Genomic DNA, 72,089 nt, shown 5'->3' with positions numbered 1-72,089 from the left:
GGTTGGTTCACCCTCTGGACAAAAGATCACTTTCCTTCACCGGCAGTCCACTGAAGCACTGTACTTGCTGAGGAAATCCATACCCAAAATGATATCGAAATCCTGCACGGCGAGGACTACCAGATTAATATATAGCTCTCGGTCTGCAATTCTGACTGGTACAGACCGAAGCCACTGGTTGGATTCCATGATTTCCCCAGAAGGTAGGGTTGTCAGGAACTTGGAGTTCATGCTTTCTGTAGGTACTTGTAATTCTTTGGCAAAGGGTGCTGATACAAAAGAATGGGTCGCCCTAGTATCAAATAGTGCAGTAGCTAAATGCTGAAAAATAACTACTTGACCTGTTACGACCGTGGAGGCACTAGCAGCTTCCTCTTTAGTGAGGGAAAATACTCTGGCACTGGCTGGAACTGGTGGGGCTTCCAACCTTCCTTGACTGAGCTGAGGTCCTTCCAGAATTGCAGGCATATAATGTAACTGAGGCTTGCCTCCATATTGTATTGGCTGTGGCTGAGGTGCTTTGAGCTTGTTAGGGCATTCCCTAGCCATGTGTCCTTCCTGCCCACACGAATAGCATCGCGTCTTACCCAAAAGACAGGCTCCTGGATGTGTTCTCCCACATTTAGGACAGAGAGGGAACTTGATCTGCTTGTTTGCTGGTCCTCCCTTCTGGTTACCTCCTGAGTTCCACTGCTTTCTCTTGTGACCCTTGCCCTTCCAATTCTGCTTACTTGACTGGGGTTTCTGGCTCCCCACTGTCTTGTCTTCGATCTTGACTGGCTTGTGTTGCTCTCGTTGTGCCTTGATGCTGTGCAGATAATGCTCAGCGACTAATGCTCTGTTGACCAACTCTTCGCCAGTCTGGGGCTGGTGAGTTCCACTACTCACATTAAGTGCTATCACTGGTCTCAGCATCCTGAGCATCAGTCTAACTCGTTCCTTCTCTGTGCTTACTAGTTCTGGGCAGAGGCGAGCTAGCCTGTTGAACCTTTTAACTGCTTCTTCCACTGACAGGTCACCTTGTCTGAATTCTATAAACTCTTCATAGTGCTTATTGGTGATCCGCTGGCGGAAGAATTCTTCATAAAACTCTGTCTTGAAGTCATCCCAGCTCATCTGATTAACTACTTTCTTGCTCTTAACTCTCTCCCACCACATACGAGCATCTCCAGATAGGCAAAAAGAGGCACACTTGACCTTCTCGACTTCTGGCCAATCAAGAAGCTCCATGGTGCTTTCTAGTGTCTTGAACCAAGCCTGAGCATCCCAGGGCTCAGTCGTGCCTGAGAAACTTTCTGGCCTCAGCTTTAGCCACTGTATCAGGTATGCTTCTTGTCTTCTAGGTGTTGTGGGGACTTCCAGGGCGGCTGGTGGAACCTCAGTCACCACTGGAGTCTCCACATTGATAGTTGGAGGAGTGGGAGGGACTGGCTGCTGATTCGTCATCAAATTGACGATCACTTGTTGCTGCTCCGCCACTTGTCTCTATAGCTGAGCAACAACTTCAGAGAGATTTGGTTCAGTTGTTCTAGGCTCTTCGTTCTCCTTAGCTCGGTCCTCAGTTCGAGTGGTACGGGGACGTCCTCTTCTTGACATCTAGTTATGTAGAGAAAAACTTAAAACTGTCCCTACATTTCCTAGACATATATACATATGTAAACAAAAGTGATCCGGCGGTAAGAACAAGGGACTCCCGTTCTGGAGAGTCAACGCCACGTGGAAGTCAAAGGGTTAGGTGGCCGACCGGATAAGGGTGGGTCGACCGCCCGGACGGCCCACCGGTGTCTAAATGATGGCAAAAGGTGCCCCGGCTGGAGTCGGGGTTCCGACGCTCGCTGAACAGGATCATAGGGCCGAGCGGATGGCACGCTCGGGCGAAAACATAAGGTAGCATACTGCGAACAGTCCCCACATAGCACATTATCGAGGATCTCCCAAGCATACTAGTGCATATGGAGGGCCGGACGTGATGTGAGTGCCGACCGGCCGGACGCCCCGGCATGGAGTAGGGAGAGAAGGACAAGGAATATCTTCTGACAGCTGTCATGCTCTAGGACTAGGCCGTACTCCAAACCTTATGACAGGGGGTTCCGCTGTCCCATCGAAGACGTGCTTGGACTGTAGCAGTATGGGGTCAGGTAAGCTCACTGATAGGCCTTTACTAGGGTATGGACTGAGGACACGTGTACACCTTGGTATGTGTGCACCCGCTTCTCTACAGCCCTATATAAAGGCTCTCATCCTTCGCCGGAGGTATGCATTCTATGATTCTTGGAGCCACTTTCTTGTTGAGCTTTGCCTGACTTGAGCGTCGGAGGGTCGTCGCCGGGAACCCCTTCCCGGCCCGACTTCTGTGCAGGTTCACCGGAGGTCCGAGCGGATAGTCAGCAGATCTACGTTAGCCGCTTGGAGAGTGCCACGTGCCCAGCGTCCGTTGATTCAGCTTTCGGACAGGATCAATTTGGCGCCGTCTGTGGGAACGCTCCTGCATCCGATCGGAAGTAATGGATGAAGCTGGATGACAGCACTCGGTGATGCTCTCCACAGAGGAGCTCGATGCTTTGATCGAGACAAGAGTCGCCAAGCTTATGGAACAGAGACAAAAGTCACAAGCCGAGCGGGCGGAGCAGCAAGCGACGTCAGTATCAGGCGGCCGAGCGGAAGCACCGCAGGCCACAGTTGCATTCTATCGGGCCCTATTCCTCACTCTCGAAGCCGCAACAACTAATCGTGATCGAGGATCTTCTTCAGATGAAATGCCAAGACGAGATAACAAAAAAGGGAAAGCCCCCCGAACGGACGCCTCTCCCGAGCGGATCAACCGTCAATTTTCAGAGGCTATTCTACGATACCCCCTGCCCAAGCATTATGTGCCTCCAGCGATCGGTGAGTACAACGGAACCACCGATCCGGATGATCATTTGGGTAAGTTCGACAACACGACCACTCTTCATCAGTACACAGATGGAGTGAAGTGTCGAGTTTTTCTTACCACCCTCTCGGGATCGGCCCAACGGTGGTTTCGGAGATTGCCGGACGGATCTATCTCAAGTTTCAAAGACTTCCGAACGGCCTTCCTCCACCACTTCGCAAGCAATCGACGCTATCAAAAACCCAATGTCAGTCTGTTTGCCATCAAACAGGAAGCCCGCGAATCGCTCTGAGCCTACATCCAGCGGTTCAACAGAGTGGCCATGGATATTCCCACGGCCACCTCGGAGACCATGATAAATGCCTTCACACAAGGCCTCGTGGATGGGGATTTCTTCCGATCACTCATTTGGAAGCCGCCCCGAGACTACGACCACATGCTACACCGGGCCAACGAATACATCAACGTGGAGGAAGCCCAAGCAGCCCGGAAAAAAGAAACTCCAACCGAGCGGAAGCCACACGCTGCTCATCAGCCACCCAGAGGACCGAGGGCCGAAGCAATCCGCTCCCCCCATGCTAGGTCCCACGTGCAAGAGGTAGCTTCCGCGCGGCCCAAGCCAAAGAAGAAATGGACCCCAATGTTCTGCTCCTTCCACCGGACGGACAAACATAACACCAGGGATTGCCGGAGTCTTCCTCTAAACGCCCACCCCGTTCCCAGGAGTGGCGGTCGTCGATCGCCATCAGCCGACAGGCGACAGAGGCCTCGTGAAGCCGATCGGACGATAGCTGACAGGCGACGACAACAGACTCCCGAGAGGCATTGTTCTCCGAGGCAGGAGAATCTCCGGATGTCTAGGGAACGACCCCGACCGTCCGCTCAGGAAGAAGAAAATAGAAGTAATACTTCCCGAGGCGAGATCAACATTATTGCTAGCGGGCCGACCGGAGGCGACTCTAACCGAGCAAGGAAGGCGAGCGTCCGGCAGCTCCAGATCCATGCGGTCGGCTGCAGCCAGGAACGGGCAAGTGGACCCGAAATCAGTTTCGGGCCCAGGGACTTGGAAGGAGTTGAAGTCCCCCACGACGACGTTCTACTCATCAAAGCGGTAATAGCCAATTACACAATACACCGCGTTTTTATTGACACAGGAAGTTCGGTCAACATCATGTTCAAAAAGGTCTTTGATCAACTACAAATTGACCGAGCCGAGCTGCTGCCCATGACAACCCCCCTTTACGGGTTTACGGGCAATGAAGTTCAGCCGGTCGGACAAATCCGGCTGGCCATATCGCTGGGAGAGGAGCCGCTCAGAAGGACGCGGACTGCAAACTTCGTCATCGTGGATTCTCCGTCGGCGTACAATGTCATATTGGGACGACCGGCTCTAAGTGAATTCCGAGCAGCCGTCTCCACCTTCCACCAGAAAATCAAGTTCCCAGTAGAAGACAAGGTGGGAGAAGTACGAGGAGATCAACTGGCAGCCCGGCGATGCTACGTCGAGATGGTCCGAGCTGAAGCCAATGCCGCTCGGAAGGCGCCACGAATCGAGGTGAACGCTATAACTGAAAAACCTCCCTCTTTTGTTTATGAAGAAAAAGAGGAAGTGCAGATTCACCCGACCCGATCGGAGGCCACAACGTTCATTGCTGCCGATCTGGAGGCCAACCAGAAAGGGGAAGTGATCAAATGCCTCCAAAGAAACCGTGATGTCTTCGTTTGGTCGACGCATGAGCTGCCCGGAATTTCACCGAGTATAGCACAGCATGAGCTCCATGTCCGACCAGACGCTCGGCCGGTGAAGCAGAGAAAAAGGGACTTCAGTGCCGAACAAAATGCAATCATCCGGTCGGAGGTCGAGAAACTCTTGGAGGCCGGCCACATACGCGAGATCCAGTTCCCTAGCTGGCTGGCGAACGTGGTACTAGTCTCTAAGCCAAGCAATAAATTGAGAGTGTGCATCGATTTCCGGGACCTTAACAAGGCGTGCCCAAAAGATTTTTATCCTCTGCCCCGGATCGATCAGCTGGTGGATTCTACGGCCGGCTGCGAGTTGATATGCATGCTCGACGCATATCAAGGCTATCATCAAGTGCCGCTCGCCCGAGAAGATCAAGAAAAAGTCAGCTTCGTTACAACCGACGGCACTTATTGCTATAATGTGATGCTGTTCGGACTAAAGAACGCGGGAGCCACTTATCAGCGATTGATGAACAAAGTATTCAAAGAGCAGATCGGGCGAAATCTGGAAGTATACGTGGACGACATTCTCATCAAGTCCGTCCGAGCGACCGATCTCTTTGAAGACATGGAAGAAACTTTCAGAATGCTGAGGAGGTATGGAGTTAAGCTCAACCCCCAGAAATGTCTGTTCAGAGCCAAGGGCGGACGTTTCTTGGGCTACATAGTGACCGAGCGGGGCATCGAGGCAAATCCCAGCAAAGTGAAAGCCCTACAAGATATGCCGCCCCCAAGAAATCTGAGGGAAGTGCAGCGCTTGACCGGTCGAATAACTGCTCTGTCCAGATTCATCTCCAAGACTGCCGACCGGGCCTTACCTTTTTTCAAAATCTTGCGCAAAGCGACTAAATTTCAATGGGACGAAGAATGTGACCGGGCGTTCGAAGATCTGAAGACATATTTGAACTCTCTCCCTGTGCTAGCCAAGCCAACTGTGGGGGAGCCACTTTGTATTTACTTGTCTTCAACCAAGCAAGCAGTCGGCTCGGCACTAGTAAGGGCGAGCGGAGAAGAGCCTGTATATTTTCTGAGCCATATTTTAAAAGATGCTGAATCTCGCTACATTGGACTCGAGAAGCTGGCTTTCGCTCTGGTCCTAGCCGCTCAGCGCCTCCGTCCCTATTTCTTGGCTCATACTATCATAGTCCGGACGAATAGCCCATTGGGAAGAGTCTTGTTGAATCCCGAAGCGTCCGGGCGGCTCATCAAATGGACAACGGAGTTGAGTGAATTTGACATTCAATACCAGCCCCGTTCGGCGATAAAGGCGCAGTCCTTGGCGAATTTTGTCACCGAAGTACAAAGGCCAGAACCCGAAGTCATGTGGAAGATATTTGTGGACGGATCGGCCACTCGGCTCGGGAGCGGTGTTGGCGTATTATTGCTTTCTCCCCAAGAAGAAAAGATGCATCTATCCGTCCGGCTTGATTATAGAGCTACGAATAATGAAGCAGAGTATGAAGCCCTTATAGCCAGCTTACAGGCCGCCCGGCATGTAAGGGTCGGACGGGTGACGCTACATTCAGACTCCCAATTGGCCGCTCAATAACTCTCAGGCTCTTTTGAAATCAACAACGCTCGGCTCAAGCTTTACGCTCAAGCCTTCAAGAAACTCAAGGCCGACTTCAGAGAGGTTATTATTTAGAAGATACCCCGAGCGGAGAACCAAACGGCCGATGAGTTAGCCAAACTCGCAAGCTCAATAACGTCGGTCGCCATCTAGCAGCCAGTTGAACAAGTATCTTTGGTGGCGCACGTCGACCGGATGGAGGGCCTCTCGTTCCCGAGCGACTGGCGGACACCCATCATTGAGTTTCTCCGCTCGGGTGCTACACCGTCCGATCGGGATGAGACCCAGCTACTAAGGAGGAGAGTCGGTCGGTTCACGCTTATTGGAGACCAGCTCTACAAGAAGGTCTTCTCCCGCCCGCTGTTGAAATGCGTAAGCTCAGAAGATGTGGTGTACATCCTCCAAGAAGTGCACCAAGGATCGTGCGGAGGGCATCCAGGCGGACGATCGCTGGCTAAGAAGATCCTGCTGGCCGGATACTTTTGGCCAACTCTGCAAGCAAACGCCGCTCAGACAGTGGCGACGTGTCTTTCTTGCCAGAAGCACCATAATTTCTCCCACCGACCGGCGGAGGAAATGAAAGCAGCTACTGTGTCCTGTCCGTTCGACCAATGGGGAATGGATATTGTCGGTCTGTTTCCTATGGCGACCGGGCAGAGGAAATTTCTACTTGTGGCGGTCGATTATTTTTCCAAATGGGTGGAGGCCGAGCCACTGGCCAGGATCACTGAGCAAATGGTCAAGAAGTTCATATGAAAACATATCATCTGCCGATTCGGCATCCCCCGCCGACTCGTCTCCGACAATGGGCGACAATTCACGGGAAAGTTGCTCGAAAATTGGTGCAAAAGCTATGGCATCGAGCAACACTTTACGTCCGTGGCGTATCCCTAAAGTAACGGTCAAGCCGAAGTAGCCAATCGGGAAATTCTTCGCATTTTGCGCGCTCGGCTCGACCATTTGGGAGGAAGCTGGGTGGATGAAGTGTCAGGCGTCCTATGGGCCATCCGAACGACCCCGAAGGAAGGAACGGGTGTCACGCCGTTCCATCTGGTGTACGGCGGTGAAGCGATCATTCCTGTCGAAGTCGGCGTCGAGTCCGTCCGAATCCAGAATTATGGTGATGATAACGACGAGCGAAGAAACATGGAGCTGGATCTGGTCGAAGAAGAGCGAGCCAAGGCGTCCGTCCGGCTGATGGCGTACTGACAACGGATGAAGCAAAATTACAACCGGCGCGTAATTCCCCGATCGTTCCAGGTGGGTAACCTTGTCTGGAAGAAAGTAAAGCCGGTCGGCGACGTCGGCAAGCTGGAAGCTCCTTGGGCGGGACCCTTCAAAATCATCGAAAAGCTCCGCTCGGGCGCTTATTATTTGGAGGATGAAGACGGTCGGCGGCTAGATCGACCATGGAGCGCGAATCATCTCCAGCCGTATCGAGCTGGGTGAGAGGTGCGCTGATGTAACTTTATATATGTTTTGGTCGCCTATGTCCTTTTAATGCAGGAAGCAAAAATAATTAAGGAATGGCAAATAGCTTCGCCGAGCGGCAGCGTCAAAATTAGCCTTTAAAGGTCGTCGAGCTCCGACGTTAAAAATCGAGAGACGAGTCGGCATCTATAAACCCTCCGAGCGGAAGACCGTCGAGCTCCGAGATTAAAAATTGAGAGACGAGCCGGCGTCTATAAACCCTCCGAGCGGAAGACCGTCGAGCTCCGACGTTAAAAATCGAGAGACGAGCCGGCGTCTATAAACCCTCCGAGCGGAAGACCGTCGAGCTCCGACGTTAAAAATCGAGAGACGGGCGGGCGCCTATAAACCCGCCAAGCGGAAGAACGTCGAGCTCCAATGTTAAAATTGAGAGACGAGCCGGCTTTATAAACCCTCCGGCGGAAGACCGCCGAGCTCGACGTTAAAAATCGAGAGCGGATCGGGCGTCTATAAACCCTCCGAGTGAAGACCGCCGAGCTCCGACGTTAAAAATCGAGAGACGAGCCGACGTCTATAAACCCTCCGAGCGGAAGACCGTCGAGCTCCGACGTTAAAAATCAAGAGACGAGCTGGCGTCTATAAACCCTCCGAGCGGAAGACCGTCGAGCTCCGACGTTAAAAATCGAGAGACGAGCCGGCGTCTATAAACCCTCCGAGCGGAAGACCGTCGAGCTCCGACGTTAAAAATTGAGAGACGAGCCGGCGTCTATAAACCCTCCGAGCGGAAGACCGTCGAGCTCCGACGTTAAAAATCGAGAGACGAGCCGGCGTCTATAAACCCTCCGAGCGGAAGACCGTCGAGCTCCGACGTTAAAAATCGAGAGACGAGCCGGCGTCTATAAATCATCCGAGCGGAAGGCCGTCGAGCTCCGACGTTAAAAATCGAGAGACGAGTCGGCGTCTATAAACCCTCCGAGCGGAAGACCGTCGAGCTCCGACGTTAAAAATCGAGAGACGAGCCGGCGTCTATAAATCCGCCGGCCGGAAGACCGTCGAGCTCCGACGTTAAATATCGAGAGATGAGCCGGCGTCTATAAACCCTCCGAGCGGATGAGGCCAATAAAAAGGACTGCAAGTGTCCAAGAAACTCGTCGTCAATATTGTTTGACCGTCTCTACGTTCCGCTCGGCTCAGGACCCAAAAGTACTTCATCGGGATATAGCGAGCGATCCCTGCTATCAAAGCGGAATATTACATATTAGCCGAGCGGAAGGGTCACACCAAATACTTCGTAAAAATCCCTTTCGGATGCTAGAGGTGTGATAATAGATGGGCGGACAACACATATTAGCTAGCCAAAGGGGCAAAGTACGCGGAAGGAAAGCATTGCATTAAAAATAAAACTTTAGGCCGAGCGGCCTACGTACAAAAAAAGATCATTTTTTGGCCTAGCGGCCTAACTACATATAAGGACGTCTACTCGATGTAATCATAAAGGTCCTTGGGGATGTTGTCCAAGAGCGCCACTTGATCGCCGGCCGGAATAGTAGTGGGCTCCGGAAGAAGACCCTTAGACTTCAGATACGTGGTGGTGGCGGTCAGAGCCAAGTCGAAGGCTGTGTACATCCGCTCGCAGATTTTCTCCGAGAATTCAGGCGAGCGGATGTAGCTCTGTCTTAGGGCAGTGACCCGACTTGGCTCGGCCTCTTGATATTCTTTGAGGGCCGCTTGGGAGGCAGTAAGGGAATCCTTCAGATTTTGAAGCTTGTCCGCGTCGGCCAAGCGGCCCGCCTTCTCTCTATCAAGCTGCTCCATAAGCTCCTTTACCTTCTGCTCCAGGCCTCAAGCCTCCACGTTCTTCTTCTCCAAGTCAGAAATGACCGTGTTTTTTCGAGTGGTGGCCAAGGTTATTTTTGTGTCGAGCGACTTGACTTGTTGCTCGGACTCGGCCAAGGCATGGGCCTGATCGGCCTTCTTTTTCTGCTCGGCCGCCAGCAAATCTTGAGCTTTCTTCAGCTCCTTTTGCAGCTCAGAATAGGAGGGGCCTTTAGAGCCGGACGGACCGACGGTCGCCTTCAGTTGCCTTAGTTCTTCATCTACCAAGGCCAGGCGGTTGGAGACAGCAATCTCTTCCACCCATCTCTGACAAAAGAAATAAGAAGTTGTTATTGGTCGATCGGAAGGAATGCATACAAAACTCGGGAGAAAATAAACTTACCCCCGTGGCCTGCTGCATATGGCTATTGGCCAAATTTCGGAGGGGGATGAGCGCGACGCGTGCCCGAGCGTCGGCCCACATCTCAGCTAGTGGGCCCTTCAAAGTGATGGTATGCTCGGGCGTTGTCGGTTGGTCGGCCTCTGGCAGCAGTTCTTCAATTGGAAGATGAAGAGTGACTCGTATTGTGCGGCCATGACCTGGGGTCGTCCGACCGGCATCCGGAAGAGGATCAGAGGTCGGCGCCGAAAACTGAGAGTGGATGGTTGAACGTCTGACTGGTTGAGGGGGCGGAAGGGTGCTGACCGAAATAGCCTCAATAGGGGCCTCCGACTCGTCCCATTCCAAAGGAGTCCGATCGGACGAAATGGCTTCGATCTACGGAGCCTTTCCGCGAGCACTTGCAGTGGCTCGGGCGGAGGGTTGAACAGCAGATGTGGCTGAGCGGACGGGAGTCTCCACTCGGCGCCTTTTCGAGTGAGGCTGCTCTTCTTCTGGAGCTAAGCCGTCATCCCGGGCGGAGGGCTCTTGGCTGAGGGTTGCCCCAGCCGCTGGCTCTGGGAGAGAAGCCTGAGCGGCCGACTCCCCAGCATGTGTCCCGCTCTCTTCTTCGTGCGAGCCGACCGGCTGGATGCCGAGCGCCTCCATCTCCTTTGCTGCCGTGGCTTCGAGCGCCGCCGCCTTTCTCTTCAGAATGTCGGCCATTACCGATTCCATGACGATGCCCGCTGCAAAGGAAAGGAGAAAAATCAGTTAGCAATCAAAGCAAACGTCCAAGTAAAATTCATACCAAAGCCGCTCGGAAGGGGAGTCCGCATGGGACTCAGGCCGAAGATGTACATCCCTCCTTCGTGAAGAAGCTTATTGATGTCAAGCCGCAGACCGGCTAGCATATTTGCAGCATGAAGGTAGTCTGGTCGTGTCTTGAACTTCTTCAGCTCAGGAGTGGGGGGTAGGTCGACCTGCCACTTGGTCCGGAAACTGGCATAATCGGGCATACGAATATAGAAAAAATACTCTTCCAATGTTTATTGGAAGAAGGTAGTTTATTAAAGAAGACTAAGCCGGGCCGAGCTTGGAACATGAAGGTGCCCAGCTCGGACTGCTTGGGGTAATAGAAATAATTAAAGACCTCCGGTCGGAGGGGGATGTTGTGGATTTTGAACAAAACAACAACCCCGCAGAGAAGGCGAAAAGTGTTGGGTACTAGACTGCCGAGCGGAACACCAAAAAAGTTACAAACATCTATAATGAAAGGATGTACAGGGAAACGCAGACCAGCAGTAAACTGGTCACGGAAGACACAGAAAACTCCGCGCGGCGGCCTGTGTGGCCGAGCGGAGGGACCGGCCAAAAGAAGTTCAAAATCATCAGGGATTTCAAAATTGTCTGTCAGAACTTCAAAGTCACGCTGGTCGAATCGGGACTGCATGGTAGTGTACCATGGGCCGAGGGATTGGTCTTCAGGATGAGAAGAACTAGCCATGATCCGAGCGGGAAAAATAAAAAAGGCAGAAAGGTAGAAGAAAGACGGCAGCAAGCGGAAGGAGTACCCTGGAAGCGAAAACTGGGGAAAGAAATGCAAAGAAAGCACCGGAAACGAGAAAGAAAAAAGAATCTTACAGGAAAAAGGAGGATCGAGGGAAGAACACCGGGGATCGACGGAAGCCGGAGAACACGATCGCCGGAGCTCTAGAACGCGAAGAATAACCGGGGGCACGCGAAAGAAGGAGTGAGGCAACGGAGGAGAAAATGAAGATTTTATAGGGTGGAGGCCGGGCGGCCTCCCCCGTTGGATCCAGGTCACTGGAATCAAAGCGCGCATCACGCCGTTCATTTCGAACCGCTTCGATCCCATCAAAGCACCACGCCGCCACCTCCGTACGATGACGACAGTGCACCACGTGGCATTCAGCCATTCGAAGCATTTAATGAGCGCATGCTCAGCCTTAATGTCGAAGATTGGCGCAGATTACGAGGAGATTCAAGGAATGTTGCTGATGACTACAAGGGCATGCCTGCGGTCGGCCGAGCGGAGGATAATGGTACGAAGGCACCGCTCGGGTATATTCGCAGTCCAGTCAGTCGGACTAATCGCCTCCTTCAACTAGACTTGTAGGGGAGGCCAGTGATCCGGCGGTAAGAACAGGGGACTCCCGTTCTGGGGAGTCAACGCCACGTGGAAGTCAAAGGGCTAGGTGGCCGACCGGATAAGGGTGGGTCGACCGCCCGGACGGCCCACCGGTGTCTAAATGATGGCAAAAGGTGCCCCGGCTGGAGTCGGGGTTCCGACGCTCGCTGAACAGGATCATAGGGCCGAGCGGATGACACGCTCGAGCGAAGACATAAGGTAGCATACTGCGAACAGTCCCCACATAGCACATTATCGAGAATCTCCCAAGCATACTAGTGCATATGGAGGGCCAGACGTGATGTGAGTGCCGGCCGGCCGGACGCCCCGGCATGGAGTAGGGAGAGAAGGACAAGGAATATCTTCTGACAGCTGTCATGCTCTAGGAGTAGGCCGTACTCCAAACCTTATGACAGGGGGTTCCGCTGTCCCATCGAAGACGTGCTTGGACTGTAGCAGTATGTGGTCAGGTAAGCTCACTGACAAGCCTTTACTGGGGTATGGGCTGAGGACACGTGTACACCTCGGTATGTGTGCACCCGCTTCTCCACAGCCCTATATAAAGGCTCTCATCCTTCGCCAGAGGTATGCATTCTACGATTCTTGGAGCCACTTTCTTGTTGAGCTTTGCCTGACTTGAGCGTCGGAGGGTCGTCGCCGGGAACCCCTTCCCGGCCCGACTTCTGTGCAGGTTCACCGGAGGTCCGGGCGGATAGTCAGCAGATCTACGTTAGCCGCTTGGAGAGCGTTGCCCAGCGTCCGTTGATTAAGCTTTCGGACAGGATCAAAAAGAAAACAAGAACTTTCATCTTACTTAAGCATATCTAAGCAAATACTCTGTACTGCAAATAATAAGGAAAAGCATAAAAGAAAATTTAAATACTTTCTTACTTGAAGACGGCAAGGATGGTGCTAATGTGTGATGCTGGAGAATAGGAACTGCCAAAGATATGTTTAGTGGCTCCTCCCCGAGTGAGACAACTAGATGAACTTGGTTGATCGGCAACACTTTGTTGCCTGTGAATCCGTAGAGTGGAGTTGTCATGGGTAGCAAATCACTTCGATCGATTTACGGCTCATGAAACGCCTTCTTGAATATGATATTCACCAAGCTCCCTGTGTTAAGAAAAGTTCGATGAATAACGTAGTTAGCGATTACTGCTCGGATGATCAGCGCGTTGTCATGAGATATCTCCACTCCCTCTAGGTCCCTCGGGCTGAAGTTAATCTCGGGTCTTTCGGCCCTCTCCTTGCTGTAGCCAACAGTGTAGATTTTAAGTCGCCGAGCGTGCGACTTTCTCGCTCGGTTGGAATCACCACTGGTTGGCCTTCCGGCGATCATTCCTATTTCTCTCTAAGCGGCATTGCTCCTATTCTCCTCCTCTCGAGCTGAAGGCCTGCTCCGTTCGGCAGGTTGGGTTGTTCCCTCGCTGGGGTTGATGATGACGTGGCTCGGGCGTTGTCCTTTCTTCTTCCCTTCGCCCGGTTGACCGGTGCTTGTGTCTCTGCTCAAGAGATGGTGACCGACGGTGATACCTGTTAGAGTGTATACTGAAAGCCTAAGTTTTTATAAACATTTATTTTGAATAAAGAATCACATTTGGTCAAATTATCTACATTTATTTGTAGTTGTTCAATTAATTTATATTGTAGATAACATAGTATGTGGTGTCACATACAGAAGATAATGTTATCAGTACCTTATAAATTATAAACAGTAGCTCACGACCAAAATGGAAAGGAACAAACCATTGGAAGGTCGTAGTGTAATTAGGTATTAGTTTATCTTAACTATATAATTACACTAGTACACTTAGAGTGTATTGAGTAGGACCATCAGAGGTCATTTCTTTTATACTGACTTTATAAAGGAACAAAGACCTCAGTTATTATGGAAGTGTGTGCTCTTAATCCTAATATAATAACAAACACATATATTTGATATTTATTTCTTTAATTTATCAATGGGTGAGATTTAGCTTGATAAATCAATAAGCCCGATAAGTTGGGAAATGATATCACTTATAGTGTGTGTTGTTGATTATAGAAGGAAACTGTATCCTAGTGATCTAGGTTGATAATGTCCCCAAGAAGAGCTCATAAGGATTGTCATGTTAAACCCTGCAGGTGGACTTAGTCCGACATGACGATAAGGTTGAGTGGTACTATTCTTGGACTAAGATATTAATTAAATGAGTTGTCAGTAACTCACTTAATTAGTGGACATTCGACATCTTAAACACGGGGAGATTAACACACTCATAATAAGAAGGAGCCCAAAAATGTAATTTGGGATTGGTGCGGTAATTCAATAATAGTTCTCTAGTGGAATGAATTATTATTGATAAAATTAAGTTGCGTGTTCGGGGCGAACACGGGATGCTTAAATTTATCCGGAGACCAAAACCAATTCCTCCTCTCGATCCCTATCGTAGCCTCTTATTTATAGAGTACTATACCCACCTATACCCACCTTCATACCCATGTTATAAGGGGCCGGCCAAGCTAGCTTGAGGACCAAGCTAGGGCCGGCCAAACCTTGGTCCATGGGTGGCCGGCCCTAGCTTGAACCCAAGCTTAGGTGGCCGGCCCTATTAAATTAGAAAAGAATTTTAATTTTAAAATTTTCTTATGTGGAAGATATAATTTATTGGAGAGATTAAAAATTAAAATATCTCTTTTATAAGTCTCTACAAAGGATTAAAGAAAGAGATTAAATCTCTTTCCTTATTTGTAGATTGGAAGGATATTTTATTTTTATTCTTTGTAAATTATTCACATGTTGAAAAATTAAAATTATAGAAATTTCTTTTTATCAACCATGAAGAGATTTTAAAGGGAAATTTTATTTTTTAAAATTTCCGAAGACAAATAAGGAATTTTAATTGTTGATTGTAAATTGCCTTGTTTGCTCACCATGGTGTGGCCGGCCATATACACTAAGAAAAGGTTTTTAATTTTAATTAATTAAAATTTTCCTTTTCAATGGCAATAGAGTTACGGAAGTTTTTATTAAATTTTCCTTATTTGCCAAGGCTAAAGGATTATAAAAGAGGGGGGTTGGGGAGCCTTCAAGGTGAACAACCTCTATTATTTTCTCCCTCTTTTCTTCCTTGGTGTGGCCGGCTCTTCCCTTTCTCTTCTCTCCATCCTTGTGGCCGAAACTCTCTTCTCTCTTGGAGATCAAGTGGTGGCCGGATTCTAGCTTAGAGAAGAAGGAGAGAAAGCTTGCATCCCTTGGAGCATTGGTGGTGTTTTCTCTTCATCCTTGGAGGTGCTCTTGTTTTGGCCGAATCTTGCAAGGAGGAGAAGAAGGTGCTTTGGTGGTTTCTCATCTCGGAAGATCGTTGCCCACACAACGTCTGAGGTTAGAAGAGGAATACGGTAGAAGACCTAGAGGTTTTTGTTTGCAAAAGAAAAGGTATACTAGTATTTAATTTCCGCATCATACTAGTTTTATTTCTTTGTAAAAATACTAAATACAAAAGGCATGCGATTCTAGTATTTCGAATTAGTTTTCGATGTTGTGCTCTTTTATTTTTCTTTTCCTTGTGATTTGATTGTTCTTTTTGGTTGACCTAAAGTTATTTAACGAAATTAAATATTAGCTTTCCTTAAAAGGATTTGTCTAGGCGGTGGTGGTTGTTCCCATATCCAAAAAGGCCACGTGCCTCGCCATACAGTCCTGGAAGCCAATTTTGGAAATTAATATTTAATGGAATTAATAACCTAGGTGATTTGGATCGAACGTGTTAAGTTCCGCAGGAGATCCAAGTCTAAACCTAAAAGAACAAATAAATTAGACTTTGGATCAAACGTGTTAAGTTCCGCAGGCGATCCAAGTTTAATTTAAAAGAACACATGATAGCTAGGAAAAGGTTCAGACATTTGTACAAAATTTTTGTACAGTGGAACCATTAGGTTTTCCGAGTAGCAACCAACAATACCCCCTCGGGGCTAGTCTAATGGCTATTAGCGTCAGATCGTAGCAGTCCCGGGTATTGTGCATCGTCGACTGATAGAATAAACAAAACATTGGCGTCCATATTTTGCTCTTTGTAGCCTTTGGACGATCGGCTGTCACATGTTGCACGGCATGCGTCCTTGGCTCATGGTGTGGCTAGACTCCTCCTGATCGAAGCCCCTTAGGGGGTTGATGGTTGCTTTGTTGTCGCCATTCAGACGCTTCTACGGGCTCGGCGGACGTCTCCCTCCTCCTCGCCGCATGGGCTTCTTCCAAGTTGATGTATTCGGTGGCCTTCTTTTGCAGGTGGCCGAAGTCCCTCAGCGACTTTCGGATGAGCAATCGGAAGAACTCCCCTTCGGTGAGCCCCTGGGTGAAGGTGTTCACTAACACGTTTGAGGAGACCGTTGGGATATCCATGGTCACCTGATTGAAGCGTTTGATGTAGGCCCTCAATGCTTCTCTCGACCCTTACTTCAGTGAGAACAAATTCACACTCATCTTCTAGTGGCGGTGGCTGCTGACGAAGTAGTGAAGGAATGTCGTCCGGAAGTCCTTGAAGCTATGGATTGATCCATCAGCAATCTTTTGAACCATTGTTGTGCTGACCCGGAGAGAGTAGTGAGGAAGACCCGACATTTAACTCCATCGGTGTATTAATGAAGTGTGGTCGCATTGTCAAATTTGGCCAAGTGATCGTCTGGGTCGGTGGTTCCGTTGTGTTCTCCAATCGCCAACGGAGTGTAGTGCTTTGGTAGAGGGTCATTCAGAATCCCCTCCGAAAACTGTTGATTGATCCGCTCAGGCGAATCATCCTCCCTAGGTGCCTTCCCTTTCCTTACATCCCGAACGAGCGCATCGTCTGAGGAAAACTCCCGGTTCTTATCCGCTCGGCCTCGTTCCTCCGATGGAGTCCTAAACAATGCTCGGTGGAAAGGAATAAGCACATTGGGCATTTCCCCATATGTGCCAGCCGACTTCCTACTATTACCCCGAGCGGATACTCAGTCCGCTCGGTCATCGTGTTCTTCTGGTCGACCAGCGACTGATGCTGAGGGCTCCTGCGCTTGGCGTTCCGTTAATGCCTATTATTGTTGCTACTCTACTATCTTGGCTGCTCGGGCTTATACCATCATGTCGAGCTCCTCTTGCGTCAGTATCACCGTCGTAAATCATCCAACATCTTCCATCTTCTCTTTTGGATGAAGGTTGTGTTCCCACAGACGGCGCTAAAATGATCCTGTCCGAATGCTGGAAGGTGGAAAGCTAGGGATGCGGCGGATTCGCAGACTGACTGTAGACCTCGCTCCAATCTATAAACACAAGTAATGTCGGTGCTAGACTAGGGAAGGGATCCCTGGCGTTGGCCATCCGACGCTCAAGCCAATCATCGAAATATGGAGAAAAGCGGAGCAACTGTAGAACTATGCGCAAACAGTAGATAATGTGTACCTCCGTCGATGATGACCCCCTTTTATATAGAGCCCTGGTGGGTGACGTGCGCGCTTCTCAAGGCATGGTCACACTCTCCAATGTGTCCCATGAAAGGACTTGTCAGGAAAGTATCTCTGACACCATACCTTAACAGGGTATGTATATCCCTGATAAGATAGTAGAAGCTTCCGCCGTACGATCCGTCTGTCGACTATGTCTTGTGTCAGCGACACTACCTCCCAAAAGGATATCGAGAGATACTACAGTGGTCCCGTTGCTGAGCCGAGCGGGGTAGCTGCTCAGCCGGGACATCGGTTCATTCGCGGCCAGGTCCCGCTGCTTGGCCAAGCGGGGTAGCCGCTCGGCAAGGAGCCCTCCACTCTGTCGACCTTAGTTGTTATTCCGTGCGATGGTTGTGTAGGACATGTCTTCCCCCGTTCGGATAAGCTAGCTGGTCCCCGCCGACATCCTGCTACTCCATATTGAGCATCGGCTATCTTACGTATCACCTGAGCTGGACGGGTGGTCTACTCGGATCTATCTCCCACTGGTTGGATCCTGACTGTCATGATCGACCGTTGCAATTGTCTTCCGTTCAGCCCTTGATCCTTGGGCGTTGACCATCTTGACTTTGACCTCCATCCTGACCGTTAACTCAGTATCAAGTAGGTCTCTCTCTGCATCAAAAATTTAGGAGTTAAGTTATATTATTAAATATAATTTTAAAAATAATAAATTTTTAAGATGCTTACAAGATGTGTTAGGTAAAAGATGCAGGATAATAAAATTCTTTCGATATATAGTCGATCTATTGGACACCCATGGTGCATATCCATGGTGGACGCGCACGATGGACGCCCAACAGACGATGGCCGTATATATATATTTCTGAGAAATATTTCACGGTAATTTAAAAAAATTACAATATATTAATTATTATTTTATACATTTTTCTGGTGGACTCAAGGATGTCAACATCTTTGGATCCAATTATAAGGCTTCCTTCTTTTTCCATCATGAAAACTAACTCTTCATTATTATTCTTTTAGATGGCAGACAAGTGAACGAGGATGTATCATATTACAGGCCATCAAGCAGAGTCGGATTGGGTGCCTATAATATATTACTGTAAGCATTTTCTACCATTTTTTTTCATAAAATTTTTATTTTCAGAATCAAGGGATATTCGATTTCTTTCACGTCTTTTCAAAGTCAAGATCTGTACAGAATGTTAAATGTATTCTACTTCAGGAAATCTAATCTATTTATATCTATATTTGGATATATTTTATCAAAAAATGCATTTAGATTATAAATTGATGAAAAATTACTATACTTAATTTTATATTCTTTTCATTCTAGTTCTCAATTATTTGTCTATTTTCTTTCCTCCTTTTTATACATTAATTTCTTTTCTCTTCTCTCTTTACAATGCACGCCTCTTTTTTCTCTTTCTTTTCATCTTTTTTCTCTCTCTTGAGAAGATATGCATGCATTGAATACATAATATGAATATAATATAATTTCATATCATGCTCACGAGATTAAAGTTTAACGTTTGTTTTTCGATAACATTTTAACATCTTCAGAGAAGTTAAAATATTTAATCATTTTAATATCGTTGGATTCCTTGCAGTCTCAAAAATTTGTAAGACCTGAAATGAATCTAATCCAAGATCTCTAATTCCATCAATAAATTTTGATCAAATCGGTCCAATCTGACTCTATTTGGCATGCATAAAAAGAAATTATATGCATAAGAAAAAGAGAAAAAAATAGATAAATGATTGAAGGATAGAACAAAATTGAATGATAAATATCAAAATATAATATATCTTTTTATCAATTTATAAATTTAAATACGCCTTTCGATTAAATTACTGATATTTGGACTCCCCAATGAAACATGTAACGAAAGTTACACCCGATTCGAGCTTATCTACTCTATAAACCTTAAGCTCAACACGAACCTCTTTGATTGAGATTTGGTTTTCTACGAATGTTTGGCTTATCTATCAAGCATCCCTTTGCAGACCAGTTTTTATTTCTCAAGCCAGAGAAACAAAACAACAAAAGAGCAACGGAGCTCAACAAACACACTAATTTGAAAGAGAGGTGTGCCAGGTCCGATTTCAATTAAAGAAGGTGCATGCAGCAGCAGCAGCAGCAGAGCAGCAGCAGCAATCAATCGAGTGGATCCCATGCATCTGGTTTCGGCTTTAAGGCTCCTAAGCTTTTTAGCAACCCACAGCAGGGTCGCAACGCATGTGGTGCTGAATCCCAAACGCGAAAGGTGTCCTACGCTTGCTTGGCTTTTGCCAGTTGAGTCTTCCTTTGATTCTTGGAGCAGCGAATGGTTGTTGGGGCGTCAAGATTGGACAGTAATTGGTAACAAAGTAAAGCGATCTGTGCGCCATCAATGTAGGAGCAGCAGCGAGGTAGAGGCAGAGGCATGTGGAGACGGGGTTTTGGCAAGATCCATTCGAAATCTAGCTGTAGTTGCATTGTTTGAGCTTGAAATGTAGGGAGAGCTGCAGTTCAAGGGCCCGCCTGTTCGCTCCCCATCTGTTTGAGAGAATTACCCACCGTAAATTTTTGACCTCACTTGGATTCGTTTGTACTTGTTATAATCCGGAGGAACAGAAGGATCACGTCTTCCTATTTCTTTCTCTGTCAACTTTCATAAAAGTACTTTACTAGCAACGCTAGTACGTTCGTTGGGAAGAGAGAAGGCTAAATCCCAGATTTAGATCGAGGGGAATCTGCAACACTCCCTCATGCAAAGACAAGTACTCGATTTAACAACTCTGTTTTAACTTTTACTGCACTTTGCCCTTGTCGCTCGCCCTCGATCAATTAATTAAAAGCTCAAAAAACACTTGCTCGCGCGCGCACGTACAGTGTTACACGGCCGCTGGTGTCGCGCGGCACCGCCGCTTTCATTTACCACGATGCATGGTGGCTTTGCAGGTGAGGAGCCCAAAGCCACTGCTTTTTGGAGGCTGGAGAACAGTTGACAGATGACCCGATAAGTTTTTTGCGGGATGATGAGCAACAAAGATGGATGCTGACAGCTTGGCCTACTCCAACCGCCTCTGTTTACGATAAAGATGGGAATGGATGGATCTTTGTTGGAAAACAAACAATAATTATCTTCGGATTAAGAAATTGAGCAAATCAGCATCATAATGAAAAGGGGGATTTATATTCAGAGAAGCGAGTGGGGCAGGACGCGCGAAGGGTCATTATCAGGAATCCACAAACGGAGAAGCCAACAATGGTGGGGTGATGCACGAACAGTATAACTGTTGTCTCTGATGACCATTCCTCGCCATATAATAAAAACCAACACCATCTTTTGTTTATTTGGAATCCACACCTCTGCTCTGCTTTGCTTCCCTCCTCGCTCGCTCTCGTCCTCACTTGCCCTGCAAGTTGGCAGAACACGGAGGGGAAGGAAATCAAGTGGCGACTGCTCCACTGCGCCGCACGTGGGTCAGGTGACCCTGGTGCATGCTCCTCGCGTCGCATGCATGCATGATTAGGTTTGACGTAACGACGACCCATGGAGTCAACAAGAGGATCGCCCTATAAATATTCTCGGAGCTCAACAGTCACGACACGAAAAGAGAGGGCATTGGATCACGCAACCCTCTTAGACTTCTCCGCGGTTTGTTGTACCAAAGGCGGAGGTTTGTGGGAGTAAAATAAGTAATTTGGTGGGCGTAGTATGATTATTCTAATGGAGGAGAGGATAAAGTTGGGTTGGGATTTGAAAGGGTGTGTGTAGTTTATAAATTATAATGTAGAGGGGAAGTGGGGCAACCTGGAGTTGACTGGCAGATGAGTTTTTCTACTGGTGGTATTGGATTATTGCATGTCTATCATGGGTACTAGACTGCTTCATTAACTGGAGGACAGAATGCAAAGGTTTTTTCTTTTGGAAAGGAAATTTCTTTAAAAGAAGAGGGCGTTTGTATTGGGATGAGCTGTCATCAGCATTAGATGCTTTATCTGACGCCCACCTGCAATGTCCGACTGCTGCTATTGCTATTGCTATTGTTATTGCCATCGCTGCCGCTGCTGCTGTCTATTTTACCTGAAGAGCAGTGAGCAAGCAGTAGCGCGGTAATTGGTAATGTCGCAAACTATGCAAAAATTAAGCAGAGATTAAAGGAGCTAGGGGAAACAGACGAGTCTCATGCTTCTCCTAATCATGAGGAGCCTGGTCAGAGAGTAATTTGGATGGGGGATTAGCGGCATATATGGTGGGAATTAATGCGCGCAGGGAGGGATTGGAAACTTGGAAAGGTTGAATTCAGTTGGTGCTAACGTTCTATAAGTTTTTAACTGTTTGTTTTGTAACCCAGGACCAGTAGCGGGATAGGCAATGATCTATTTGTAGCATTCCCTCCGAGACCCCACGAGCGGGCTACTCTACCCTACTGCTGCTTTCTCAGGTCCCCAAGCAGCGGCAAAGAAAGAGCGAGACCGAGCGCAGGAGTCGGAGTGTGTGTGTGTGGAAGAGAAAGAGAAAGGATCAGAAGGGGGAGGAGGAGGAGGGAGCCAGAAATAAAACATAAGAAAAAAAAAGTCAGGAAAGAAAAGAGAGGGGAGGAAGAAAAGGGAAAAGCTGCGGGAATTAGGGTTCGGAGATTAAACCTACTCAACCTCCTCCCATCTCCCTTTCATTCCTTTGTGCTAGCTGTACTTTATTATAATTTGCTTCTCGGTCATTCTCAATCCTCTATCCGTCTCGCGCTCTCCCTTTCTCTCTCTCTCTCTCTCTTTCTTGCTTGATTTCTTTCGCTCTATCACGCATAGAGACGACGACAACAGTCAATGAGAGGAGAGCCCCACGAAGACTCCGCTGTCGCGCCGAAAACCCTAACTAGGTGCGTGATTTCTCTCTCTTTCTCTATTTCTCACCTTCCTTTCCTTAATTTACCTTAATTTCCTTTCGTTAGTTTTAATTTTGGAACTTTTTATACATCAAAATATAATTAGAAATATGTGTACGCAAAGAAAAGGAAATTGAAAAGCTATGAATTGGTGTCGATTTGTTTGGAAGATTAGAAAACGCGTGAAAGGAAGGAGAAAGCATGGACCAGGGCGAAAATAATCGACATGGAGGAAGAGGATCGAGAAGGGTTCAGACAAATAGCAACAGCAGCAGCGGAACCAACAGCAGCCGAAGCACCTCGGATCAGCACCACCTGCAGCTCCCGGCCGCGCAGCATCGGCACCGCTCACCCTTCGGCGACGGCCAATACCGGCAGCAAGGGAACACCAGCGGACCGGCGTCGTTGGAGCTGGTCCCCATCGAGAGCCAGTCGGGCCCCGCCGGACCGGGAGCTTACTTCATGGGCTCCATCATCCACCACCGCGGCAGCAGCGGCGGGGTAGACGCGTCCCTTGCTATCTCCACAGTCGCTAAGCCCGACCCGTCTGCGGCTCACGCTGGCGCTTCCTCCTCAGGCGCTGGTTCAGGCGGAGCGCCCAAGAAGCTCGCCGTCGCTGCTCCAGCCCCAGCCAAGCGCTCCTCGAAGGACCGGCACACCAAAGTCGACGGCCGAGGGCGACGGATCCGCATGCCGGCGATCTGCGCTGCGCGGGTGTTCCAGCTAACACGGGAGCTCGGACACAAGACTGATGGAGAGACCATAGAGTGGCTGCTGCAACAGGCCGAACCGGCTATCATCGCTGCTACGGGCACTGGTACCATCCCGGCCAACTTCTCCACCCTCAACATCTCCCTTCGGAGCAGCAGCTCCTCCCTCTCCGCCCCGGCCTCCAAGTCCGTCCCTCTCTCTTTCCACGCCATCGCCCTCGCCCACCACCACGCAGATTACGACCACCAGGGCATGGCCTCCGCCGACCCCGCTGGCATATCACATGCCGCTGCAATGCTCGGCTTCCACCAGCAGCACCAGCTCCTCTCCGATCAGATCGGAGAGGGGATACAAGGCGGAGGCGGCACAGCCACCGACTCCACCGACACTTATTTGAGGAAACGCTTCAGAGAGGACCTCTTCAAAGATGAGCACCAGCATGGCGCTTCACAACACCAAGAAGGGAGCGGAGGGACAGCAGCCCTCTCATCTCCGTCGTCACCCTCCAAGTCCCTGCGGTCAGCCGGCGGACTCCAATTGCAGCAACGGTCACATCAACAAGAAGTGGCCAATGTCGGCACAGGCTTCTCAACGCGGCCGCCCAGCGTCCTCCCCGCGACAGCAATGTGGGCAGTTGCCCCAAGCACCGGATCCGGGGGTGCATTCTGGATGCTCCCTACTCCCGCATTAGCAGCTGCGGCCTCAACTGCAGCCCCATCGGAACCGTCCATATGGGCCTTCCCGGCCATGGCCGGGCAGTACCGCGCCGGGGCCGGCAGCGGGAGCACCATCCAAGCGCCACTCCAATTCATGTCGCGGATAAACTTACCCGGCTCCTCCGACTTCCAAGGTGGCCGTGCTCTTCCGCTGGGATCCATGGTTCTGCAACAACATCCCACCGCGACGGCACAACATCTGGGACTCGGCACCGCAGAGACTAATCTAGGAATGCTGGCAGCTCTCAATGCATACAACAGAGGCGGCGGCAGCCTGAGCATTAATTCTGAGCACCACCAACAGGCAATGGATCACCACCACCACCACCACCACTCCCAGCAGCAAGGCGAAGACAGTGGAAAAGGCCACCAAACTAGCTCACAGTAGCAAGGGAAGTAGAAATATTTACAGTGTGTTTTTAATTAATTGGGTGCACGCAATTACAATGCAGAGCTTGGAGTACAACAATGGAGATTAGTACGTTCCTTTTCTCCTTCTTTATTTCACCCACTTCTTCTTCTTCTTCTTCTCCTCCTCATTATTTGAGTTGCAGAAGTTGATAATTGAGTGCTGAAGCTGAAGAACTCTTCAAACTAGTGGATCGTGTTCTTCCAGCTAGCGAGGGAACACATCCATTGCCTTTTTTTTTTTTTTGGCTTTTCTTTCTTTTGTTTTTCCAAAAGAATTCTGCTCAAGTAATTGTGAGATTTATCAGACAAAGATTTGTATAGTGATCGTCCAATTCGTATGTGTAGTAATAATTCTTTGTTTTGTTTTGTTTCGTTTCGTTTCGTTTCGTTTTGTTTAATCAGAGTCAGACATGATGGCCATGGATAATTATATATCTCTTTTAAATGGTTTCCATTTTCACGTCGAGAGTGTCTCCATCGCCCATGGATACACGTTTTTTTCAGCACAAGAATAGGAATAGAAAGTTAGCTAGGTTTTCTCGTACATGTCACACAGAAACGACTATTGCCTTTGAATCGTGATGTTTCTGCACACGGTAACAACAAACATTGAGGAGCTTTCGCTGTCAATGTCCCACAAGGCAAACATCCTTATCCCGAAGCGGAGGGGAAGGCGAGGCGTTATGCCAGTAGTAATGCTAAATTGCGTCATTTATTAAGGAGAGGCTGCAGATTAGTTTTGTACTGCGCACTGCGCAGGGGACAAGTCGCGCCTCGAACTCTGTGTTTGGAATCGTGATTTGCGCAAATGCTCGGCATATGAGTCGCGTGTGTTTGCGTGCGAGTGACAGGTCATTCTGCACCAATTACAACCTAGGAGAGTATGGCACGAGAAATAAGAAAAAGCGACGTCACCGTGAGTATCGAAGGCCCATTAAGTAAGATTGGCCTTGGGCCATGACTGGTTTATCGTGATGTGACAGATCTTGAGGCTGCGTCGTCTTCTTCTTCTGGACTAATTGAGGAATTGAGGCCGAGATGGACATCTTGATCGCCCAAATCCAAGCGGACCTGCGGTCCAACGACGCGCTGCGTCAGTCGGGGGCGCTCCTGCAGGCGCTGCAGCAGTCTGCGGCGGGGCGGGATGTCTCCGCGGTCGCTCGGTCCACCTGCGAGGAGATCCTCGCTTCCCCGGCCTCCGCGGTCTCTAAGAAGCTCGCCTTTGACCTCATTCGCTCCACCCGCCTCACCCCCGACCTTTGGGACACCGTCTGCTCCGCCGTCCGTTCCGATCTCGACTTCCCCGATCCCGAAGTCGCCGCGGCCGCTGTGTCCATTCTCTCCGCCCTCCCCTCCCACCGTCTTCCGCGCCTCGTCGCCGACGCCCACCGCGAGATCGCCGCCTGCTTCGACTCCGCCAGCGACACCCTACGCCTCGCCGCCACCGAGACCCTCGGTTGCATCCTCGCTCGCGACGACGTCGTCCTGCTTTGCCACACTTCCCCAGGTCTCCTCGACCGCGCCTCCGCCTGGTGGGTCCGCATCGCCGAGGGCACGCTCGACCGCTCCGATGCCGTCTCCCGCGCAGCCTTCGAGGCCATTGGCCGCCTGTTCCAGGAGTTTGAGACCAAGCGCATGAGTCGCCTCGCAGGGGACAAACTCATCGACGGCGAGAACTCTCTCACCATCCGCTCCAACTGGGTCGTTGCTGCCATTGATCTTGTCTGGAAGAAGCGCAACGCCCTATGACGCGCTCACTGGTCCTTCCCGTCGAAAGTTTTCGCGCCAGCGTATTTACGCTCGTCTATGCTGCCAAGGCCGTGGCGTCTGGTTCTGCTGAGGTTTTGCGGAAACTCTCCAGACCAGGTGGGAGTAGCAACAGTGGGAATTCTGCTGGCACTGTAGATCCTACTTCGAGCGCTGAGAAACACATCGGTGTTTCAGATGTAGTCTCTCATCTGTTGCCGTTCTTGAGCTCGTTGGATCCACCGCTGATCTTTGAAGTGGGGATCAATATGCTCTCCCTGGCTGATGTCCCAGGAGGTAAGCCGGAATGGGCTTCAGCTTCCATCATTGCTATTCTCACTCTTTGGGATAGGCAGGAATTCTCTTCAGCTAGATAAAGCATTGTGAGAGCTGTTGTTACAAATCTTCATTTAATTGATCTTAGCATGCAGGTATCTACTTTATTCTCTGCTCACCTGTGCCTATTTATCTATTTCGGGAGGTGGATTAATCTGTGCAGAGTGAAATTAATGAATCAAATACCTTCACCAGAAATGATTACTTTTCAGAGAACCAGACATGAAATCTAGACAGCAATTATGAATTGAAATAACAACTGGAGTTAATCTAGCTGCCTAATGCAGTCTCGCCAATTCTTTATCTTTTGCGGTGTCTAACATATTGTTAGGTAAGGAGACACACCTAAACTACCTCTTTCCCTTGCTTTGGATATGGAACCTATTTCAAATTATATACTCTGTCTAGAACCTATTTGAAATTATAAAGTCTACACAATAACACTGACCCCATTCTTTGATATCTCCATGTTAGTTCCATGTCTTGGGTCAGTGTTTGGGAACATATGGTGTTTCTGATAAAGACTATAACATGAGAGCACAAGGTGCTGTGCTAATATTGTTCACTTATGTTCAATTGAAGAAAACAAACACTCTTAAATTCATATGGCCATGTTCCAAAAATAGCTGAATATTGTTGGTCAAATTGCAATTTATGTTCTCTGATGGTTCAATTGATGGGGATAGGTTTTCTTAATTCTGGATTTCAGCTGAAATTGGAGGGTATGTAGGTCTCATTTTTCTGTCGTTCCTTTTGATTTCAGGTTTCACTATTTAAGAGGCTGCTTCTTATGGTAAGAAACTTGAGGGCAGAGTCAGATCGAATGCATGCTCTGGTATGCATTTGCCGTACAGCACTTTGTGTTGATCTTTTTGCAAAAGAAAGTGTTCGAAGGGGACAAAAGCCTCTCCCAGCAACAGACATTACTTCACTTTTTGAGGATGCACGGATAAAGGATGATTTGAACAGTGTGACAAGTAAAAGCCTGTTTAGAGAGGAATTAGTTGCTTCACTTGTGGAAAGCTGTTTTCAGTTATCTCTTCCACTTCCAGAGCAGAAGAATTCTGGAACTGAGGGTAGAGTTATAGGTGCTTTAGCCTATGGAACTGGTTATGGTGCACTGAATTGGACAGAGTCAGCCTTGGAAGTTGTGGAAGTGAGTAGGCCATGTGTTTTATGGGATTGTGATGGACGGACTTATGCCATAGACTGTTACCTGAAATTACTTGTGAGGTTATGCCGCATTTATGACATAAGAGGTGGTGTGAAAAGGATCAAGGATGGTGCTTCCCAGGAGCAGATTTTATATGAGACTAGATTACGCAACTTGCAACTACAACTCATTAAGGATCTTCGAGAGGTTAGTAGCTAGTACTCATTTCCCTGCAACTTTATTTGACAACCTTAATTGATGGGTATATGGTTGGGAGGAAAGTTTAATGCATTGTCAATGTGCCAAAATTTGGGAATTTACTGAAAAGAATGAAAATTTATTAGGGTAATTGGCTAAGTTTTTTTTTTCGCAACTACCTTCAAGTTTATTTTTCTCAGTACGATGTTGTAATGAAAAGAGCCTTCAAACCTGCAAACTTCTGTCCATGTCTCTCTCTTAGCCTAGTTATCGCATTATTTGATTAAACTACTATGATCAAAACAAATCTAATGTGAGATACCTTCCTGCACCTTCTGCGCGCTGGTTTATTTGCCTTTCAGGATGAGATTATAGCATTATGGATGCTTTTAGAAAAATGTGAAGTCATCATAGTTAGTTCCTTGGTGAAACAACCTAACATTTTTTATCCTCCTTTTCACCTAACATTTTTTAACCTCCTACATTGAGTACTGAGTACTCAATAGTACATCAATTCTAATAGGGAAATAGCTATTCAACATAGTTTATCTCCTCATTCATCCCTTTCTCTTGCACACTTTGAACTTTTGATTTTGACAATATGCTAGTTTTCCTTGCAACTTATTCTTCTTATTAATTGGAATTATTTTCTTTAAAAGGTGCATACACCAAGAATATCTGCACGATTGATCTGGGCCATTGCCGAACATTTTGATATGGAGGGTCTTGATCCACTTCTAGCTGATGACCCAGAAGATCTGTTAAACATAATCATATCCAATATACACAATGTACTGTTCAGCTCTGATTCTTCTGCAACTACATCAAACAGGCTTCAAGATGTACAAGCTGTCCTTATTTGCACACAACGTTTAGGTGTAAGGAATCCCAGAGCAGGTCAGCTGTTGATCAAAGAACTTGAAGATTTTAAAGGTAGCACCTTAGCTGACTCCGTGAACAAGCATCAAACCCGCTATATATTGCAGATATTAAAGTTTGTTTCCACTCGACCAGAAAGTAGGTTAGTCCTTTTCTCATAGTTTTGACCACTTCAACAAGGAGGTGTTTTATCAGTTAACATATTTAAATGTTTGTGCAATTATCTAACTATAGTTTGATATTATTTGCGTATATGTTTAAATTTAGAAATAGACCAGTTATTCAATAAAATTGTATCCAAAATAAATTGAGTACTTCTGAGTTAACTCACTGTGCTATTCCTGCATTTTCTTGTATGTTTTATGGTCGTTGACATGAACAATTACTCTATTTGCGCTGTAGCAACAGTGGTCATCTACTAACTGTTCTTTTGCCGCCAAAAAGCGAGTGTTTCTATTTGGTTATCATATGGCTCTCTTTGGTGATGTTGATCAGTTGTCAAGTAGATAGATAAAAAAAATATGGTGTGTAATTTTTTTCCCTCGAGTGTTCTTCATATGAGCAAGAAATTAGACATAACAGTCTATAGCAGCATCCTTCTTTATTTATTTTTTTTTCTCTCTCTCTGTGTATCTGTAAGGTAGCATAGGGATCTCTATCAAAAGCACATGTACATTGTAACTGTGCTTCATGGAGTGTTAATGTGCTTTTTTGTATACTGTTATTTGTGTGGCTATATTTAGCTTGTAGTCAATCAAAACCATAATTGTGATGGGAAAAAGTTGAGATGCAGTTATCTCACTGTAACATGTATCCAAACTTGCCACTAGTAATGCTCTTTAGTTCTGATAATAATCATTTCCCTGTGTTTATAATCTGAAAATAATCAAAATTTTGCAAATTAATGACTTCGTTAAATTTTACTATCCAGCTTCATGCAATAATTCTTCTCAGATGAAAATTGTCAGCACTATCATATTAATTGCGACCTACTGACTTGTTGATCGATCTTATAGTAAGTCTGGTCTATACTAACATAGGCTTGTGTTAGGCAAAGGCGAGTTTGAATCTATTTCACAATTAATAGAAATTATTCTTCAGTGCTTTATGCAAGACTGACTTGCTGTACCCAACTCATTGATATTCCTGCAAGTGAAATGACCTAATCAACTATGCTACATCATTACATTCAATAACACTTTGTTAGGGCATGAACTATTGCACTTTTTCTTGTCTCATTCATAAGTTGATCATTTTTACTTAGTTGTAGTTCCTGGACTCTCTAGCTCACCTTACTCTTGGTTGCTATATGTATCAACACCTGCACTTATTACCTATATGATGATTTAAAGAATAACCTGACAAATAATAATTTCCAGATGGGTAGGTCTAAGTGAGACTACAGGTGATTATCCTTTTAGCCACCATAAGCTCACGGTTCAGTTTTTTGAGACATCGGGAGCACAAGATAGAAAATTGGAGGGCTTGGTTCATAAGGCCATTCAAGAGCTTTGGAGACCTGATCCCAGTGAGTTGAACCTCTTGTTAACCAAAGGAATTGACTCTACAAAGCATAAAGTACCTCCAAAAGCCTTAGCTCTGACTGGTAGTAGTGATCCTTGTTATGTCGAAGCATATCACATTGCAGATCCAATGGATAGGAGGATCACCCTGCACTTGAAGGTATTGCATTTATGAAAGTCCAGTGATGTTGTGTTCACATTTCTAAGGTTCAGATCATTTTCTTTTATACAGATATGTCTAAATAATTTTGCAATTAGAAAATACAAAAATACTGAGAGATTAAAGAAAAAACTAGCCTTAAAGCAGATGAAAAGTGATTTCAACATCGAAGTTCATTTCATAGAAAATCTACTGTTAAATAATCATAAATAACTATGGTCTTCATTTAGTTTCATCTCTTATAGATAAATTACTTAGTCAACTGTACAGAAAATCAACCATTCTAATCAATGCAGTGACTGCAGATCTTAAACTTGACTGAACTAGAGCTTAATAAGGTAGATATCCGGGTTGGGCTAACTGGAGCATTGCACTTTATGGATGGATCACTTCAGGCAGTTCGACAGCTAAGAAATCTGGTCTCACAGGTTGCAGGACTCATCTAATTTCTTGCAAGTTAGCTTGTATTACCTGTTAATTAAGTTTTTATGTGCTTTTTTTCAATTTTCTTTTGTTCCTAATAATTGATGTGTGTTTACAACAGCTAGACACATAGAACATAATGATTGTGGTGCTATCTGTTCATAATTGCACGTGAATACTATCCACACCTCATTTTCTATTCATGTCTTTGGTGATCATTATATGTAAAGAAACAATCCTCTTTTGTTTGACATCTAACAGATAACCCTAGATTTGCTTGGAGCTGTGATTACCAATTGTTTGACAGTCTTCCTACATTTGTCAAGTCAAAGGTCTCAGTGAAAGAGAAATAATATCTGAGTTGCTTAATATTAAAAATTGGCCATTTTCTCCCTTAAGTTTATGGCTACAGATCCCTTAACGGCTGGAGTGAATTGATAAAGCTATAGTGGAGATGACTGATTTTTGTCCTAAATTAAGTTTTACTTGGTTTTGTGTTTTATCTTATGAATCATTGTTAACTTCACCCTCATGTGAGAAATAACATTAAGTGCAAGGGGTACAGTGTCTCTATTGCTATCTTTGTAGCGCATCAGGCATATGTCTATCTACTAGACTGATATATTGAGAGTTTAATTTTGATCGGCTAGAAAAATAAATGCTAATGTTGGCATTAGGAAATTCATGGATACCTAATTCAGTTCCTTATATAATGTATTTATTTTGGTTCTTACATGCTTTAGTATTCGTGCATCAAGTTTAAGTTTTTGTGACTTAGTTGATTAGTACAAGGGTAGGAGCATACAATTTCCTGTTAGTTTTGTGGATGGGGTAGTTGATTAGGACCAAGTATGAGTGGCTTAATTGATTATCTGACTGGTGCTATCCATAGAATTACAGTTGAGATGGTTTTTTGAGTGGGATACATAAGCATCTTGTCTGCATTTGGCAAGGTATTGGACTATAGTTTTTGTGATTTGTTGAGACATTTAACAGGAATTGATGCTCTGGCACATCTCTTGAATTCCTTGGGATTTTGTGTGACCTCATCCAACTTCATTCTACATAAACTATGAGCTATTACACAGATGCCAATAACAGCAAAGTCATCTTCAGTGAAGAAAGTACTTGGGTAACATCATTTGAGATCTTTATTTCCTGAATGGTTCTAAAAAGCATGACGATCTGATTTTCATTGGTGTTGTGCAAGTTGCTGGCCAGAATTGTGAGTTATGGCCATGCTTCAAACTTTGATGCCTGTAGTTTTTGATTAATATCAAACATGTAAAACTTAAAACAAAATCTAGCTGACTTTTGAGATTAGGAAAAGAGAATTATGGTTAAACAAGGTGTTTAAACTTATAGATGTACTAGTTCATTATTTCATTATACAGGAGTCACCTGCATTTATATTTCTCATTTCATATCATATTCCAAAATTGGCAAATTGATTGGCAGTGCTTGATCAGACTAGCCTGATCATTTTTATTTGCAGGAAGTTATAAGATTTCCCTCTTTAAATATGTCGGTGAATTTGGGAATACATATACTTTTGCCTAACGTATATGTATTATGTAGATTTGAATGGCTAGAAAAATGACAAATGTTTGGATTATCCAAGAATGTGACCTCTGTTAGTAACTCGTATCCTTTCAAATGGCTACAAGGATGTTGGTGAGTTCTAATGTTAGTAGGTCCTTCCCAATATCTTATTGTTAACCCACGAGAAAAAGAAAGGTGAAAAGTGTTTCTTTTTTTGCTTCTGGTTCTTTGTTGGAGAATCCCAGATCCGCACTAGATCGTGCCTTTCACATTTTGAACTTACTATTGCTTTATAACTTCATGTTTTTCTTGCCATCATCAATTGGATTATTAATCATTATTTGATTTAGTATAATTTCTTATGCACGTTCAGTAATCTGTATGGAAGTTTTGCACTATTTGATATTCAACTGGTAATTTATTATATGATGTATCTTGTAACACATGATTTTGATTTTTTTCATTGTAAACGAGGCAAGATTAACAATGAAAAGACTGTTAGAGAGAACTTCCTTTTTCCAAATTTGTGGTATTTCTATGGATAACCATTAATAATATAACATGTTGGATTTCTTATTTCAACTGTTCCATGTGCTCTGCCGTGCCTTGAGGCCTGAGGGGCATTAGCTTGCATTCTGCACTAGTTTTTCTAACCTTCAAGTATTATTTATTGATGTTAGATAAATACAATTGCACAAGAAGAGATGGTATACTCATTAGTATGAATTGCGAAGAGCTATAAAAAAAAAAAGAGGAACCACAATAACTTGATGACTCTAGATCTCAAAGAATGAATGGTTTAATTTACACAATCAGATATATGTGGGTCATTATTTTTCATTATCATACAAGGGTGTATATTATGTGAGTTCACACAGTTTTGAACAGTTTCAGCCTCTTCATTAATAGTCCCCAACACTTAATTTGATTGATAGGAGTTATTTACAAGTTAGCATGAATGTGAAGCGAGTTATTGTTTTTAGCGCACGGTATAACTGTACTAACTTTGTGGCATGGCTTGAATAATATTAATTGCAGGACCCAGTCCTTAGCAGTGTGACTACAGGTGTTTCACACTTCGAGAGATGTGCGCTTTGGGTTCAAGTTTTATATTACCCTTTTTATGGAAGTGGCGTCTCGGGAGATTATGATGGAAACTATGCAGAAGAGGATTCTCAGATTATCAGACAGAAGCAGTATTTGAAACCAGAACTTGGGGAGCCAGTGATTTTAAGGTGTCTGCCTTACAAGATTCCACTAACTGAGCTTCTTCTGCCCCATAAATGTTCACCTGTCGAATATTTCCGCCTGTGGCCAAGTTTACCAGCTATATTGGAGTATACAGGAGCGTACACGTATGAAGGAAGTGGTTTCAAAGCTACTGCTGCACAGCAGTATGAGGCTTCCCCCTTTCTCAGTGGACTCCAATCACTTTCGTCTAAGCCTTTCCATCAAGTCTGCTCCCACTTCATTCGCACAGTGGCAGGTTTTCAAGTAAGTCAAATACTATCTAAATTTGCTGCCGTGATTTAGATTATTCTTCCTATTGACCTATTGTTCTGCACGTGTTGTCAATACCAGAGCCACAAATACAAAAACCATAATGGTTCAATTATTTTGTGCCAACAACAGAATCATTTTTACCATAAGGCCATTGTTTAATGTTTATAGCCAGAGTACCCAAATCTTATAATTTTGCCTAACAAATTTTTTGAGTTCTCCTATCAGTCTCATTGCACTAACAATCCTTGTTTCATGTATTGTTAAGTACCTCGTTTCTTTATATTAGCTCATAAAGTTATAAAGTTGATTGACTAAATCATTTATGTTAAAAGCTTGAGCTGTTAGGAAAGAACCAATTTTAGATAATTTGTTGTTAATACTCCCCCTTTACGCATGGGTGATACTCTCTTTTCATGTGTGGGTGATGTACTTAACTTCATTGACCACGACCTCTCAACACGAATTAATTAATATTTTTTATTTTTAAGTAGGATTTGAACCTGACTTCTTGCTCCTCCGATATTGTGTCAAAGTTAATTGGCTAACCATTTATTCTAACAACTTGAGCTTTTGGGATAAGTGGTTAGCCAATCAAGTTTGACATTAACACTTAGCAAAATCAAAATCACGTCTCTAAATTATTTGAGTGACTTGGAAGAATCACATAAACTGGAGAGCCTCTCGTTCACTCTCTCATGCATGGGATTCATGGGAGAATGAAAGACATGGATTTATGATGAGTTTGGAGGTGCTGAGAAGAGAGAGATTGATGGAGATTTTGGCAACATACAGATCATTAAAACCTTGGCAGACCAATTAGCTGGAGGTGTTTGAGATTTAAAGAAGTCATGGCAATAATGACCTGTCTGAGACTCTAGCTCTGGTGAATGAGCATTGCTCTGGCTTTGGCATTAGCATGGATGAAGAAGGAACATTTCAGTGCATGAGTAAAGGAGAAAATAGGGATACTTATTTTTTTTCTAATCTATTTAATTTATATCTGATTTAAATATTGATGAAGAGATGTCATTTGGATAATGATGCGGTGATAATGAAGGGTCCCACCCCGCTGCCACGGTGGAGGTCAAAGGAGGTCAAAGTCAAGGCGATCAACGCGTAGATGACATCGGCCGGTCGGGCGAAATATGCCCCAACCGGGGAAAAGGATCCGACCCGCCGTCGCCTCCGACACGGGGAGCAACCAAACAACCGACGCTCAAGACAATGTGCAGAGACCGAGCCGAGCGGCTATTCCGCTTGGCCTTGCAACAGGCTTCGGTCGAGCGTCTACCCCTCTCGGCTCGGCAACAGGCTTCAGCAATAACACAGTGGACCTTCAGTCGAGCAGGCACACACGGAGGAACAGCGAGGTTCTGACCGGCTGGTGTTGGCCTTTTTACATGTCACGTGGCACTCCAAAATTAACAAAAATTAGGAACTCAACTAACTAAAGATAATACGTGTAGTAAGGAGTCCCAAGTCGTATTTTTCCAAGGGTAACTAGTAAATGTATGCATATCCTAGAATTGATTCAAATTGAGTTATTACATCAACAAGGTCTATTAGGCTTCTCAACTTGATTCACAACACAAATTAAATTTTTCTATAATAAAAAAAAAATAAAATCAAAGAAGATTCATTCTCATCAAACTAATATCCAATCAATCGAACCAAAGAGTTTGTAAATCCTTGAATTGAACCTAAGCACTAACTTATAAAAATCAAAGTATCATTCAATTCACATTTACAATCAAATGCAACATTTAAACGCAAAAACTCAATCACAGTAACATTAAACAGAGGTACACAACCAATAACCTCCAGTTAACCATTCACTCAATCACAGCTGCAATTAGTCTCAAGAGCTCAAATGAGACATCCAACATTCAAGCAAGATCACAATCACAAGATCAATTCAATTGAGCAAGACATTGCTTATTAAATAACCATCTACTAGTTAGCAGTTAACTAAACTACAAACAATTAAAACAAAATCCAGATTGTATAAAATGAAACTGCAAATGGAATTCAGATATGAAATTGCAAATGGAATTCAAACAAGAACAAAATGGTAAGAAAATAAATCAGATCTGATGATCTGAGCTGATGTATCAGAAAGGAAAAGAAAACAAAACCTAAAATCAAACGTTCAACAATCATAGATCCTTGCCGCAAGCTTCTTCTCCCTGCTGTCACTACAGAATTGCCTCTGAGAACGCCCTTCGGGCAATTGGCTTGAATCTCGAGCTACCAGCTAATCCATCCGACTCCTCACAGCCTCTGTGAAACGCCCTTCGAGCTCACAATCGGCTGGAGTTTACAATACACGAAGAAACAGAGGCTGAATCTGGAATTTGCGCACACTCGATTGGCTGATCAGATCCATTCGAACGCAGCTGATGAAATGGGGAAACGGGAGTGTGATCAGAGCTTCTGGGAAACGCCCTTCAAGCTCCGATCGCTAATGAAGATCGCAGATAAGGGGAACGCCTCTCGAATTTGGATCGCGGAACTGGAATCTGATATCAAACGCGCGGACTGGGAACCACCCTCGACCGCTCTCTGTATCCTCGGACGGTGAACGCCTGAGCTCAGGGAATCGCTGTCGGTGAAGAAAACTCACTCTCAAATCTGGAATGGTGAACGGGAACTCGGCGTCGCAGAGATGAAGAAGAAGGAATACTGTAGCAAAAATTGCGAAGCCGAGCCCAAGTGCACTGTAGCTTCTCACAGGTTTAAATCCTCCTCATAACTAATCGGACGGTCCAGATTGCTCGGGGCTTGATTAACTGATAGATGAACTCAGATCTGGATCAAAACCTCTGGATCTTCATCAACGGACGAGATCTGCTCCTCATTAGGTCGGATGGACCAGATCCTTGACGGATGGCCCAGATGTCTCAGATCTTCAATGGACGGCTACGACTATTCTAGAGCTTGATCGCTTTATTTAACCCTAGATTTGAGCCCAAGTGTTGTCTGATCTGATCGGGTCCATGACCCTTTTGATGCCTACAAAATAAGAATCAAATATTAGCACCAATTACCATGATAATAAGTCAATTTGCAATTAAGTCCAAGATAAAATAAAATTATGAAATATAGAGTAAATATGACTTTAAGCTATGAAAATATCATTAAAAACATGCATTATGAACCAAACTAATATAGCAAAATCATGGCTATCACCGGCCAAACGGGGCACCAGGATGGCGGAATACCAACCGAGCGGCCAACCCGCTCAGCCTAGTAGTACACTTCTGATGATATCCAGTGATATCCTTTTGGGAGTTGGAGCCGCCGACACTAGACATTGGCCGCCAGAAGATCGTACGGCGGAAGCTTCCACTGTCACTTCAAAGATATGTTTGGCCTGTTAAGGTGCTATGCCAGAGATACTTTTCTGACAATTCTTTTCAGGGAAAGCTTTGAGAAGCGTGCTCACCTCGGGAAGCATGCACGCGCGCTACCGAAACTCTATATAAAAGGGGGTCCAAGCATCGGCAGAGGTATGCGATATTCACTGTTTGTGCTACAGTAGTTTTCTTATTGCTCCGCTTTCCACTTCATCGCCGGTAACTGACTTGAGCGTCGGAGGGCCAACGTCAGGATCTCTTCCCTGCCTCGGCACTGACGTAGTCTGTGGTGCAAGTCCGCGCGGAGTCCACAGGAAGTTAGCGTGAGTGCCACATCCTCAGCTTTCTGTCTCCTCGACTTTCAGACAAGATCAGATAATGTTACGTGGAAGAAATGTCATATTGCATAAGTTAGCTAGTAACCAGCCAGAGTCACCAGACGAGTAGAGCACAATTTTGACATATTTGATGGTATCAAGCTCAATGCCAAAACCTTTTGGGAATGATGTGTGCAAGTTACCCTCTTGAAGAAGCATGTGGTCATTACCTCAGCAACTGAATCTTTTTTTACCATGATTTAGGTGATTCTTTCTTGCCAAAGATCATCAGCATTGTTTGTTTATTTTTGTCAAATTTTCTGACTTCTTTTAATTCTCCTTCAGCTGAAAGTTATTCATCTAGTTTTTGCTACTGAAGTTCTTAGAACATGCTTATATCATGGTAACATTTTTATAATATTTTATTTTACACTGGATCTTTAATTAAATTATTCAAAATTCTTAAGTAACCCCCACTTTCAGTCTGAGGACTCCCATGTTTATAACAATTTGTCTCTGTTGTTTTACTAATCTTCGGAATCTCAAACCATAGCCAATCTCGCATATTTATTACAAACGTGGAACAAAAAAAAAACAGTTGGCTGTATTTTGTAACCTAACATTCAAAACTTGCGCCATTTTTAACCATCAAGCATTTGGTAATGCTTTCAGAAGTGCTAACTAGATGATGTACTTTATGTGCCTGACTTCTTAGTTCTTACACCATCAATCTTCTCCACAGCTGTGCTATGCGGCGAAAACTTGGTATGGTGGGTTTGTGGGTATGATGATCTTTGGTGCCAGTGAGGTGAGTAGAAATGTGGATCTGGGAGATGAGACGACAACGATGATGTGTAAGTTTGTTATCCGCGCATCCGATGCATCCATCACAAAGGAAATAGGATCAGATCTACAAGGCTGGTTAGATGACATCACTGATGGGGGCGTGGAGTACATGCCTGAAGAAGAGGTCAAGATTGCAGCGGCAGAGAGGTTAAGAATCTCCATGGAAAAGATAGCCTTGTTTAAAGCATCCAAACCACCGCCACAGCTGCCAAAGGAAAAGGAGGAAGAGGAGAAAGAGGAAGGAGGCAAAAAGAAAGATGCAGACGATGAAAATTCAAAAGAACCTTCGACATTGTCAGAACTCACAGCAGAGGAAGTTGAACATCGTGCTCTTCAGTCAGCAGTCCTACAAGAGTGGCATATGCTATGCAAAGAAAAGGCCATCAAAGTACAATGAGCTTGGATTTTATCCTCATCATTTTTGTTTTCATTTTACCATAGTTTAGGGTTTGATTTATTGTAAAAATCCCCGTCATATTGTTGTGTACACCTCGATTTCATCTTTTCTTGATTGTACTGTTTATCAAAGTGGCGTTGTGTGCTTCGCATATAAGCAAAGGATATTTGTTGTCTATATCTTTTTCAGTAATTTATCAAAGGACGCATATAGAGATTTAAATTTATCAAAAGATGTATACTATTTTGATATTTATCAAAGAACGTATTTTATTAAATGTATTTCTTATTTTACCCTCTTGATAATTTGACTTTTTTCTCGTTTTTCTTTTTCACTATATTTCTCTCTCTCTTTTTTTGTATCGACATGTAGAATATATGAATAATATTAGTCTATTTTTTAATAATATTTTAATACATTTTAAAAAGTAAAAATAAACAATGAATAGCATATGTGAACTTCTTGTAATTTCATAAATCCACTGGAATTAAAATTAGTGTAATTGGAGTTCTCTAGGTCGATCAGTGGGTTTCGGTCAAAATCTACTTATGAATCTAGAGAGTTATGATTGCACTCATTTTAGTTTCTATGGATTTCTGAAATTGCAAGGAGTTTAAATATGATGTCCATTATTTATTTTTGACTTTTCATAAATGTTAACATGCAAAATAAAAGAATCGTCAAAAACGTCCACGTTGGGCTTGATATCATTCCATATCAGGCCCAACGTGGGTCTGATATCATTCCATATCAGACTCATATTGGCCTTGATATGAGTCTATATCAAGCCCAACATGGGTTATTTTTATCGATTCTTTGATTTGATATATTAACATCTATGAAAAGGCGAAATAAATAATGGACATCATATTTGAACCTCTTGCAATATCAGAAATCCATAGGAACTGAAATGAGTGTAATCGAAGCTATTTAGGTCCATCAATGGATTTTGACCGAAATCCACTAATGGACCTATGGAGTTCCGATTGCACTCATTTCAGTTCTTATGGATTTCTGATGTTGCAAGGAGTTCAAATATGGTGTCCATTATTTATTTTAGCTTTTCATAGATGTTAATATATAAAATCAAAGAATCGTCAAAAAAACTCACGTTGGATCTGATATGGAATCATATCAGGCACAACGTAGACCTGATATGAAATCATATCAGACCCAACTTTCATCAACGCTGGAGAAGTTATATGTATGGGAAAACAATGAAGTCAGCCATGTAAATATGAAAGTTATCATCATAACATGAAAACAGACAGCTTTCAAAAGTTTGTTTCTCCCTAAACCTAAAATGAAAGTCATTGGCATGCACACACAGGGACATAGAGGTAGATTACAAGTGAGAGAATGACTAAGAATACTTGATTTCAAACTCCATAGCATAGTGCCTATGAGAAGATAACATTCAAGTGATACACAAGATTTAGAAAATATCATATTAAAAAACTAGACCTTCTGACTGCAGTATCATTGTTTTTTGCTAAATTGTTTATAATTTGCACTAGTCCTAAAAATTAGGTTAATGTAGCAGTCAATAGAACCATTAACAAAATAAATACCTATGATGATTAACCAATTCTGAGTGGACCTATAAAACTTCTCCAGCGTTGATGAAAGTTGGGTCTGATATGATTTCATATCAGGCCCACGTGGATCTTAATCTCATTCTTGAAAATGGTCGCTCTAATGTAATCAACTATTGGGGGTTCTATTCTGATATCTAATTAGTTAGAGACTCAAACATCTGTTGGTGCTTATGCAATATTGAAGTATATAATTATTCATATAAAGTCATATGTTAATATTCACACTTAAAGAGTGAGGTTGTATGAAAGAAACTTGTAGCAATTTGCTCTATTGCTGCATCTTGGATGATATAAAATTATTAGTTATCATATCACATATTGGCAGCAATTCACACTTAATTGTTAGTTTGGAAATAGATTTTGTACTGTATCATAAGTAGATGGTGGAAATGTTGCAAGTTTATCTTGATGATATATAGGAATGAGGTTAATTATGGTTTTATCCACTCTGAATTATTCTATACCTGTCATTAGATGCGCAACCCCCACTCAGAATTATTTTTTTTTTTTATTGGAAAACATGGACTTCCAGGTTCTATTTATTTTCTATGGTATTATATGATATTTGAACGGTAAAGATCTTTGCTTTTGTCTTACTTGTTGAACTTTTTCTAAAAATTTGATATATACACATGCTATACTTTTTGATGTTGTAAAGCATCTGTTGTCAAATGGTGATTAGTTAAATTGTATGAAACAAATGGATTCTGCAGTTATCTATAACACTTAACTATCCATTCGGCTCTTCTCAGAGCTGACTTTGTGACTAACTACTTTTCCCATTTTTGAGCAGCCTAATTGTTTGGGTGACTTGGCCTATGCAATTATGCGTGAGATAAGCAAACTCTCCTGTAGAGTCTCAGAAACTGATGTTACTCGAGCACGCAATCAAGTAGATCATTAAATCTGCGTTTCATTTTAATCATTTGAAACACTAGATAGTCATTCTATAAAATATTTTCATGGTTCAGTATATATTTCTTCTATTAGGGTAAATCAGCCTTTAAATAATGGAATTCCCTAAAAAGTTTATTATCTTGTGATAAATGTATTGCAATACTGAAAAAACCAATATATTTTTGTAACTTCCGCTGGAAATTTCCCTTTTCGACTTCCACAATGACTGATCTAATATACAGTTCAAAGTATGCTTTGCACTAATGTACCATAACTTGGCTTTCCAAGTTGGGTCTGATATGATTCCATATCAGGCCTAATGTGAGCTTTTTTGACGATTCTTTGATTTTATATATTAACATCTGTGAAAAGTCAAAATAAATAATGGACACCATATTTGAACTCCTTGCAACATCAGAATCCATAGAAACTGAAATGAGTGCAATCGGAGCTCTCTAGGTTCATCAGTGAGTTTTGACCGAAACCCACTGATGGACCTAGGGAGTTCCGATTGCACTTATTTCAGTTCCTATGGATTTCTGATATTGTAAAGAGTTCAAATATGATGTCCATTATTTATTTCACCTTTTCATAGATGTTAATATATCAAATCAAAAAATCGATAAATGTTGGGCCTTATATGGACTCATATCAGGCCTAACGTGGGCCTGATATGGAATGATATTAGACCCACGTTGGGCTTGATATGGAATGATATCAAGCCCATGTTGGGCCTGATATGATTCCATATCAGGCCCAACATGGGCATTTTTAACGATTCTTTCATTTTCCATGTTAACATCTATGAAAAGCGAAAATAAATAATGGACACCATATTTGAACTTCTTGCAATTTCATAAATCCATAGAAATTGAAATGGGTGCAATCGGAGCTCTCTAAGTTCATCAGTGGATTTTGATCGAAACCCACAGATCGACCTAGAGAGTTTCGATTATACTCATTTTAGTTCTAGTGGATTTCTGAAATTGCAAGGAGTTCAAATATGTTATTTTATTATTTATTTTTACTTCTTTAAATGTATTAAAATGTTATTAAAAAATAGACTAATATTATTCATATGTTATGCATTCGATACAAAATAGAGAATAGAGAGAAATAATAGTATAAAAGAAAAATGAGAGAAAAAGTCAAATTGTCAGGAGGGTAAAATAGGAAATACATTTAACAAAGTGCGTTCTTTGATAAATACCAAAATAACATATATCTTTTGATAAATTTAAATCTCTACATACGCTATCAATTATCATATCTTTTTTTGTTCATGCGTGTGACTTTGATTTATGCACCGAGCTATAAGCTTCAGCGAGAACGATGTTACAATTATCCATCTCAATTCCAACGATTTAAATCAATATTTTTTATTTATTTTTCAAAATATTTTATTTTATTTCTATTTTTTTAATATTTATTATTTTTCATATTCTTAAATAAAGCAAATTTATCTGTGCAAATTTAGCATTAAAGGTAGTTTCTATTCTAGTGTTCCAAATCTAATTGAATTTGTTCGAGTGTAATATTTGGGAAAAGATTATATACATTCCGGTATTTAGAATTTAGATGTTAGATAATAATCGTATTGTATATTGGCTCGCCGAAGATAAATATCGCTCCTAAGAAAAACGTGGCGAACCACATGCCCAATTCCGACCTCATTTCTGGAAACGTAACGATTCCCTCGTTTCTTTCTGCCCTTCCAGACCAGGCCGCCGCCGTCTGGACGCGCCGACGACGCCCTAAATCGCTGAGGAACTAGATAAAGTCTTAGGGACTCAGAGCTCCAGGATTTGGATCTCTCCTACCCGCTTCGAGTCTGTCTTTGAACCGCGCAGCTTCTTCTGCCTAGACTGTTTATCTGGAGAAAGAGAGTTGGTGCGACAGGAAGGTCTCCCTTCGCTGCGGCATGGCCGCCTCCGTTGGCTCTCAGCATCGATGCGTCTTCGGTCGGTTTGATTGACCTTGCCGTGCATCTATTTAATTTCGCCCTTTTTTTAACCTACTTTGTTCTTTTTATCTCACAGCTTCCCGTGCTTTGTGCTTTGAAATGTTTTGTTAAAATTATTGCCTTTTTAAGATCCACGCTTACAAGTTATTTTCCTAGAGTATTTGTTTTTGTGCCAACATTGGGTATAATTTGGAATTGTTGCAGTTGGGAATATTCCTTATGATGCTACGGAGGAGCAGCTCGTCCAGATATGCGAGGAAGTCGGCCCTGTGGTGTCTTTCAGGTTCTTAGTCTTATCATCTTCGTGTGTTTGGATGTATGCTTTTTTTTATCTGAAATTTGTTAATTCTTTTTGTGCCTTCCTTTAATCCTCTCTCTGTTCTCTTGATTGGTTGAGCGGCTATATAAACTTTGTATTCGAGATGTTTAAATTTGTTGTACATTCGTCTTAATATCCTACCTGATGCATGTCTGGTTAATTCTATGGTGTCGAAAGAAATTGAGAGGGTGAATATCTAAGGTTGATGTAAGCCGTTGACTGTACACCTGAAAAAATAGAAAATATTAGGTGGTTATATGCCTTTGCATCTCTTTGTTCAGCTTTGCTAATGGGAAGTTCCAATACCATAATCTAGGAACTTTATGTGGTACTTACATTGTTGATGCTCGTGATTTGTGTGTGGTCTAATCCGGTTGGGCAAGTTGGTTTAGTTGACTTTAGTGATTGGATGAGAAAATGGTTTGATTTTGGCAAGAATGCTTGAGCAATGTCAAAGGGGTTGAATATGAGGAGATACAACAACAACAACAACCAAGTCTTATCCCACTAGGTGGGATCGGCTATATAGATCCTTTTACGCCATTGGGCTCTATCGTCTACTATATCATCATCTATACTTAAATAAATTTTATCTTGTTATATTGTTGCTAATTATCTTTTTTGGTCTTCCTCGTTTGATGTGTGTGTTTGTTATAGTTTCACATCGCCTAACTGGAGCATTTATTGATTATCTAAATACATGTCTATACCATCTTAAACGTGTTTATCAGAGTTTTCTTTCAATTGATACTATTCTGATTTCTCTCTAATATTGTCATTTTTTTTATCCTCGTATGTCACACATCCACCTTAACATCCTCATCTTTACAACTCTTATTTTCTACCCATGTACTCTAGTAAAGCCCAACATTCAACTCCATATAACATAGTAGGTTGAATTACAATTTTGTAGAATTTTCCTTTAAGTTTTAGAGGCACTTTATGATCACATAAAACACTCGATGCTCTCCTCCATTTCGACCATCCTGCTTGTATTCTATGTAAGATATCTCTTTCAATCCTTTCATCGTTTTGTAAAAATGATCCCAAATATTTAAAGTTCTCAAGTTCCAGCCAACTCGTCATCTCCTATATTAATAATTGTCTCATTACGACTGAATATGAGGAGATGAAGAGTGTAATATATAGCCTTTGAATTTCCAACATTGGCACTTGAATTCTCAGCACAAACACTCTTGATGTTCAAATTAGTTGGAATTCAAGTGAGCTAAATTTTAGTGGTTTTGGAGACATTACTTTGAGTTAGCAGGTGACCTCACTATAGGTTGGTTTGGCCTTGATGCTCTTCGGCAAAAGTCGACATGGTCGACCCATACAGCAATGGGTAGATGACGCCTCTCCATCCTCGCTCAACATGGCCATTTAATGCCATGAGATGGAGAACATTAAATGTGTGGTGACCTATCGCATTAATGCGTGTGTCGTAGATTAGTTAGTCGCTAATGTCACCAGTCGAAGGAACTCTCATATTCAATGTGGAATGCTATAGGATTGACCCATTAGTTCATGTGATTGACTCAATTTTGTCCATCTTCTACTAGCCCATGCGATCTCAATTGAAACAGGTCCGTAATTGGACCTGCGACACATAAACTCTCCTTCTTCTCTAGTTAACAAAGTACTCAACTCCCAAGCCCACCTCAAGAGGTACCAACTGTCGGGATCATGGTAAGCTGGAGACCCTTCGATTGACAACATCCACTACTAAGGGACACAAGACGGATAATACATTAAATGTGATGGGTCATCACACATTGATGGAGACAAGTGACAAACTCCATTAAAAGTCTACAAGTGCAGAAATGGAGATTCTAAACTCCACTATTACTTTGACATGTCTTCGAAGATAATAAACCTACTTGGGAAATGATATAAAGTTCATCAATTCCTAAGGGTTGAAGTCAAAAGTCAGCATTAAATGACCAACAATTCCAATATGCTTTAATTTCTCATGCTTGGAAAATTGTAGCATATTTATGAGTCTTTAAGTTTCCTATGTGTGAGTCTTTTAAGTTTCCTGTGTATTTTAGAGTCTTTTGTGTTTTCAATGAGTCTATCTATTAGCATTTATGTTGTTTGAGTCCTTTGTGAGTCTTAGTATAAATGTGTATACTGTTGTAATGCTGGGATAGAAAATAGATATCAATATTTTGTGAGTTCTCTTTGGTTGTGTGATACAATCCTCCTATGGTGTGATGCTTAGGAACCCTTAGGTGTGATACCTAAGTTTTTACATTCCTTACCACTTTATTCCAGATTTCTACTCCCCAAACTGCCCAACACTCAATCTCCTCTCGTGCTACATCACACATTCAATGTGATCTATCACAATGCATTAAATGCTCTAGTTGGACGAGGACAAAGAAGCATTCTTTTCCCTTATGTTGTGGCATGGATTGACAATATCAGTTATCTAACAAGGAGCATCGAAGTCATGTCTCTGAGATCTTCCAAACACTTGTGCTTACGATCACTTAACTACTTGGTTCATGATGAGTTAGAGTAACTACACCAGGATTCTCTGCTGTTGGTTTTGGGGGTTGTCAGACTTCATCCCCTTGGATTCAACCCTTTTGGTTGTTCACAGGTTTGCTCACCTAAACTTGAACCATCTCAACTAATCACTATGGCCAATTTAACTAAATCACCAACCAGACCAGACCACCCCCAACCATGAATATTAATATAAATGTTGGATAGAGGAAGAAAATTGAAATGTTATAACAGATGAAAGCTTGAGTTAATGCAAAAATTAGTTGCTTGTGAATATCTCTCCAACTCGGCCAGTGTTGAATTGATTATGGGGTTTCTCATGAGTTATTGGAAGAAACATCCCATTATGATGCTAAAGCCAGCAAAACTTTTACTTCTATGAAGTTAACCTCGGAGGATACTTGTTTGAGCATTTCAGTAAGATTACTCTCATATGTGGGTTATGGTATGTTTATCCTAACCACAAGACTAGTAGAAGTGTGCTCTTCTATCATATTTGGATTTTTAGAGGAAAAAGAACACATGCACCCTTGAAATTATATGAAAATTCTCATTATATAGGATTTGAATATCTACGTGATTTATTTTATTCTCCTTTTATTAGAAAGGTAGGTTCAGATATCCTCTTCACGTTCCTTTTTCTTGGACATGATCGGATATGAGTTAGGGATTGAGGACATATGTTGAGAAAGCATAATAGAATAACCATTTAGTCATCTGGCATCTTTCAAGCCACTTAGTTGATTTTTCACTTGCTTGGTTTTTTTTTTGTTTATTTATTACCTCTGTCATTTTTGCAGACTTAAACTAGTTCAACTTCTGAACTTACTTTGTAAAATATTAGAAGATATCAGTTGTCTTTGCTAACAAATGAGCAATCATGTCACACATTTAGTGTAACCTTTATTGACTATACATAGTTCTTTGAACCTTAATAATCCCTTCTTTGGTTAATGGCTATTTTGATGATTTATCTTACTAGAGGAATGATCCTTAGACCAGTGGTTAAATGGCTTAGAACTTCAATCTGTTAGATAAAACCTTCATATAAATGTTGGGCTCAAATCCACGCTAGTAATCATGCAACAATAGTTGATTTATAATTTGATTAAAGTGAAGAAACTTTGATTTAATGTAATTGATTTATGCATGGGCATATATGGTGCTCATCATCTTATCTATCGTGCTTTGAATTAATTGCAGTTTTTTTTTACAGTTCAGCCCTCCTGCTTATATTTGTAGATTTATTTAACATCGGCTTGTGAAGCACTGGCTGCGGTATTATTGTTTGTAATCCTAGACAATATATTTGATGTAGGTTCAGAGAAGGTATTTTGGCCCTAGTTCAGCAGCAGGTTCAATATTTGTTCATGGTTTAGGTTATTCAATTCACTTGACTGAATATCTTTCATGATTATGATTCTTTATTTCCTTAATTTGTTATAGTAAATTCCATTTTCATGCCATAGGTTTTGATTGCCATTACTTGGACTAGCTTCTTATATATGTAGGTAATAATATTTGTCGTTGTATTCTACTTAATAGCAATAAGTTACACTGATGCAGGTTAGTCTCTGATAGAGAAACTGGAAAGCCTAAAGGATATGGCTTTTGTGAATATAAGGATGAGGAGACAGCTCTTAGTGCTCGCCGAAATCTTCAAGGCTATGAAATAAATGGCCGTCAGTTAAGAGTTGATTTTGCTGAAAATGATAAAAATGCTGACCGAAATAGAGAACAGGTTAACACACTTTATCTGGTTTCTTTCTAGAAGCATTCATTTTCCTGCCAAATTATTCTTATTTGTGCGAAGCAGATTTTTTTGGTGTTTGTATTATACGGGTTGTTTCATCGTGGTTATATATATTTTTCACCATAAATGTTTCCTTGTAACAAATGTATGCATGTGATAGTTATTCTTTAGCAACCTATCTTTGACATGTGTCTTCATCACCAGTACTTATCTTTTTCGATTTGTGATCTGTTTTTGATGCTTTTGTTTGAAAGATATATGTATGTATCCTTTCTAATGATGGTCATGCAGCTACAAATTGAACTTGTTACTGCAAACAAGGCAAAAGATGCATTTTTATACAACTATTTCTATATTGCACATCTTTAGAATGGTCTGTAAAAATAATTGTGATTTTGTTTCCCTAACAATCTTTTCATACATTTTTCGATTGATAGTAATGGAGTATTGGTTTGCAGGGTCGTGGTGGACCAGGGTTGGCATCTAGGGCTGGTTGTCTTTCTTAGTTTTTTCAATTCCATTTGGTTTTTGAGGTCCTTACATCTGATTCTTACAGGACCATAACGGTTTGTCTGTTAACATGTGATTTAATCTTCACAGATGTTCAAAAACAACCTTCTGGAGCCCCTAATTTAGTTGATCCACTGCATCAACCAATTGGCTTCCCTTTCGCTGCAACTGCTGCAAATGCCATGGCAGCAGCTTTAGGTGGTGCTCAGACTTCCAACACACAAAATATGTTACATAACCACTCTGGAAATGGAAATGATTCCTTAACTCACTATCTGTCTAGACTATCTAGACATCAATTGCTTGAGATTATGTCAGAGATGAAGGTTATTTCTTCTTGATCTGCTCATTCTTTCCTATATTTTTATGAACGAAATAATATTGTTTTTGATGACAGACCCTGACTACTCAGAACAAGCCACTAGTGCGACAACTCCTGCAATCAAGCCCACAGTTAACAAAAGCTCTCTTTCAGGTAAAAATTTTATGCAGTTGAACATCGTAAGGTAGCATCAGTTCTTACATTTTCATTTATAGATCTCTATTCCTTAATCCGATATGATTTCTTATTTATCTCTCTAGGAATGTTTTATTGAATAAAAAAGGGGCAATGTTGTGTTATGAGAAATTGTACTAATTCAATCTTTTATTGTTTTGATCCTTTGACGATGAAGAGATGTGCTCATTTGCAATTTTTTGTTACATAATCTCTGTTATATACAGTCATTTCATTTTGGTTCAGTGGATAATGTAAACAACTAAAAGTATATGTTTATGTTCTTTAACAATTGTTTGGGGTAGTGAAATAATTTCGTTTATAAACGAAAAATTGTGGAAACAGGTAAAAAAATAATTGGACAACCTTCTGGTTGATGGTATAGAAGTGACAACAGTAATTTCACTCCTAGTCTTGTTTGTCCTCCAATTATGTTAGATAGCCAAGAAGTTGTTGGGACTAATGCTATGTTTACTCTCAGGCGTGGATAGAGAAAGGAAAAGAATCTCTATCCTTCAAAGCCAAGGAAGAGAAAGGAAAATAAAATCAAGGATGAATAACAAGTCCCTGCAGAAAGGAAGACAGAATAGAGGAGAAGAAAGAGGATAAAAAAGACAGCGACATTGTGACAACTAAATTTGTAGGTGAATACATGTTGCTTCATGTTGCCATCAAAACCTGTAGGTTACATTCTGTCACACCGTCGAACTCGAACACAAATCGAGCATCAGGCTCGGCCTTCATCATTAGATGTTGTTGATCCATGCCCCTCTTCTTGCCGATGGCAACCCACTTGCTGTGGAACTCCATCACCCTGCCGTCCTTTACAAAACCCTTCAAATCCAGCCGTATCCTGAACTTGCCGATGAGATTCCTAGGGCTCCACTAGAAGGAACTCCCTAATGCACCTGTGTAGATGGAAACCTTGAGCTTCGCACGGTTGGTGGAGTAGGCGAAAAGCGAATACTTTCTAGTGATTCGATCAAGATCATCCTTAGAGAGGTGAAACGAGGCGGCGACGGGAATCGAGATGTCTGCGATGGAGGTTTCGCCAGAAGCGAGGATAGGGATGTTGACAATCTGGTGAGGGAACTTGCTTGTTCGAAGCAGGGAGAGGCAAGGGGTGTCGATGGCACAAGAACCTTCAACGCCAGGTTGCCGACGATGAATGGAACGAAGGAGCATCAGTCCATGTAACCGTCGTCTTCTTCATTGTGACAGAGCATCAGAGAGTGAGAGGCTAACAAGAATGGAATGGAAAAGGGATATGTTCTAGGTTTTTACCGCCGCTCACCCTTGTACGAAGACCGAGTAGGGAGGCCAGCATGAGGTCGTCCTGTTGTTCGCAGGCGAGTGGGAGGCCCCTCCCCTGCTCACCTGTTGAGGCTCCCCGCTTGCTGCTCACTTGTTGTGGCCCAGATGATGCCAACACGCGCGAGCAGAGGACGGACATGGGTTTTCTGTCCGATTTTGGGAGGATGAATAAAATGTCAAAAAATGATCCATTGATGGATTAAGTATCCATCCATCCATTATTTAATAAGAAGTAAACAATAGAAAGAATGATTAATCCATCCTTCCTCATGAAGTAAACGGTAGAAAAATTTCTTCACGGAAAATTTTCCTCAGTTTTTAAATCCGTCCTCCCAAGTAAACGGAGCCTAAAAATTGTATGGTTAATCAGTTAATGGGTGGATTGTTGACTCCTACTCAAATGACTAATGATGTTTGGTTGGTGGATCATCAAAACATGTGATATGTCAAGAACTTCAGGCATGATAAGTTTTCCTTAAATTAATTTGATAAAAGGACAATGCAAATCCTTACCAAAATGCAAATTCCATACAGTTCTAAAATCTATGGAATATAGCAAGTGAAATCAAAAGAATGTTAATTCAATTTGTGAGCCATTACTTTCCCCATATTAAATGGGCAAAGGCAGAGTGTTGAGTGCTAGCATCCACATTTATGTAGAATCCTGAGGTTAGAATGTCTCTTCTAATTGCCACTTTTTAAATTGCTCATTCTAGTGTCTATATTCTAGAAGAATTTAAAGAACAACCTACACTCCAAAACTTTATTCTAGCAATTCATACAACAATAATAACAACCAAGCCTTATCCCATTAGATGAGGTCGGCTATATGAATCCTTCTACGACATTGTGCTTTATCCCTTACTATATCATCATCTATATTTAAATAAATTTTATCTTGTTTTATTGTTGCTAACCAAGTCTTTTTGATCTTCCTCGTTTGATGTGTCATAGTTTCACATCACTTAACTTAAGTATTCATTGGCCATCTAAGTACATGTTTGTACCATCTTAAACTTGTCTCTTCAAGTTTTCCCTCAATAGATGTAACCTTGACTTTCTCTTTAATGTTCTTATTTCTTAACCTGCCCATCATCGTATGTCCACCTACCCACCTTAACATCGTCATCTCTGCAACTCACTCTTATCTTCTCATGTGTTCGAGTCATAATCAACATTCAGCTCCATATAACATAGCAGATCTAACTGTCATTTTATAGAACTTCCCTTTAAGTTTTAGGGGTCCTGCTTGTATTCTATGTACATCTTTCTCAATCCCTTGATCATTTTGTAAAAATAAACCTAAATACTTAAAGTTTCCAATCAACTCATCATCTCCTATTTTAACAATTATCTCATTAGGTCTAATATTGTTAAACTTAAATTCCATATGAGAGTACCAAGATAATTTTCCCAAAAGTTGTGTATTGTTTTAAGTTATTAACATATAGGATGCTTTCTTAAAGGTCCTGTATATTTCTAATTGCTAATCAAAACTTCACTTTATGGATCCTATAACACCAAAGAGCACACCTCACCTAGATCTTCTCGTCAGGTTGATTCTGCAAATTTTTTATTTAATTTATCTGTCACTGGGTTTATTGATTATAATCAAGTTAACTTATCCCTTATGGGCATTGTGAGTATAACAAGTTAATTTCCATGTATATATTTTGCATTTTTTTTTATGTGTCGTATGGTTCTTGTGAGTGTGGACTATTTTAGTTTGCTTTAGTTCCTGCTATCCTGTTGTCAGTTTGAAGGATCATGTAGAATGTTCCGTGTTTCCACAAATAGTGCTGCAGCTAACCAGTATGAGAGTTTCACCATTGTACTACAACTGTTTCCTGGAAGGTCTTGCTGCCATGGTTGTTTTAGTTAGCATTGTTGGAGTGTTTACTTTCAAGATGTTGTAGGACATGTGCTGCTTTCTTTGGTAATGATTCATTTCCTAATAGGATGTGGTTCCAAGATGTTTTTTCTCTTCATTTCGTCTCCTTCAATGGAGTTAAGGTGGTCAAATCACGATTTTTCATGAATCACTTTATGAATTTTTGAATCGTGAATTGTATCAAATCATATATGTAATAAATGTAAGATTCAGATAAAAGGTTATATCATATATTGAAAAAGAATTTTATTTTATTCAAATTAATTCTGATATCCTAAAATCAGTTATATAATATAATATTCTATTTAATAGGATACTATTATAGGATAATGATGGTGTTGATTCATAACAAAAGTAAATGATGGTACAAAAAATTGTTTATTCCATTCACTGAGAAATAAAATGAACAATATGATATTTCATTATCAAATGTTTCGAGGCATAGAAAATTTTTTATTGGCTCTATGACATTGGATTTCTAGTCTTGTTAGTATTAACACAATTAAAGATTAGAGATATGTGATGGCCATGCTACATTGAGAGGATGGAACATGAGTTTAACAACATCACTTATAAGTCACTGTCCACTTTGCCTTCATTTTCATTTCCTGTATTGTATGACAACACTTGTGTTTCTCAATAATTTCTTAGTATTGAGTCTATCTTGGCTATCATCAAGTCTGTACTTCATGTGACCAAAATTTTCCTATGCCATTGTTGGATTTGAAATTCCACTATATTTTTATTGTGTGATATAAGATTAATCCTTTCTTTCTTGTATAATGTTGGGTTTAATTTGATGCCTTAATTGATTAAATTTAATTTTACTTGGTTGAATCTCACTTTTAATAGGGTTTATTTCTTATTCTTAAAATATTAAATAAGACGACAACAATAACAAACGTTATCCCACTAGGTGGGGTCGGCTTAGAATATTAAATAAGATTTACATCAAATCTTATTGAAACTAAACTGAATCATCATGGTTCTTTTATATTCTGATTCATATGTAACAGCTCTATCATTTTATATGCCAATCGTAAATGTAACATATGTCACTATTTGTGAATTCTATTCTATGTATAACTGTCTCCTACTATGTAGTTATTTCATTATGTAATTATCTGAATCTATAATCTGACGCTATATTTGTTGTACAGGCACAGGTAATACTAGGCATGGTTACACCTCAGATGGTATGTATTCTTTGCTTTGTATAGTCAATAGAGATGTTTTTGTAAACATCAAATGCTTGTAACTGATATTATTGCAGATGAAGATTGCTGGTAGTGGACAGACTTCTTCACTGGCACCAAGTGGGCAGTTATCCAAAGGACATGAAAATCAGCTTCCGGTTACATCACACACTTCTGGACACCTCCAACAGGCTATGCTACCTCTTCAACAAATCCGTGTTCAGCCTCAATATCAGCTACCACCACTGCCTCAAAATCAAGTATCAGTGGCAAATGCAGCAGACAAATTCGGAGTGACTGCAGTACCATCAAGATGGCCTCAATCTATTGGCAGTCTTCCAGTTCAACCTCAGCAAATATTGCAGAGACAACCCACTCTTCCCCAGTTGCCAGTGCCCACTGCTATTGCAAATATAGCACATAATTCTCCTCTAGCCCTTCCAAATGTGACTCTGCAACAGTCAAACTTGATACCTCCTCTTACTTCACAGGTTGGATTTCATTAAATAATATACTGTTCAATTCCTTGACTATAGGCTATAGAGATTAATCTACTAGTATCACAAAGGTTATTGCATTAGATCGAAAAATCTCCCTAATCCTGCATGCTTTGCCCATCCAGGGCTTTAATTTGAGTTTCTCCGAAGCTATGATTCTGGCAAAATTTTCTCCACCTGTCCTAATTCATCATCTTTCTTCTATAGCTAGGACTTCAAGTCATGGAAGTTTGACATAGGTATGATGATTGCAAGTAACTGGCCAATTCTCTCTTGTGCATTTTCTGTTATTAGGCCTTTTATAGAAACTTATTTGTGAGATTACTTGCATGCTTGAAATGCTTCCTTATGTTAGTTTTTTTTAATAGAAGATATCAATCTACTCTGCATATTCTAATTTGTCAGTCACAAAATCCTAAAATGTTACTGAGTGACGATCTTGACCTAATGAAAAATCAATATGTGAAAACTTGTAGTAGTTCACATTTCTTCCTACGCTGCTTCAAGTATTTATGCATTGTTCTACAAGTATGTGACTATTGCACTTGGATGTACTAACAATGTCCGTGTTCTTTGGGTAGCCTGGCTCATCAAGTGGTCTGCCGCAGGTTTCGACATCAACTTCTGTTCAAGGTTCTACCTGGCCTTCTGCATTCAATAAACGAGGTTTAGATGTTGGGTTTGCAGATCAAAGCCGAATGTCAGGCAATTTATCAGAACAAAATAGTTATCCCATAAAGTTCCAAAGGTTAGACGATGGAACTGGTGCCTTCCAAAGAGTTAGTAATTCTGCAGTTAATACTGCTTCAATTAAAAAACATGGCACCAGCACTGTTGCTATGGGTCAGGTCACAGCAGATGTAGTTCATTCTGAGAAATCAATGCCTCAGGTATTATTTTCTCCTAAATATCTTATCAACCCTGGTTTTTTGGTAGCCAAAGGTTTGAACTTTCAGATACTTATTCTAAACGTGGTAATTAGTTTCCTTACTAGTAGGAGAGTGAGCGACAACTCATGCAATATGTCATACAGTACATATACCACCTGCACAAACTAAATCTTAAGTTTTTGTAGTTCTTTTTCTTGGGCCTTTATGACCAGAATCTTGTATGTCTCGTTGATGAATAATTGTTGTAGCTATGCCTGCACAATTCATTCTTCTCCATCTCTAGATGGGTCAGTCTTAAGTCATAACTTTAAAGTTACTTTTTTCACAACTCATCTCAAGTTCTAAATCTACGCATGCTCATGCTACAATACAGAAATGCTTTGTTTTTTAAACTCAATATAATGAAGATATATTTCGGAAGAGAAATGATATTCATCTAGAATTTTCATCTAGAAAATTCATCTAGATAGACACATAAATGATGGGCCCACAAAAAGTGAAATGGTGGGTCCCATCATTTATGTGTCTATCTAGATGAATTTTCTAGATGAAAATTCTAGATGAGTATCACAACTCATTTCGGAATTGCTCGAGATGTATCTATAGCTGTTATAACTGTTTGACTTTGCATTGTGAAAAAAAAATGGTATTCTTTACAAATGCTTGGTATTTCCACAAATACTCTGACTCAACTTGACATCGTAAGATATGGAATAGGGTTAATTCCAGATTTGTGAATGTTGGTTAAAAGAGTTTCCATCATGTATGGTGTTATTCCATTTTTTAATTAGTGACCATGTTTGTTTTTTTTCTGATTCATCATCCACATTTCTATTGCAGCTTCTGCCCGATGTAGAGTCAGCTTTGTTACAGCAAGTACTAAGTCTAACACCAGAACAGCTGAGCTCATTACCTCTAGAACAGCAGCAACAAATTATTCAGCTCCAAAAGATGTTATCAGCTCACAAATAGTGTAGCAGACCTCAACAGGAAAAATTAATCCATCAAGTCTCTTGTTGCCTGTGCTATTCGTGTTGATTCTTTGATTTATATTGGGTTGGAGAGGAATGCATAAGGTTCTGCCATCACTTCCGGGTGCAAGGATTTTACTTCATTTCGTCTGTAACACTAGGAGATAATTTCTACATGAAATTCATTTCGTCAAGTGTTTTTGAGTCATTTGGCGTTTGGGGGGAAAATGCTTAGAAGATAATAATGAAAATGCCATTCTTTGATGATGCTGAGTATAGTCTACCAATTTTGTTCAGACTCAGATATGAGGATTTAGTTGACAATTAATTTAGATCGTGACTCTCATAAAGTGATTGCACAAGAAAGTTAAATTGGATTGGGCGACTCTCTTCCAATTGAGTATGCCTAGTTCAATGCATACGGTTTGATTTTTCACGAGACATTTTTATACCACCGTAAAGAGGAATCTCTTCGAGTAATGCTACAAAAAACCTTTTATTATTTTGATCTAATTAAATGATTGTGAAAAAAAGAGATAATTTTATTTTCTTTATAGGAGTTTATCTTATTCGAGTTGATGTGAAAAATAGCCGAAATGTTAAAAATATTATTTTCAAGGCATTTTTTCACAGTTTGGATATGCTACGGAGTATAATATCACTTCCATGGAAAAAAAAAGATTAATCAGATTGGGGATCGGATCGGGTTGAGCTTTTATTTTTTTTACACTCAATCTGAATTCGATCCGAACTCGAGTTCAATCCAAAATATCTAAACTTGAATCCGAACCAGACCAACCTCGATCAACCCGAACACAATCCAGATAATCCGATTCAAAACGACTTTTTTGGACTATTGTTTTTATAATTTTTCATTTTTATCTCAATACTCTATCATTATCATACAAAATATTAATATACATAAAAACATCTAAATTTTCAAAATAAAATTTGATTTAACCCAAAAAAATCTACTAAACCCTATATTTAAGTTAACTTGGGTCAACCCGGATCAACCCGAACCCGACCCAATCAGAAAATTTTTAACCCTCCAACCCGAACCCGACCCTGAAAATGTCCAACTCGAGCTTGATTTTTTACGGGTCGGCTCGGGTTAGATTGTCGGGTCGGGTTCATTTTTGACACCCCTAGATTGGATAACGTCGAGTCTGGGGTGATCGATCCGGTCCCATGAAAATTTTTCACCAGTCATCAAAATAAATCGGGAAATGCTCGAACAACAGATGCCTAGATAAGAACCAAAATATCCTATCGTTGCACCATAACTCTGGGCGCAATATCACTTCCATGAAAGATCATTATAGAAGGTGCTATGGCCTCACAGATTGATACAGTTGATATCTGTTTTAACCATTCGTTTAAAGAATCTTAATATTTGAGTTTAGAAATTACATAGATGAGAAGTTTTAAAATCGTAGTATATGAGGTAATGAATTGGAGTACATATGACAGAATAAATATGATACTAGTGTTCAAAAATTACAGGGAGCACTATTAAATATCATACCTTTAATTTACAAGAAAGAATGTCCTAACTCCTAGAAGTATTATGCTACAACATAACCTTAATAATCAAAATTGAAACCCATGAAGAGCCTCTGTCCATCCATTTTTACAATTCAAGAATTCTTAAGGTAAATTTTATTTATTTACATTTTTATTTCATTTTTCAGAAAATCTTTTTTTTCATTTTTTTAAAAAATAATTTTTTCATATTTTTCATTTTCTTAAAAAATACTTTTTTAAAAAAAAAAATTGAACATGAAAAATATAAACTAAACACGACTTCTATTTTCTCATAAAATGAAAATAACAATTTCAATTTTAGATTGGTTAGTGCCACATCAAATGCATCAAATTCATGTCTCGGGACCTTTAGCCAATTCGCTAGGTTGAGGTCCACTTTCATGCCTTATCCCAAAAGATACCATCGCTGATTCTAAGGAAGAAATGCACTAATAATATCATGCACAGAAAACAATTCCAGGTATATTACATTCACACGCAAGCATAGACCCAAGAAATGGAAAACGGAGCTTTTGCATTAAGCCAAGCTGAATACAAACAAATAAGCAATCCAAAGGGAAACGATGAACTTCCAAGTTGGTTTAATACTAGATTGTCAGAAATTTGATGAAACTTATCAAACGCCTCTAGCAAACAAGTACTAGAGTGTACCATGCAAAAGTCTTATTATTCCTTTTCCAAATCACAATGATGGCTCATTGAGAGCTAGTCTTCTTCTGCTGGAAGTACATTGCGAAGAGTGGAACCACCACCCCAAAGCTGAACCCAGATAGCACGGCTAGAGTCATTTTCAAAGGTCGATGTTTCATACGGTCAAGGTTATACATGTGCTTAGCATGAACATAATGGGGCTCCTCATAACCGTGCCCTCCCATTCTCTTTGCAGTAGTTGCATGAAATTCACGAGCTACTGTAACATGTCAAATAACTATCAATAAATAGGCAAGTCCAATAATACAAAATCTTTTGAAAGAGTATTCTGTCAGATGGTTAGACAAAGAAAACGGCAAACTGTAACATGCAAGAAAGATTTAGTTGAGCTTCAACAACTGTTAGTAATTATAGTAGAAGGAAACATAACAGGTATTTTTTAAAATGAAAACCATTTCTTGGTATGTAGAAAAATTAGTATGCTACAAGTTCCTTGCAAACTGCACAAGTTTCTCACGAGTTCATGTCTTCTCTGCTTTACAGTACATTAACCTTGAGAACAACATTCATTTGCCCTAAAAAACAGTCATGCCTTCTAATAACTTATTTTGGATATGAATTGCATGACTCTATTTTCTTCATCACCTCATGGTGAACATCCACATTACCTATAGACTCGGTAGGAAATGAAATATTATCATCACAGATAAAAAAAACACTAACATAAGCACAAGCTATTTGTTTACATCCACACTATCAGTCAACTTGGTAGGGAATGAAACATAATCATCACAAATAAAAAATCACTAACAAAAGAGGTAATCTCAAAAGGATACAACCAATTTGTTTTGAATAAACTTAGTTGGTTTCAAGTGATTTTTCAGTTTCTCTTAGAAAAAGAAAAGTAAAACATCTTTGCAGAGTCTCTGACTGAAGTGTGTCAAGATTTCAATCTTGCTATGGAAGGGAAAGTAACTTTTACATGTTACTGAAATTTGTTTCTTTGGATAGTCAAAAGTATTTAAGAATGCACTATGAGTTCTCAAAAAATTCAGCAGTTTTCATGAGCCACTTTCTAATAAAATTTAGCCTTAACATATAGTTAAACACAGGCAAAACAATTTTCATCTGATCTAAGCAATCCTAAAAGTAACAGAAATGGTCGGTGACAGTTTGGACAGTTGACTATATATATATATATATATATAGGCAAAGACATGCTAAACGATAAAATTCATTCACAACATGCATTCCTTTCAACAACAATTCAGATCTGATATTATTATCTGTATTATGCAATGCATATTTCACACGTAGCCTAGCACATATTACTAATAAAGGTAAAAAATATAATTTAAGTCATAGATTGAGCATAAAGATAAAAATAAAACCATTTCTTTGATAAAAGAAATCACAATATATTGCCTATTTTCGTTTTTTTTTGAATTTAAATGAAATGGACAAAAGGACATCTCATCACCAATTTGCTTTTGACAACAGGAAAAACATTGTCAGACTCTACACTCACCATCAACCCTCACCACTTGTAGTTTACCAGAAGATGCATTTTTTAAATTCCATTATGTAGGAGGTAAGATTCAATTTCTGATGAGTTGATTTAATATGTTGGGTTGGGTCTAATTTTAATAGGTTAAATTTAATTTCCGAATTGTGTAAAAATATGATTCACTGTGAATCAAATTGGTTAATCACAATTATTATATTCATAATCAGATATATGATACATATTGTTTTAGTGAGTAGGATATAAATCCCAAATCGCAGGATTGTAGCAACAACGGTTGTGATTTGGAAATTTTGTAATTCTAACATTAACAGCAAAATATTATAGATGAGGAAACATCTAGAAATCACAATAGAAAAAAAAGCAAGGTTTGGCAAGATCCTGGAGAAGGGTTCTCTTTCTAATTTTCATGAAAACCAATATGATCTAGCAATCAAATGCTGGCTAAGAGCAACGCTGAAGATCTCCAAGTTATTCTTTTTGTGAGGAAAAACGATATTGAATACTTAATTTGATCTGTGAGATATGATCAATAGCCAGAAACAGCTTCACGATGACAATGAGCTATCATTCATATTCGAATAATATGACAAGGTTACCGTCCAAAAGCAGCAGATCACACGATCGGTGACCTCAACATTCATCTTACTCTTCGAACTAAACAAAATTAAGCTATCTTTGTACGGTGAAATCAAAAAAAAAAGTTATCATGGAACAAAACCATCAAACGAACGCATCTGATTAACACGCCAATTCTAGTCAGAGATCAGAGAGCTTACAACCTAAATAAACGAATCAATCGCTAGGTATGAATTCTATCTACTTCGGATTCGAAAGGAAGCACAGGAACTTGCCTGATCTGGCCAAGCCAGCTTCAGAGTGAGACAAAGCCATCAACCCCGATTGAACACCGCGTCTCAACGCCATTGCAGATTCTTCGATTAGCCCTAATCAGGGACCTGTCTCTTCCTCTTCTCACGGCTCTGGCGAGGAGATTGATATATGCGACTACGTTGCCCTAATTCCTGTGGGCCAAATTTATAGGGAAAAGATTGGCAGTGTTCATTTGGGCTCTGATCTATGGCCCATTAACCATGTTGGACCTAATCGGACTTACCCATTCGGTGGATATACTGGCGAATATTCTAGGTGGGCTTCTTACTCGATAATGGATGCGGTTAAAATTAGAAAATTAAGGGGGCATTTAGTTGATGCGACATTTAGTTTAAGAGAATAACAATGGAAAATGATAATGAAAATGAATGATTTATCATTATTGATGTTTGAATTACAAGAATAGAATATAAACGAGAGAATAAATCTTTATACTAATTCTTGTATCCTTTTTAATCAATTATTACTTTATTTTTATTCATCAAAATTTTCTCTTAATATTAAAAATGACCTTGACCTAATTCCCTTCTCCATTTTTTCTACCACAAATGTCGTCTTATTCTTCTACACTCCCTTCTGTCAATCGTAGTCGCATCCTCATCCACATCCCTCCTCCATTGGTCACAGTTGCAGCCCTTCTCCGTCAGTCGCAGCTGCAACCCTCCTCTGTCAGCTACATCCGTAATCGCAACTCTTCCTTCTCTCCCATCTCCTCCGTTAGCTATAGCCCCACCTTTGTCGACCGTAGCCCACCTCTGTTGACCGCATCCCACCTTCATGAGTTGCAGCACTCTTTGTCAGCCGCAACTCTCCCTATAAGTCTTTTTTTTTATTATTATTTTAGCCCTCTTTGAATTAGCTGTGTATATTAGGTCATCTGCAACACAGTTGTTAATGTAATATTATAATCCAACTGTGCGTTAATCGGCGTTGTGGAGGGGTATTATAATACCCCTCTGCTTGAACGTGTTCAAGCAGACATGGGATGGGCCAGGGCTGGCCCACCCCATGTGTATATTTTTTTTAATTTTATTTATTAAAAAATTATAATTTTTTAAATTTAAAATTTAGTAAAATGGTTAATTTTTTAATAGCTATTTTTTAACATCTAGTTCGAAATTTCATCTATAAATATCTATTAATATGTACACATTTTCATTCCAATTTACTACTATTTCAATTTTACTCTCTAAATATTCTCCTCATCTATTTTTTTAAGTTTCTACCATCTTATTTTCTATCTGAAATGGATGAAAATAATATGCATTTTTTACACATTTCTTGAATTCTACAAACAACTCGCAAGAATATTCATCTTCCTAAAAACCACAAATTCCACCAAATTATCAATACTCATATCCATTTCCAAATATGTTGTTTCCTTCATAAAATCTTCAAAAATTCTAAGGTTTTGAAAATTCTATGAGACATTCGAATTATGCCCCTCGAGGTCCATATCAACCGCTTCTGGTTGAATATTGGCAAAACATGAGTCATCCTTATTTCACATCGTCGGTTTTCATGGATATGGTACTTCACACACAACCGGTATGTCTTTCATTCCTTCGATGTCGAATGAGCCTGCAACTCTGACTTTTGTCTCGGAGACTCAACTTTCTGACCATGAGTCCCCAATTGAGGTGGTCAATTTAAAAAAAACGGTTTCAAATGCTGAGGGTACAAGAAAGTGTTCAAGTTGGACAAAGGTTGAAGTCGAGGTCTTAACGAGAAGTTTTGTCACTATTAGCGATGATCGAATAATCGACATTGATCAAAAGGCGGATGCTTTTTGGGGATGTGTTACAAGCTACTACAATGAGAATCTTCCCCTAGGTTCAAACACCAAAAGTGCAAACGTTATATGGTCACATTGGCACACTACAATCCAAAAGAAGGTATATCGATTCAACGCAAATTACACAGTTCATATCGAAGTGGTCACAGTGACGAAGATATATTGAGGTTTGTGTGCGAACATGTGTAGATAATTGTCAAAGACTGCCCAATATTTACTCCACAGCCCGCTAATCACTTTGAGGCCACAAAGAAGATGAGGACCTCAGAGTCGGGAGCAAGCAACACCTTCTCCAACCAATATGTGAGTATAGACCTGGATGATGAAGATACTCGTCCAATGGGGCAAAAAGACAGCAAAAAGAAAGGGAAAAGACAAAGTAAAATCAACCAGGGAAGATCTAACAGTAAACTACAATAATATTATCACAAAGTTCACTGAGTACACAAGCGTGAAGAAGTCCGAAGTCGATCTAAAATAAAAACAACTCGAACTAGAGGAGATTAAGGCAAAAGTTGCCTTGTCCAAATCTGAAGCTAAGAATCATCGCTTGAAGTTGAAGGAGTACGAAATATTGAACAAAGACACCTCGTAGATGACAAAGGAGCAGCTTATCATACATGAATGTCTATGCCAGGATATTAGGTCGAGATAGAATATCTAAATTGTTTACTCAACGTTCATTTTCTAGTATTATTGTATTTTCGAGTGATTGTGATTTTTAATTATTGTATTTCTCATTTCAATTAATGTGATTTTCTATTATTATAATTTTACAAAATAGTCGTTGTAAACTAGCCATTGGAAACTAGTTGTTGCAACTAGTCGTTGCAAACTAGATATTACAAACTAGCCGTTGCAAACTAACCGTTGCAAATTAGTCATTGCAGCTAGATGTTGCAAACTAGTCATTGCAAACTAGCCATTGCATGAGAAAAATAATATATATAGACATATTGTGCTACAAGATTTTCATTCAACTATCATACCATTTCTTAAACACATATACTAAAATGTGTTTCCTCCAAAATTGTTTCATTCCCTACAGACAACTCTAGCTTAAGTTTCAGCTCAACAAGCAAGACGAAGTTTCAGCTGTAGCGCGCGTGCACAGTCCTTAAGGCGAGCACACTTCCCAAAGTTTTCCCTGAAAAGACTTGTCAGTAAAGTGTCCTTAACATAGTACCTTAACGGGTCGAGCATATATATGAAGTGATAGTATAAGCTTCTACCGTATAATCTTCTGGTTGTCTATGCTTGGTGTCGGCAACACCTGTTGGATCATGTAATTCAATAGAGGGGGTGAATATCGATCGGAAATAATTAACGTAGAGTAAGCAGCGAAAAAATCAAGAACGAAAAAGTACAATGCTAACACGAACCTTTTTACTTGGTTTGGAGCCTTGGCCGACTCCTACTCCAAGGCCCGCACTCGTTGAGTACTTTCGTTGGGCAATCCACTAGCAATTCGAATAATTATTTTACAAATAGAAAATACAATTGCTTTAAAGAAAGAATACAGACAACAAAAGGAAATAAAAATAAGACGCATTGTAGGAGGAGCTTTCGCAGCGTCGCATGAGCGCAGCACGACAGAGCAATTGTTGGAAGATCTTGTTGTTCGTTGTTCTTTGCTCTAGGGTGCATCCTCCTTATATAGGAGGCTCGGGGTGCCCGGATCCCTTCTAGGCGCCTGGAGTGTGACATAGCCCGTCCAACTAGAGTGCTCCACGTTGCGACGTGCGTTGGAGATAATTTTTACACTCCGGGCGCCTGGATCCCTTCCGAGCGCCTGAATCACTTTTTCTCCAGGAAGTCCTCCTGCAAGAAATGGTTAGTCCGAGACAAAGTGCAATTTATATTACCCCTGCAAAACAAAGTATTAGCATAGTTATAATTAACAAGCAGAGTATTAATTAGATTCCGTCTCCTCGAGACCGAAATCTAATCATGATCTCAACTTAGATTTCTGAAATGAATCTAAGTTGGATCGACGCCTAATGTTCCCTTCCCGGGAACATGTCCTCACAGTCACTCCCCTCCAGTGACTTACCTCAACTTACCTGTCAGACGTCCAGTCATCCCTTCAACTCGTCTGGACTTCGTGCCAGCTATCAGGTCAGCCCATCGACCTAGCTAGACTTCGTGCCAGATGTCAGGTCAGCCCGTCGACCTGTCTGGGTTTCGTGCCAGCTATCAGGTCAGCCCATCGACCTAGTTGGACTTTATGTCATACGTCAGGTCAGCCTGTCGACCCATTTGGGCTTCTCTTGTATACTTCGTAGAAGTGTTAGATTAATATGAAACTAACTTAACTTACTTTGTCATTCATCAAAACTTGAGTTAGATCGTTAGTACTAACTGCACCAACAATCTCCCCCTTTTTGATGCAATGACAACTAGGGGTGGATCTAGGCGAGGGCTGGAGTGGGCTGAAGCCCTCGCCTAGATCTGCTGAAGAAGGAGGAGCCAAGGAGGAGTCTTGAGTCCATTTAGGTGTGAGGCGTCTGATAAACAGACAGAGATGGGGAAGAACAGACCCAGGAGAAGGGTGATAGTGCAGTTGTTCGAGACTTGCACGATGCACGATGCTACCTCGTGGAATTGCTTGCTCTCAGGATATGTGAATTGTGGACTTCTCGATCATGCACGAGTCATGTTCGACGATATGCCCCGACAGGGAATAATCTCCTAGAACACCATGATTCATGGTTATGCAAAGTCCGATGATATCACTTTGCAAGGCAACTGTTCGATGAGATGACCAAACGAAACGTGGATTCCTGGAATACTCTGATATCAGACTATGGGAGATGTTGCCAGCTGGACATGTCCCAGAAATTGTTCGACAAAATGCCGTCTAGGAATGCTGTATCATGGAGTGCGATGACCACTACTTATGCCCAAGGAGATTGCTCGTCTCATGCATTGGCTCTGTTTGAAAGGCTGAGGAGACTAGATGTGATGCCAAATTGTGCCACAATAGTGAGCTTCCTCTCTGCTCACAGATGGGAGCTCTTGAGCAAGGTAGATTAATTCATAGTTATATAGATCAAAAAAAAAAGAAGATGAATGTGGACTCAATAATTGGAACCACACTCATAGACATGTATGCCAAATGTGGATGCATGAATAGCGCAGTTGAAGTTTTTGACGCATTAGTGCCGAAGGATGTATTCTCATGGGCAGCGATGATCGGATGGCTTGCAGTGAATGAGTATGCTGCCAAGGCCTTGGAACTATTTGACCAAATGGAGATGGAGGTCGTAAAACCTAATGACGTTACATTTGTTGTTGTTCTATGTGCTTGGAGTCACAGTGGGTTAGTGGAGCAAGCGAGGTACTTGTTCGATTCCATGAGGGTGGTCCACAGACTCAAACATTGCAAAAAAAAAAAAAACTCTCTTAGCCCTCGTTAAAAATGATCTTTGGATCCGCCCCTGATGACAACCTGAGTTAAGTTAGTGAAAAAATTATGCAAGTAAAACAAGCATTGATAATGTTTTTTAAGTTAGTCTTATTTGATATTTTGGTTTAACTAACTTAAGCCACCTAACTCTCCCCCTTTGACATTCATCAAAAATATACATAGAAAAATAAGTGATTAAGGAAGTAAAAGACAATGCAGCAAAGACTTTAAGGTCAGATTGACTCAGGGGAATCTAAAGTAGAAAACATAGAATATTTTACTTAAAACTTTAGCCTTTAGCTTTCTCAAAAAAATAATTAAGTTTTAAAACTTAGAAAGATAACTAAGTTTTTTATTTTGAGTAATTTTTAAAGATAAAATTTGCAAATTTAACCTAATTTTTGAAATAAGCTTTGCAAAATTTAAAACACAATTTTCAAATATAACATTTTTACAAAAGGGAGATTATTAAAGCTAAGTCCAATTTTCAAATCAAAACTAAGTAAAATTTTATTTTTCAAGACTAAGTTTGTAAAGTTCAACTTTTAAAATCAATTTTCAAAACTATGTTTGGAAAATCCAATTTTCAAAACAAACTTTTAAAACTAAGTAAAATTTGTTTCCAAAACTAAGTTTGTAAAATTTTCAAAATCAATTTTCAAAATATGTTTTCAAAACCAATAAAAAAAATTGGATCCAATAAAAACTTAATTTTATAAAAGTTAGTTTAAAGTCAAATTAAGAAGATATTTTTCAAAAGCTAATTTCAAAATAATGAGAAATAAGTATGAAAATAATTAATCCTCCCCCTGAACCTGACATTATTTTAAAATAAAGCTTCTAAAATTGAGGTAATATTTTCTAAAGATTTTTTAAAAAAAATCTATGAAATAAAAAACTTAAGGAAATAATATTTTAAGTAAATTTGATTCTCCTCCTGAATTTGATATTATCTTAATTTATTACTCTCCCTTAATTTATCTCTGCCCCTTAAGTTAACACTAAGGTTTGGGTATGTTAACGTGTAAGACCACATTTTTCTACCTAAGTGTTTAGGGGATTTAGGGTTAGTAACACTTATATTTATAAAGTATATTTTTTACATAAGTATTTCTATATACTTAGTATAATTGTTTGATTAAATAAGATTATTGAAATTAATCAATAATTAATTATTCTAAGTAAGTAATTTGTTACTAACTCAATAATAGTTAATCTTTTTCAATGGTTTATTGATTAACTTTTATTTTACTTGACTTATTTGATTAAATTTAGTATTAATTTATTTTATATTAATTGATTGAAAGTATTAGTTAGAATTTATATATTATTATTTTTATTTACTTAAGTTATGTTGAATTAGGATTAGCTAAGTTTAGAATTAATATTAATTTATTAAAGTTGTTAAAAAAGTTAAATAATATTAAGGTTCAATTTGAGTCAATCCTTAATTATGATAAATTATGATTTAATTAGAGTAAAATTAAAATTTTGATTAATGTTGAAATTAAGATTGATTTAGTTAAATTAAGTTTTAATTAGCCTTTTAATGTAAGGCTAATTAAGAATATTAGAGTACAGTTAACGTTTGGAGTTTTTACTTTAATTATTTACCTATTAATTATTTAATCAAATTTTAATTATTTGTTAAAATTTAAATTTTAAATTAGTCTAATCTAGTTTAATTTTAAATGTAGTTTTAAATTTCAAGCTTAAGTTCAAGTTTGAAGTTCAATTTCAAGTTATAAATTAAGCTCAAATCTAAATTTTAAGTTTCACTTTTAAGTTAATTTAAGTTTTAAGTTTTATTTTAAGTTAATTTAAGTTTTAAATTTTAAATTTTATTTAAATTAAGTTTTAAGTTAGTTAATTCGTAAATTGATTTTTAAAATTTTTAACATAATTTTCAAGAGAGTTTTTTTTAATAATTTTTAAAAAAAAATTAAATAATTTTAAAAATATTTTGTTTTAAAGTTTTTTTAGATAATTTTTAAAAGAATTTTTTTAAGTTTTTTAAAATAATTTTTAAGAAAAGTTTTTAAAATAATTTAAAGGAATTTTTAAAATTGTTTAAAATTTTTAAAATAATTTTAAAAGATTTTTTTAAAAAGAATTTTTAAAATATTTTTTGAAAGTTTTTAAAATAATTTTTTGATATATTTTTTTTTAAGTTTTAAAATAATTTTTTAAAGTGTTTGAAATAATTTTTTTAAAGTGTTTTTGAAATAATGTTCCCTTCCCGGGAACGCGTCCTCACAGTCACTCCCCTCCAGTGACTTACCTCAACTTACCTGTCAGACGTCCGGTTAGCCCTTCGACCCGTCTGGACTTCGTACCAACTATCAGGTCAGCCCATCGACCTAGCTGGACTTCGTTCCAGACGTCAGGTCAATCCGTTGACCCATCTTGGCTTTGTGCCAACTATCAGGTCAGCCCATCGACCTAGCTGGACTTCGTGCCAGACATCAGGTTAGCCCGTCAACCCGTCTAGTCTTCTCCTGTACATTTCGTAGAAGTGTTAGATCAATATGAAACTAACTTAACCTACTTTGTCATTCATTAAAACTTGAGTTAGACCGTTAATGCTAACCACACCAATAACACCAACTCCCAAAATGATGTCGATGGATATCAGAGAGAGTATGTTGTTGGGTCGAACGGGCTGGTCGCTCGATCGTGACTTCACCATCCTTGTGTCCCCGTTCGCTCGACCGGGACTTCATCGCATGCGTCCGCTCGGTCGGAACTTCACTATGCTCTTGTTATGTCTGCTCGTCCGTGGCTTCATTGTAAATCATGTTGCCTCAGCAAGCAGGTAGCACTGTTAAGATGTATACTAAAAGTCTACCTTTTATATAAACATTTATAAGAATCATATTTGTCAAATGTCTACATTTTTACTAAGTGTAGTTGTCCATTTAATTTATATTGAAGATAACATGGTGTGAGGAGACACACAGAAGATCATGTTATTAGTTCCTTATAAATTATAAAAAGTAGCTTACAACCAAGATGGAATAGGACAAACCATTGGAGTGGTTGTAGTGTAATTTGGTATTACTTTATCTTGACTATAAAATTACACTAGTACACTATGAGTGTATTGAGCATGACTATTTGAGGTAGTTTCTTTTATACTGACTACATAAAAGAACAAAACCTCTATTATTATGGAAGTGCATACTCTTAATCATAATATAATAACAAACATGTATATTTAATATTTATTTCTTTAATTTATCAAAGGGTGTGATTTAGTTCGTTAAATCAATAGGTCCGATAAGTTGGAAAATGATATTATTTATATGGTGTGTTGTTGATTATAGAATGAAACTATATCCTAGTAATCTAGGTTGATGATGTCCCCTTGAGGAGCTCATAAGGATTGTCATGTAAACCCTACGGGTGGACCTAGTCCGGCATGACAATGAAGTTGAGTGGTACTACTCTTGGAGCTAGATATTAATTAAGTGAGTTGTCAGTAACTCATTTAATTAGTGGACATTCGATATCTTAAATATAGGGAGATTAATGCACTCATAATAAGAAGGATCTCATAATGTAATTTGGGATTAGTGCAATAGTTCAATAATAACTCTTTAGTGGTATGAGTTATTATTGATAAACTTGAGTTGGATGTTCGGGGCGAACACAGGAAGCTCAAGCTCATCAGGAGACCAAAATTAATTTCTCCTCTCGGTCCCTGTTGTAGCCTCTATAAATCCTTATATTCACAAAGTCCACTTCTTATCCAAGTAATAGGCTGGACACATCCTTGCTTGGTGCAAGGGGTCGACCAAGCATGAGCTTGGAAGCCAAGAGGTGACCGACCAAGCTTGATGCCCAAGATAGGGGTCGACCACTAAGAAAGGAGAAGGAATTTTTTGTAAACAAAATTTTGTTAAATCTTTCCTTATTTATAGTAATCTACAATGGTTAAAAGAGAGATTTTATTTTGTTAAAATCTTTCTTTTTTTGTAGTTATCTAGTTAAAAGAAAATTTTTAATTTTGTTAAAAACTTTCCTTTTATAGCCATCTTCATGGATTTAAAAGAGAGTTTTAAAATTTTAAAATCTTTCCTTTTATAGCTATCTACAAAAGATTAAAGAGAGATTTTAATTTTGATAAAATCTTTCCTTATTTGTAGTTATCTATAATGTTTAAAAGAGAGATTTTAATTTTTGATAAAACTTTCTCTTTTTGTAACCATGATTTAAAAAGGAAAAAATTTAATTAATCTTTCCTTTTTTGTAGTTGTCTACATGTTTTAAAAGAGAGAGCTTAATTTTAAAACTTTCCTTTATTACCATGTACAATAGGAAATTTAGAAAAGAGAGATTTTAATTGTTGTTAAAATTTACTTTTTTAATAGGAGGCCACAAATAAGGAAGTTTTAATTATGTTTAAAACTTTCCTTTTTTGCCTTGAGCAAGGATTATAAAAGAGAGGTAGAGGATGCCTCATGAGAATTAATTCCAAGCTTCTCATCTTAGCATTGTGTGGTCAGCCCCTTCTCCTTATTCTCTTCTCTTATGCCGGTGGAACACACAATCTAGGACATCTCCTCATCTTCTAATCCTTGGTGGCCGGTTTTTCCTTTCTCCCTTTCCTTTTCCTAAGGCCAGCGGCACCATCTCTTCTTCTCTTCTTTTCTTCTTTCTAAGGTCGGCTTCCAGCTATTCTTGGTGGCCGAAAATTGAAAGAAAAAGGAGAAGCTATTGGTGGCCGAAACATGGAAGAAGAAGAGAAGGAGTTTCCTATTTTGGCATCCCTTGGTGGCTCGAGAGTCTTAGAGGAGAAGAGGTGGTTCGAGCGGATTTCATCTTGGTAGATTGTTGCGCACACAACTGTTAGAGTGTATACTAAAAGCCTAGCTTTTTGTAAACATTTATTTTGAAATAAAGAATTACATTGGTCAAATGTCTACATTTATGTGCTAAGTGTAGTTGTTCTATTAATTTATATTGTAGATAACATGGTGTGTGGTATCACATACAGAAGATCATGTTATCAGTTCCTTATAAATTATAAACAGAAGCTCGCGACTAAGATGGATATGAACAAACCATTGGAATAGTCGTAGTGTAATTTGGTATTAGTTTATCTTGACTATAAAAGTACACTAGTCCACTCTGAGTGTATTGAACATGATCATTTAAGGTAAGTTCTTTTTATACTGACTGTATAAAAGAACAAGACCTTTGTTATTATGGAAGTGTGTGCTCTTAATCATGATATAATAACAAGCACATATACTCAATATTCATTTCTTTAATTTATCAAAGGGTGTGATTTAGTTCGATAAATCAATAGGCCCGATAAGTTCAGAAATGATATTATTTATATGGTGTGTTGTTGATTATAGAATGAAATTGTGTCCTAGTAATCTAGGTTGATAATGTCCCCAAAAGGAGCTCATAAGGATTGTCATGTAAACCCTGCAGGTGGACTTAGTCCGACATGATGATAAGGTTAAGTGGTACTACTCTTGGAGCTAGATATTAATTAAGTGAGTTGTTAGTAACTCATTTAATTAGTGGACATTCTATATCTTAAACACAGGAGAGATTAACACAGTCATGATAAGAAGGAGTCCATATAGTAATATGGGATTGGTGCGGTAGTTTAATAATAACTCTTTAGTGGTATGAGTTATTATTGATGAACTCGAGTTGGGTGTTCAGGGCAAACACGGGAAGCTCAAGTTCATCGGGAGACCAAAACCAATTACTCCTTTCGGTCCCTGTCGTAGCCTCTTAGTTATAAAGTTTTATACCCACCTAAACCCACCTTCTTACCCATCCCAAGGTGACCGACCAAGCCAAGCTTGGAGTCCAAGCAAGGGTCGACCAAGATAAGGCTTGGATGGGTTGAAGTGTGGTCGGCCTAGCTTGAACCCAAGCTTAGGTGACCGGCCACAATAAAATTAAAAAGATTTTATTTCTTAAAATCTTTCCTAATGTGGAAGACATGATTTTAAAAGAGAGTTTTAAAATTAAAATTTTACCTTTTATAGTTTCTACAAAGGATTAAGAGAAAGGTTTGATATCTTTTCTTATTTGTAGATTGAAAGGAAGATTTTAATTTTGGAGAAAACTTCCCTTATTGTAATCATCCACATGTTTTAATAGAGAGATTTTAATTTATAAAAGTTTCTTTTTATAACCAACCATGAAGGGAATTTTTAAAAGAGAAATTTTTATTTTAAAAATTTTCGGAAACAAATTAGGAAGTTTTAATTTTGTGTTTAAAACTTTCCTTGTTTGGAAGAGTTGTAGGGGTCGGCCACATTAATAAATAAAAGGAATTTTTAATTAAATTTTCCTTTCAATGACAAAGGAATTAAGGAAGTTTTAATTAAAACTTTCCTTATTTGCCAAGACCAAGGAATATAAAAGAGATGGTAGAGGTGTCTCACCTCATAACAATATATCTTCTATTATTCCTCTCTTCCTTGGTGGTGGCCAACTCTCTCTTCCTCTTCCTCTCATATTCTTCTTCCTTGTGTGGTCGGCGACATCTTCATCTCAAGGAGCTTGGTGGTGGCCAGATCTTGTTAGAGGAAGAAGGAGAGATAGGGGGCTTTGTTTCTTAGCATCCCTTGGAGCTTGGTTGGTGGTCGAAAGTTCTTCATCTCTTGAAGATTGTAGGTGGCCGAAACTTGCTTGGAGAAGAAGGAAGCTTGGGTGGATTCTCGTCTTGGTAGATCGTCACCCACATGACGTCCGAGATAAGAAGAGGAATACTATAGAAGATCGTGAGGTCTATAAGCAACAAAAGGTATAACTAGTTATTAGTTTCCGCATCATAACTAGTTTATTCTTTTGTTTAGATCTTGAAATACCAAACACAAGAGGCTAATGTTTCTAGGTTTCGGATTTATGATTCGAATTTGTGTTTCTTTTGTTTTTCGATTTTGTGATTCGATTGTTCTTATTGGTTAAACCTAGGGTTACTATAAGGAGATTAAATATTGAAT

The 72,089-nt window shown here is 40.6% G+C and overlaps 2 protein-coding genes and 1 pseudogene across 4 annotated transcripts; all 3 read left to right on the top strand.

Annotated features, from left to right (window-relative positions):
* The first annotated feature begins 20,734 nt into the window (after nt 1-20,734).
* On the top strand, nt 20,735-24,220 carry LOC122053174 (transcription factor TCP8-like). Of its 2 annotated transcripts, none has more exons than XM_042615104.1 (2): nt 20,735-22,255; nt 22,432-24,220. In XM_042615104.1, exon 2 carries the CDS (start codon nt 22,463-22,465, stop codon nt 24,074-24,076), a length of 1,614 nt encoding a protein of 537 aa, XP_042471038.1. In that variant the 5' UTR covers nt 20,735-22,255; nt 22,432-22,462; the 3' UTR covers nt 24,077-24,220. The 2 variants fall into 2 exon arrangements, with proteins under 2 accessions (XP_042471038.1, XP_042471044.1); XM_042615110.1 differs by having other exon boundaries at nt 20,738-22,255; nt 22,437-24,220.
* Nucleotides 24,221-25,101: 881 nt separating this feature from the next.
* LOC122053166 lies at nt 25,102-38,655 on the top strand (annotated as a pseudogene).
* Nucleotides 38,656-42,601: 3,946 nt separating this feature from the next.
* Nucleotides 42,602-55,551, top strand: LOC122053157 (cleavage stimulating factor 64-like). Of its 2 annotated transcripts, none has more exons than XM_042615082.1 (10): nt 42,602-42,934; nt 43,141-43,219; nt 47,336-47,510; nt 47,981-48,014; nt 48,123-48,358; nt 48,430-48,507; nt 52,894-52,929; nt 53,007-53,420; nt 54,035-54,316; nt 55,157-55,551. In XM_042615082.1, the coding sequence occupies exons 1-10, from the start codon at nt 42,895-42,897 to the stop codon at nt 55,286-55,288; spliced, it is 1,506 nt and encodes a 501-aa protein (XP_042471016.1). In that variant the 5' UTR covers nt 42,602-42,894; the 3' UTR covers nt 55,289-55,551. The 2 variants fall into 2 exon arrangements, with proteins under 2 accessions (XP_042471016.1, XP_042471008.1); XM_042615074.1 differs by having other exon boundaries at nt 42,603-42,934; nt 54,008-54,316.
* Nucleotides 55,552-72,089: the final 16,538 nt, after the last annotated feature.

Source organism: Zingiber officinale, chromosome 1B (genome assembly GCF_018446385.1).
Source record: "Zingiber officinale cultivar Zhangliang chromosome 1B, Zo_v1.1, whole genome shotgun sequence".
Taxonomy (NCBI): Eukaryota; Viridiplantae; Streptophyta; class Magnoliopsida; order Zingiberales; family Zingiberaceae; genus Zingiber; species Zingiber officinale.
This window is presented reverse-complemented; position numbering and strand designations above follow the sequence as displayed.

Coding starts and splice junctions, on each gene's coding strand:
- LOC122053174 (XM_042615104.1), top strand. CDS start 22,463: ATGGACCAGGGCGAAAATAATCGACATGGAGGAAGAGGATCGAGAAGG.
- LOC122053157 (XM_042615074.1), top strand. CDS start 42,895: ATGGCCGCCTCCGTTGGCTCTCAGCATCGATGCGTCTTCG. Junction 43,220..47,335: donor GGCCCTGTGGTGTCTTTCAG/GTTCTTAGTCTT, acceptor ACACTGATGCAG/GTTAGTCTCTGATAGAGAAA. Junction 53,421..54,007: donor TACCTCCTCTTACTTCACAG/GTTGGATTTCAT, acceptor TTCTTTGGGTAG/CCTGGCTCATCAAGTGGTCT.